Below are 72,089 nucleotides of genomic sequence, written 5' to 3' on the forward strand. Positions count from 1 at the left end.
TAAAAGTGATGTGGAAACTTAAAAAATTATTTGGTGTCCATATTGATGAGAATTTGAATTGGAAAATACACATTCTGGAACTCTTAAAACAACTTAGTTCAGCCACATTTACACTTAGAATCATTCTAAATCTGTGGGGGGGGGGGGGGCAGGCAAATCGGTAAGTTGACGTATTTAGCGTAATTTCATTCAGTGATATCGTGTGAATTAATGTACTGGGGTAACTCATCTTCAAGAAAGAAAGTCCTCATTGCGCAAAAACGTGCTGTAAGAATGATATGTGCTGCTCGCCCACGACCACCTTGCAGAAATCTGTTTAAGGAGTTTCGCATTCTGAATACCGCTTCACAGAATATTTAGTCCCTCATCAAGTTTCTTGTAAATAATCCACTTCAGTTCAATAGGAACCATGATGCCCATAATAATAATACCAGACGTAAAAATGAGGTTTGCTTTAGCACAAAAACGGATGCAAACTGCTGAAAAAAAAAGTTTTTGATCACTTAGCTAGTGATAGCAAAATAAACTTTCGACATAAACGGATATATGAAAACATACAGGGTGACAATTACGGAACTCTATGAAATAAAATGGTCGTAACTTCTAAACGGTTTGCGTTAGGACATTCAAATGGTTCAAATGGCACTGAGCACTATGGGACTCAACTGCTGAGGTCATCAGTCCCCTAGAACTCAGTACTACTTAAACCAAACTAACCTAAGGACATCAAAAACATCCATGCCCAAGGCAGGATTCGAACCTGCGACCGTGGCGGTCGCGCGGTTCCAAATTGTAGCGCCTAGAACCGCTCGGCCACTCCGGCCGGCGTTAGGACGTTCAAACTGCACAGTTGGCCGCGGGGAATGCATGGTATGGCTTGGTTTAGGGACAAAGCCCACTTTAATTTGGATGCCTTCGTCAATAAGCGAAATTGGCAAATTTGGCGGACTGAGAAACCGCATTTCACGATCGAGAAATCTCTTCACCCTCAACAAGTGACTATGTGGTGTGCAGTGTCCATTCAGGGAATAATAGGTGCGATATACGTTGGTGGCACAAGGAGTACCGAACGGTACGTGAAGACTTTGGAAGATAATTTCGTCCCCATTATCCAACGTGATCCTGATTTCGACAAGATGTCGTTTATGAAAGACGGAGCTCTGCCGCATCCAAGCGGGAGAGTGTTTGATGTCCTGGAGGAGCACTCTGGGGACCACATTCTGGCTCTGAGGTATCCAGAGGCCACTGGCATGGGCCTCGATTGGCCGTTATATTTTCAGGATCTCTCGTAAACGACTCCTCTTTGTGGGCTATATTAAAGTCAAGGTGTACAGCAATAACCCCAAAACTATCGCTGAGCCGAAAACATCCATTCAGGAGGACATCGACAACATCTATGTTCCGCCACTTCAGCTGGACATGCAGAATTACGCTATTCGTTTGCACCACATCAACCCCAATGGTGGCATACGTATCGAACATGTCAGAACCTAAAGCTGAAAATTTATAGTGATGTTTACGTGTTGAACGAAGTGTGTGCACGCCGTAATTTGTAACTAATTTACGTTTTTTATGCAGTTCAATAACTGTCAGATTAACTAGCTAAGTAACTTTCTCACAGACGGAAAATACTATTAGATGACCACACTGCAGTGTGTGAGGTGTTTAAGCAAAGGAATATTTAATATGTGCATAAAAGGGTAAAAGTAAGTCCATGTTGTGGACGAGAAGTGAACATGTTAACTGGCCTGAATCTTATAGTTGGACAAGAGACCCTAGAAGAAGTAACGATTTTTGCAGTATCGGAAGGAGATAGTTAAAGAAGAAAGGCATGTAGCAAGCAATACACATCGCAAATCGGCTTTCTATAGAAATAAGCAGCTGTTAATATTTTAAAACACAAGCCTTAGATAAGAAAAACTATGCTTGTAGTTGAGCACCGTATTGGTGGTGTTTTGGGGTTTAGTTCGAAGATTGGTTCGATGCCGGTCCCCACGCTAATATATCGCGCGCAAGTCCCTTCAGCATCGCGTAAATTTTGCAACTGACATTGAATTGAACCTGCTTACTGTAGTCAAATTTTATTCTCCCTATAGCGTTTCCCCTCCACCGGCCCCCTCCGCGATGCCTCACGATGTGTCCTATCGACTCCTCACTTCTTTTATGTAGGTGTTCAAAAGAAAAGATACGGAACAATACTGTGTTGCTGAAGTCTTTATTGAAAAGTAAGGTCTGGTTGTTACTATGTTTCGTAGCTTTTCATCTGAAGAATCTTTCTAATACAATTATACTCTAGATTTCGTTTCTCCTCACATTCAGTAACTTTCCATCAGTTATGCCATCAGTCCGTCTTATGTTCTGCTTTCTTCTGAGACAGTTTTCAAAAGTTTCTCTTCTGCTGTTGTCTGTAACGCTTACCGTCGACATTCCCCATCCGTGTGAGGCTACACTCCAGACAAATACTTTCAAAATGGCTTCCTGCCATTTTAATATGCATTTTATGTTAACAAATTTAAATTTTTCGGAATTTGAGAATGTAAACATGGTCCAAATACACTACATTACTCTTATTATCCGTGCAACTGGCCGATTCCAACCAAGGTCATTTTCAAAGAAATATCTTAAGCTACCAGCTTCATTTCACATTCTAATAAAACGCTGGTACATATACACAGGTGTATATATCGCATTTTAAAATTTTATGTTAGTGGGGATCCACGCCCGTAATGTGTTCTGAGAATGAAAACATGGTCCAAGTAGCCTTTATTCTTTTTAATTATCCGTTTAATCGGACAGTTTCAACTGATGGCCATATTCAGGCTCATATCTTAAGCTTCCAGCTTTTCAGAATTGCATTTATGGTTATTGCCAGTCTTCGTTTTATATCCTCCTTATGTCGTACGTCGTCAGTTATTTTTCTCCCCGAAAAGATAAACTCAGCTATTATTTTTAGTGCCTCATTGCCCAATTTAATTCCCTCTATTTCCCCTTCATTCTACAACATACCTTATTTTAGTTTTTTTTTTTAAATCCTCACTTTGAAGCCTGTTTTCTAGACTCTAAGCCTTCCGCACTATCGATCTTCCAAGGGCTTTGTCGTCTCTGACGGAATTACAAAGTCATTGGCTTACATCAAAATTCTTATTTCGTCACCCTGAACTCTAGTTACATTTCTAAACTTCTCTTTGTTTTCCTTTTCTGTTTTCTCAACGGACATGCTGAATAATGCCATTGATAGACTACAGCCCTGCTTCATTAGCTTCTCAGCTACTGCTTGCCTTTCATGTCCGACTATTTTAATTGCAGTCTCATTTCTGTACAAGTTGTACATAGAATTTAGCTCCTTTTGTTTTATTCCCGTTTCATACAAAATTTCAAAGAGTTTACTCCAGCCAACTCTGTCAAAAGTTTTCCCTAAATTTACAAAGTCTGTAAACCTAGATTTCCCCTTTTTCAGAAAACTTCTAACGTAAGTCGTAGAGCCAGTACCGCCTCGCCATTCGTCCTCTGTTCCTCCTTGTGAATACGATGAGCACAAAAAACTGAATATTTGCTCTGTAATTCGTGTGCTACCCACTTGTTGCAACCCTGTACATCTACACCTACACCCCGCTAGCCACCTTACGGCCTGTGGCGAAGTATACGTTGTGTACAACCATCATTTCCTATCTTTCATGTCCCAGTCGGGAATGGTTTTCGGGAAGAACGATTTCTAGTCAGGAATGAGTTCGAATCTCTCACCTTCGTGGACTTCTCACGGGACATATGTAGGAGCAAGCAATCCATTGAAATTTTGTTTCTATGAAGACCCAAAGCCTCTAAATATTTAATGGAAGCAACGTACTCGGCCAACCTCTTCACTCCAGAGCACCACTTACAACCTACGTCGTCAACTATTTGCTGGATGCATTCTCTTCTCTTTCCTTCTCTACAGAATTACCTTCTGCGGCTCCCTCTAGCAGTAAGGAAATCATTCCCTGCTGTATTAACAGATGTCCTGTCATCCCGTCCCTTCTTCTTGTCAGTGTTCTTCCACTCAGATTCTACGCATAACCTTCTCATGCCTCACCTTATCAATCCACCTAATTTTCAATATTCGGCTATAGTACCGCATCTCAAACGCTTCGATTCTCTTCAGTTCCGGCTTTCCCACATTCCATGTTCCCTACCTTACAATGCTGTGCTCCAAACGTACATTCTAAGAAAGTTCTTCCTCAAATTAAGGCCTATGTTTGATTATAGTAGACTTCTCTTAATCGGAAATGCACTTTTTGCCACTGCTACTCTGATATTGATGTCCTTCTTGCTCCGTCCGTCAATGGTAATTTTCCTGCCTAGGTAGTAGAATTCCTTAACTTCATCTACATCGTGACAATCAATCCTCACGTTACGTTTCTCTCCGTTCTCATTTGTGCAACCTCTCATTACTTTCGTCTTTCTTTGATTTACTCTCAATCCATATTCTCTACTCATCAGATTGTCCATTCCATTCAGCAGATCATGTAATTCTTCTTCGATTTCACTCAGGATAGCAATGTCATCAACGAATCGTACCACAGATATCCCTTCACCTTGAATTTTAATTCCACCCCCGAACATTTCTTTTAATTGCATCATTGCTTCTTCGATGTACAGATTGAACAGTAGGCGCGAAACATTACATCCCTGTCTAACTTTTTTTTAGCTGAGCTCTTCGATCTTGGTCGTCCACTCTTATTATTCCTTCTTCCACTCTTATTATTCCCTCTCCGCTCTTGTACCTATTATATAATACCCGTCTCTCCCTACGGCTTATGCCTATTTCTCTCAGAATTTCGAACATCTTGCAACATTTTACATTGTCTAACCCATTTTCCATGACGAAAAATCCTAGGCACCTGTTCGATTTTTGTTTAGTCTTGCATCCATCATCAATCGCAACGTCAGAATTGCCTCTCTGGTGCCCATATCTTTCCTAAGGCCGGACTGTTCATCATCTATCACCTCCAAAATTTTCTTTTTCATTCTTCTGTATACTATTCTTGTAAGCAACCTAAATGCATGATCTGTTAAGCTGATTGTTCGATAAGTCTCCATTTGTGAGCTCTTGAAGATTTTTGTGGATAATATTCTTTCGGAAGGTCAGATGATATGTCGCCAGACTCATACATTAGACACTCCAACGTGTATAGTCGTTTTGTTGTCACTTCTCCCAATGATTTCAGGAATTCTGATGGAATGTTATCCATGACTTCTGCCTATTTGGTCTTAAGTCCCACTCTTAAATTTTGATTCTGATACTGGAATCCCATATTATTTCTAAATAGACTTCTGTTTCATCTGCTACCATGGTTTCTTTGCAGTTACCTTCCTTGTACCTCTGTTTTTCTTTCTAAGTTCTGTGATTGCTCTTTTTAGAGTGGTTCACTCCTCTCCATATGTACTGCGTACAGATTTATTCTTAACTGCTGTAATTACCGTCTTAGAGAATTTCAAGCGTATCTCTTCTTTCCTTAGTACATCAGTATCCCACTTATTTGCGTATTAATTCTTGATGACTAATCTCTTAAACTTCAGCCTACTCTTCGCTACTACTGTATTGTGATCTCAGTCTATATCAGTTCCTGGATATGCCTTACAATCGAGTATCTGGTTTTGGAATCTCTGTCTGACCATGATGTGGTCTAATTGATATCTTTCCGTATCATCCGGCCTTTTCCAAGTGCATCTTCTAATCTTGTGATTCCTGAACAGAGTATTCGCTATTACTAGCTGAAATTCGTGACTCAATTAGTCTTTCTGCTTTCTCATTTCTTGTCCCAAAACGATATTCTCCTGTAACCTTTTGTTCTACTCCTTCCCCTACGACTACATTCCACTCGTCAAGGACTATTAGAATTTCATCTCCCTTTACATACTATATAACCCTTTCAATATCCTCATATACTTTTCCTACCAGTTCATTTTCAGCTTGCGACGTCGGTATGTATACCTGAACTATCATTGTCGACATAGGCTTGCTGTCGATTCTGATAAGAACAACCGTATCACTGAGCTGTTCATGGTAACACACTCTTTGCCCTACCTTCCCATTCATAATGAATCCACTCCCATTATACAATTTTCTGCTGCTCTAATTATTACCCTATACTCATATGATCAGAAATCCTTGTCTTCTTTCCATTTCACTTCACTTACCCCTACTATATCTAGATTCAGCCTTTCGTTTCCCTTTTCAGATTTTTTAAATTCCCTACCACATTCAAGCTTCGGTCACTCCACGTCCCAAGTCGTAGAACGTTATCCTTTCATTGGTTATTCATGCTATTTTTCATGGTCACCTCTCGCTTGGCAATCCCATCCCAGAGATGTTAATGAGAGACTAAACTTTAATCTTTTGCTAATCATGACACTTTTTTCAGTTCCAAACCACATGTCCTGTGGATTTTAGTGGCATCTTCTGCCACCGAATGTATCAGGATGACCAAATGCAGCGGGAAGAGATAGAAGGCACCACATTAAGACTCGTCTGAGCTTGCCAAGTGATTTATTGTTTCCAACTGCAGTGCTATGTTCCCCTCGGTCTGTGTCACTGTGTCCCACAATACTGAGGACACCGCTTTGCTGTCTGCGAAATGGCTTGGCACAGAATGGCTGTCTCAGTGACCCATGCATGCACTGTGTGTCATAGTGTGCGCCAGCAGAGTTGCGTCGACGTCATAATGCCGGCAGTTCACTCGGTGTTCTACGTCCCTGGCGACGCAGCACTGCTCGGTGTGAGCCGCAGGCGGCCAGCTGCACGCTGCTCGCCGGTTTGGCTGAGATCGCGGCGACAACGAGCGCCAGTGATCCGGCGTCCGAATCTGCGGCACTCACCTCGGGTTGCCTCCAGCATGTATTGGAAGCCAAGATGCCTACCCAGGGTAGCGAGCAGTGGAGTGGCCTGCCGCTGGCTGGCTACGGACCCCGCGTCAGCTTCAGAGGGTCGAACCAGCGACCCGCTACGGACTGGAACACTGGCGCCCCATCTGCTGCTGCGTGTAGCTAGTGGTGTCACATGCCCCACCATCCACGAGAGCTGCCACACTTCAATGAATCTTGTTAGAAACACGCACCTGCAGGGTGTTTCAAAAATGACCGGTATATTTGAAACGGTAATAAAAACTAAACGAGCAGCGATAGAAATACACCGTTTATTGCAATATGCTTGGGACAACAGTACATTTTCAGGCAGACAAACTTTCGAAATTACAGTAGTTACAGTTGTCAACAACAGGTGGCGCTGCGGTCTGGGAAACTCTATAGTACGATATTTTCCACATATCCACCATGCGTAGCAATAATATGGCGTAGTCTCTGAGTGAAATTACCCGAAACCTTTGACAACGTGTCTGGCGGAATGGCTTCACATGCAGATGAGATGTACTGCTTCAGCTGTTCAATTGTTTCTGGATTCTGGCGGTACACCTGGTCTTTCAAGTGTCCCCACAGAAAGAAGTCACAGGGGTTCATGTCTGGCGAATAGGGAGGCCAATCCACACCGCCTCCTGTATGTTTCGGATAGCCCAAAGCAATCACACGATCGTCGAAATATTCATTCAGGAAATTAAAGACGTCGGCCGTGCGATGTGGCCGGGCACCATCTTGCATAAACCACGAGGTGTTCGCAGTGTCGTCTAAGGCAGTTTGTACCGCCACAAATTCACGAAGAATGTCCAGATAGCGTGATGCAGTAATCGTTTCGGATCTGAAAAATGGGCCAATGATTCCTTTGGAAGAAATGGAGGCCCAGACCAGTACTTTTTGAGGATGCAGGGACGATGGGACTGCAACATGGGGCTTTTTGGTTCCCCATATGCGCCAGTTCTGTTTATTGACGAAGCCGTCCAGGTAAAAATAAGCTTCGTCAGTAAACCAAATGCTGCCCACATGCATATCGCCATCATCAATCCTGTGCACTATATCGTTAGCGAATGTCTCTCGTGCAGCAATGGTAGCGGCGCTGAGGGGTTGCCGCGTTTGAATTTTGTATGGATAGAGGTGTAAACTCTGGCGCATGAGACGATACGTGGACGTTGGCGTCATTTGGACCGCAGCTGCAACACGGCGAACGGAAACCCGAGGCCGCTGTTGGATCACCTGCTGCACTAGCTGCGCGTTGCCCTCTCTGGTTGCTGTATGCGGTCGCCCTACCTTTCCAGCACGTTCATCCGTCACGTTCCCAGTCCGTTGAAATTTTTCAAACAGATCCTTTATTGTATCGCTTTTCGGTCCTTTGGTTACATTAAACCTCCGTTGAAAACTTCGTCTTGTTGCAGCAACACTGTGTTCTAGGCGGTGGAATTCCAACACCAGAAAAATCCTCTGTTCTAAGGAATAAACCATGTTGTCTACAGCACACTTGCACGTTGTGAACAGCACACGCTTACAGCAGAAAGACGACGTACAGATTGGCGCACCCACAGACTGCGTTGTCTTCTATATCTTTCACATCACTTGCAGCGCCATCGGTTGTTGAAAATTGTAACTACTGTAATTTAGAAAGTTTGTCCGCCTGAAAATGTACTGTTGTCCCAAGCATATTGCAACAAACGTTGTATTTATATCGCTGCTCGTTTAGTTTTTATTGCCGTTTCAAATATACCGGTCATTTTTGAAACACCCTGTATTTATATGCGGTTGTGAGCCTCTGTTTTGCCATATGCACAGCTTCGTGTCACGTACTCATAACACACTAGGTAGACTGGTGGGCCCCTTCTGCCTGTGATTTTCGACGCTGAGTATGCTTAACTCACTGCAAACCGGCCTGCACCTGGCTGTAACGTGTGCTCAGAATATTGCACAATCTAACTTTCCCTATCCTAAACGATGGTGCCGCTACAGGGTACACATTACATGCCTTAAATGCAGGGATGTAGTCTTTCAGGCTGACTGTTCTATCTGTACGTCGAAGAAACAATGATGGAATTAAAAGAAAGGTTCAGAAGTGGAATTAAAATTCAAGGTGAAGGGATATCTACGATATGATTCGCTTGATCATATTCCTATCCTAAGGCAAAGTGAGGAAGAATTACATGATCTGCTCAAGGAATGAAGTCTGATGAGTACAGAATGTGGAACGGGAGTAAATCCTCACGCTGTTGATCACTGCTGCTTCTTCCGCCTCTAGGGGCAGTTTCCCACCCAAGTAAAACAGAGAGTGCCGTGAACCTCTGTCAGGTCCTCTGCCCTCGTTGACAAGGCCGTTGGCACGATGAAGGTGACTTCGTAAGCCGGACGCCTGATTACTAATCAAAACATAAGTGTTGGAGGGTTTTGAACCCAAGACTGTTTTAATCACTAAACCAAGACGCTACCACTTTTCTTTAGTCCCCTTTTGTTCCGTATTGTTCGTTGCATTTGTTCATGGCGGACGTCCCATGACGCCCATTGAAGTTCGTCGTTGATCAATTCACTCAGATTTTTTTTTTTTTTTTTTTTTTTTTTTTTTTTTTTTTTTTTTTTTTTTTACAGAGGGCAGCTAACCTTCTGACCGAACACGCTGAGCTACCGTGGCAGTACCACTAGACCATGTGGTACATAAATTTTTGTTTCAGATTCTTTTACATTTTGTTTGTGTAACGAAAAAGAATCTTATAGTTACGAATGTAATGCTGTTTTAGAAAAAGCTGTTAAGAGATCCTCTGTTAAGGACTGTATCTAAATTCTGATAATACAAGATATATTTTCAGTTCTGCACAATAAAGTCATAGCAACAATTGATGTAGGGCTGGAACATGAGTCGATAAATAAGGTAGTGTGCTCCAAATTTTTAGGTTTATATACTGATGAAATTTAGTCTGGAAGAAACATATTACTGAGTTCCTCAAACATATAAGTTCAGCTACTTTTGCTATGCGAATAATTGCTAGCCTTCTAAACGAAAGTATCAACTGCCTAACAGATTTGGCATATTTTCGCTGGGTACTGTCTTACAGAATAGTGTTCTGGCGGATCTAATCGCTTTTAAACAGATTATTGATTGCGCAAGAGCTAACAGTAAGAATAGTACGTCCTGTTCACGCATAGCAGTCATGGAGAGAGTTGTTCAAGTAGCTGGGATTTTAACTGCATCACCGCATTACATATAACCGTTAATGGAATTCATCATAAATAATCCATCTCAGTTAGAGAAGAGCAATGATATCGATATCTCCATCACTAAATGGATATTTATTACTAATCATTAAAGCAGTGAGTGGTTCTGAAAGGAGTGTAACATGGAGCAGCAAATATTTTTCATAATTTTCCCAATAACATAAAATGTTTGACAGGGAGCAAAGTAAAGCAAGCTACAAATATAATCTAAAATCATTTCTCCTGGACTACCCCCTATGTTCAACGCACGAAAATCTGTTTAAAAATTTTAGCCTAAAAAAGTAAAAATAAACACAGGTTTTTAAGTGTAGAGGCAGTAGTAGGATTAAAAATAATGTGTTCATTAATGTTAACTGTAATGTCAAGCACAATCGGGTAAACTGGTTCTTTCCATATCCTTTCGATAAAAGAATTGTTTAAATGGTGAGTGGAACATGTAACTAACTAACTAATTCACAGTAAACCACATCGTGCAGTAAAGGACCTCTTTCTCAGCGTCTGCCACTGGAGTTTTCTGAGCATTTCCGCGATGCTGTCGAGTTTACTAAAAGAATCTGTAACAAAAAGCACTGGTCTTCCTTGGATCTTATGCACTTGCACTGTCAATCCTATCTGTTACGAAACCCAAACCGACGAGCATTATTCAAGTGTTGGACTTTGTAAGCTAATTCCTTTGTTGTTTCTTCCAACGAATCTCAGTTCACCATCTGCCTTAGGAGTGATTAGCTCTTTCTCTAATTTTTAGTTTTATCTTCGATCACAGTCAGACTGTTACTTCCCTGTTCATAAGTTGTGGAGCTGTTAACAAACACTGCAAACATGGGCACTTTCTTCCAAAATACTTCATTAATAGTAAATGTCCAATCTTTCAAAATAATACAGACGTGTTCTCATCAAGTAGCACACAGAAATGTCTTTTGTTCTCGGTACAGACAAGAGGAATATTATTCACACGTATCTTGGCGTTAATCTGTAAGGATAAGTAGGAACTAAGGCTAGGATTTAATGTCTGACGGATGACGAATTCTACAGCGACTGTGCACAAGCTAGGCTTGGGGTTGGATGAAGAAGGAACGGGACTATGCTTCTATCAGATAAACCATATTGGGAAGTTGCCTGAGGTTCATGGAGACCACAGAAAACCTGAATTTGGATGGTCAGACTCACTTTGCACTTTTGCACTGCGACATGAGTCTCGCATTTTACCCGTTACTGTGCGTGTGGAATCTGCGACCTTCTGTAACCAGTGGACTGGGATCAGCTGTACATTGAACAACCACAGTCAGAAGCCGCCTTTTACTCTCAGATCTGTATCACACCTCCATAATTATGCAGCTTGCGAAACTACATAAGCAAGGACTATGGAAATGCCGTGGTCACCAGGAGCTCCCAACCCGGAATTAAACTTCTCTCTGGATTGGACACTGAATAATGATTTTATTAATACTATATCAGTGAATTTAAAGTATATTTGCGCACATTACTTCACTTTAACACTATTTATTTTGTACTCTAACATTACATACAGTAAATCGGTTACGCCACGAATAGTTTACTTGTTGGGAAGACCAACGCAACAGGAATGAAGCGCAACACCTTATGAAATATTGTGGGACGGTCTGTCAGAGACATATCTACTCGCATGCAGTGGAAAAACATTAGTTCTAATGTACTCACGTCTAATATAAAAACGTCATGGTACAAGATAGTTAACAACATAGTTAACACTAATGAAAGACTGTACGCAATCTGACTCTGTGAAACAAATTTATGTCATCATTGCCATCTAGTTGACACAATAATTCATAGATAAACTTGCAGCGGTCACAAGAATAGTTGTAAGTGGATCCGAGAGCAAATAGCTCTGATTACAAAGACATCCCCTGAGAGTATATCGCTGTTATTGTTACACAGGCCTGAATCACGCTATTTCCCTGAGGCAAAAAATAGCACTGTGTACTGGTTGCTTGGAAATTTTGTTAATTATGTCCTGAACAAAATAGGATCCGACAGCAGAAAAAGGTCCGTTATACGTTAAAAATTATATTTAAAGAATAGGCATTGGTTAATATAAAAAAAGAAGACCGTGCTGACAGTGATGTATTGTAGTTACCTTGAGGATTTTATTTACATTTTTACTGTACATTTTTTGTGTGCTTTTTCTACTTCAGAAAGTAATTTTTGAAATTTTATAAGTTAATGTAAAGAAATTATGTAAAAGTCAGATTGTGTGCCTAATATTGTCAAAACACAAAATTATTGGTTCACAGTATAAATATGAAAATTGACAGTTTTTATGGAAATGTCTTTATCTGCAGGTTAAAACATAAGATTGTATCTGATATAATGTAAGATTAAATGGCTAGGAAATTGCCCTGTTCATATTTACACTGTGATGTGTAAGTCTGTTTTTCAGTGAAAGATTTACTATATAGGTCTCATAACTTCGGATAATTAAAATTCCACTAATGTCCAGAAAGTGTAGCTGGAAGGCTACTCAACCTTATAACATCTCTTTTCCGCCATTCTCAAGTATTTAAGAGATTGTCTAATATGATCATTAAATGTTTTTATATGCGATGGGCATTAATCTTCCAAAATCTCTATAAGTTTTGAGGACTTCCATACGTCTTGGGTTGTCGGGTGTTCTGCCGGATATCAGCGCCGTACTTGCACGATATTTCGGTCACGTAGCTCGTGACCTTCATCAGGTGCGACCTGAGACTGCTCCTCGAGTGGACTGGTCCAGTATTTATGCCTATGGCCTTCCCCCTCCACCAACGGCTGCGGGCGCTTCCTCTGTGATCCGCGCACATTCCCTGCGACCTGCTCCGTTTTCCGTCCGCTGCGGTTCTAGGTGTTCCCTCTGCGGTCCGCGCCCGCCAAACCCTCTCCTGGGGGTTTCATCTACGGTCTGGGGTGCCAAGCGTTCCCCCTGCGGTCCGCGCCCGCTCACCACGACCTGTTGGAGCGTTGCCGCTCCGTTTTTCGTCCGCTGCGGCTCTGGATGTTCCCTCTGCGGTCCGCGCCCACCAGTCCCACTTCTGGGTGTTCCATCTTCGGTCTGGTGCGCCTGGTAGTCCGTCAGGGGCTCGTTTTCCATCTCCATGTCTCTGGTTCTTCTGTTTGTGTAGTGTTGCAGCTAGCCCCGTTGCTTCTTTAACAAAGAGCCGGATCCCAGGCTCTGCTTAGCTGGTACCCTTCCAGGGGAGGAGATGTATCAGAATATCAAGAAACTGGACAAGCTACGGCAGAAGAAAGGGAAGATGCTGAGTTCTCTCAGTTTTTTGCTGAGGTGTCGAGATGGAGAAGTGGTACCAGTATTTGACAGAATTAAACATCACATCAACTCCAGAGCGGTGAACAAGATAAAACGCAGAACCAGCATGGCTGAGAGAGAGGATTCGAGATATGCGCCACAGGTTAGATGTTGTGGCCAGGGATCTGTTACACATTCATCTGTACATGGCAGCCTCCTTAACAAGAGAAGATTGGGATTGGGTAGACCGTGCCTCCTGGTCTTTAGCTGAGTGTGCTAGAAGGAATGCTTCATCTTACCAATCTGCAAAGTTTGACCGCATCAGTAAGAAAGCACAGCAAATGGAAGAGACACGCACTGTGACGGATCTGAGTGGCATACAGGTTGATAATACAACCTTAAAGGTACTCAGGAAGGGTCTCAACTTTGCTACGACCCCTAGAAACGTACCCATTTCAGGTTTCGTTAGTGCAGAAGAGCATCATCGTCTTCCATGTAAGATAAAGATCCCGGGTTCGAGCCCCGATCGGGGCACACTTTTTCAACTGTCCACGTTGATATTTATCAATGCCTGTAAGCAGGTAAATGTCTGGATCCCATTGTAATTTCATTCTTCGAGAGCTTCAAGATCACCAGTGGTATCTGTTATTTCGGATATGTCCGAAAGGTCCGATACCAGCTTCACGAAGATAAGGCTAATCGGCCAATGATATTCTTCAGTCCGGATGCACTCACGTTGCCCGAACTCTGCTGCAATTAATGAGTATAGTGGGCCGGAGCACGAAAAATGTAGTGTGTGGACAGTGAGATGGAAATGTGGGTCTCATTGGGTGCGTGCCACAGATAAGTCCATGTAGTCGTACTATCCTCTGTGATCTCGGTACTCCGAAGGGTAGACAGCCACGACACTTAACATGAAGAGCCATAATGTGGAAACGAAAGAAAAGCGCAGGAAGGAACAAAAAGATCGAGTAGTTTCCAAACACTGATTGAACTGAAATTTGTAACTACATTGCAATATAAGTAGGACATTCTGGGTTTGATTCCCCATCGGGGCACACATTTTCAACTGTAAGCAGCTAAATGTCTGGATTCCACTGTAATTTCAAAATTTGACAAGGATACAGCTCGAACTCAGAGGAAGAACATAGGCTAGTTTAGAAAACGTGTAACACAAAATATGTATTGATTTGAAGAATATTACGCGAAGTGGGGACAAGTACTTACTCTTTTAAAAACTTATTTAGGCTTTGACTTTTGGACGTTATCATATCAGAATGATTTTCTTGTTTGGTATGTGCTACAGGATACGATAAAAACTATTGAATATAACGCTTATACAATATTCAGTGTGTGTATTCCATACCACAATTGCATACTGTACAACTACTAAGTGCACTATCCAGTATTTGAGAATGAGACAACTTAGTGAATTGCAACGAACTTTACACATAATTTCAAATGTTTAAGAATGTTTTATCGCTGACAACTCATACAAAATGATGAAAAGAAAACAATTTATCGCTTACTAAATATTGGCTGTTTGTGCGGTAAAACTCGCATCATGCATGACGTCACGATGTTTAAATTTATTACTTCTTTGCTAGAAACTGTATTAGCAACACATTTAGCAGACAGTATTCATATAAGCTGCTATATGTACCACGAATCATAGTTCAGAGATACTTGGGAAGGAGAGATGGATGGAAAGAGGGGGAGTAGAAGATGGACAGAGAAAGATTCAAATGGTCAAATGGCTCTGAGCACTATAGGACTTAACTTCTGAGGTCATCAGTCGCCTAGAACTTAGAACTACTTAAACCTAACTAACCTAAGGACATCACACACATCCATGCCCGAGGCAGGATTCGAACCTACGACCGTAGCGGTCGCGCGATTCCAGACTGAAGCGCCTAGAGCCGCTCGGCCACCAGCGGCCGGCGACAGAGAAAGGAAAGAGGAGAACATGGGCAGGGCAGGGAGAGGGAGAAAGAAAAGATTGTCATAAGAAAGAGTTGGAGATGTACAGAGAGGGGGGAGGAGGAAATGGGCAGAAAGAGGTGGGAGCAGCAGATGGACAGAGAGGGCAAGAGGAGGTGTAGAGAGCCGTGGAGAGGGGGGTCGGGTTGAGAGATGGCCAGACAGAAGAGAGAGAGAGGTAGTGAGAGAGGGGGGGTAGGGCAGAGGAGGTAGAGAATGGGAAGTGGGAAATGGACTAATAGAACTGAAATGAATACATACCAGGGCAAAGTCTGGTACTTTGTTAGTTACTGTAAGGGCTCACACAAAAGTTAGATGAAATGCTGGGATTCGCGGACTCATTTTTTTCTGAACCCGGTGTTTTTTAGGCGCTCAGGGTCTACTGAACGCTTGTCCAGTACCTCAAGTCAGGGCAATGGTCGACGCCAGCATCTCTGCTACAGGCCGCTACACATTCCACCCAGCCGCGTCGCTCGCAAACAGCCAACTGAACTCTTGTCCAGTACCTCAAGGCAGGGCAATGGTCGACGCCAGCATCTCTGCTAGAGGCCGCTACACATTCCACCAAGCCTCGTTGCTCGCAAACAGCGACTCTGGTCTTAGATCCTACGCCTGGACTATACTTTAAATTCCTGAACGAGAGATTTTTTTAGAGCGACATTAACACGTGCTGTCTAATCTGTGAGGGTTCTGTTCCCATCATGAAGCACATTAAAAGCTAAACGAACACAGAAGTTACATGATTTTGGCTAGGATGATGTGATTCCAGGAACATGTTAAGAAGTGGTTCTCATTTTGTTCTAAGTTTTTTGCATTTTATCCTCGATTCTATCACCGGTCGCGAAAACTGGCCACCGCCGGGAGAGCGTTGTGTTGACCATATGCGCCTCCGTATCCGCATCCGGTGACGCCTAAGGGCTGAGGAGGGCGCGACGACCGGTCGGAACCGTTGGGCCTTTAAGGCCTCTCCGGACGATGTTCTTGCTCCTTGACCGTATCGTAAATGCTGTAAAATTAATTTCCCTTCCCAATATTCCCAATTGAGTACCATTTTCTTCAAATTCCTGTTCACTGACGTTTGATTGAAATCTTACGAGTTCTACAATTGACTGAGATCTCAAGCAGCACAACTTGATCGTTAGGGGAAGCCGTGAAAAATGGAAAAAATTAATATTTTTTCTTAATTCTAAACGTTTTACAACGGACTATAAAGTATAAAGAAGTTTTCCTAGCCCCACACTGATTGTTAACCCTATATAGATAGTCCCGAAAATCTATAGTAGAGAATTTTTGGTAATTAGTCAATACTTCTAAAATTTTAAATGTGGGGTGCAGGCAGTAGATCAGCGATGTATGATATTTCAGGAGTATCTGTATGGGGTTAGGGCTATGTATGACTCCAGAAGAAATTATTTAATAGTTTATAGTTCGTTTTAAAAACGTGTTATATTAAAAAGTTTTTTATTTAAATAAATAACAGAATGTGAAACGCACCTATCATAGCAAAAAAGCGGCGAATATCTCCTGGACAGAGTTAGGAATGTCCGCGCTGTAACGATATTCTGCTTTTTAGTCCTGAATCTGTGAAATTCTTCAATAGATTTGAAACATGTTTGTGAGATTGCAGCAGAGACATATGGCAAATTTCAGATTTATATCAGATTCTCTTCACCAGAATCAACCAGTATGTTGCTTCTTATTATGTATACTTTCCTAAAAGTCCGAGGACCTAAAAGTTAGAGAGAACAGAGCTCACACGGAGGGTTACCTGCATTCGTTCTTACTGCGAAACATTCGCGACTGAAACAGGAAAAGGTGGATGTACCATTCTTACTAGAGAAGAAAGGGAGTTAATATTGCATTGTCATCCTGGTCTGAGCTATGTTGAAATCTTCAAGCCTCCAGCTCATCGGCATATTCATTTCAAATGAATTGCAAAATGCGTACCCAACAGACAAACATACAGAAAAGCAAAGTACCCATCATCACAAGCCACATACAAAAGCGAGCTAATACTGCATTATCATCCACTCCTGACCTATATTGAAAGTTTCGCATCCTTAGCTCATAGGGACATTATCCTAAAATCAATAGCCAAATTTGCACCGAACATATAGACAAGAGGTTGACCTAAAAAAACGTGTTCAAATTCAGCTGCCAAAAATACACGTGCGAGTTATTCTTGTTTCAGGGACTTTTCCATTCAGGCAGAGATGTATGAGCTGCCATTAGGTTCCGTATCGAGAGATCCCAGTGACATATGAAGAAAGACAAAAACACATATCCTTACAGGGTGTCGTTCCTGTACACGGCAGTCGTCACACTGCTACTGACAAATACGTGGAGCCATCCGGACACCAATCCGTGTCAACACCATATAGCTTCTTTCCCGTCGCACAAGGTGTTTCAAGAAGATCCATTATACAGAACTACAATACTGGTCATTAAAATTGCTACACCAAGAAGAAATGCAGATGGTAAACGGGTATTTATTGGACATATATATTATACTAGAACTGACATGTGATTACATTTTCACGCAATTTGGGAGCATAGATCCTGGGAAACAGTACCCAGAATAACAACCTCTGGCCGTCATAACGGCCTTGATACGCCTGGGCATTGAGTCAAACACAGCTTGAATGGCGTGTACAGGTACAGCTGCCCATGCAGCTTCAACACGATACCACAGTTCATCAAGAGTAGTGACTGGCGTATTGTGACGAGCCAGTTGCCCGTCCACCACTGACCAGGCGTTTTCTGTTGGTGAGAGATCTGAAGAATGTGCTGGCCAGGGCAGCAGTCGAACATTTTCTGTATCCAGAAAGGCCCGTACAGGATCTGAAACATGCGATCGTGCATTATCCTCTGAAATGTAGGGTTTCGCAGGGATCGAATGAAGGGTAGAGCCACGGGTCATAACACATCTGAAATCTAACGTCTACTGTTCAAAGTGCCGTCAATGCGAACAAGAAGTGACCGAGACGTGTAACCAATGGCACCCCATACCATCACGCCGGGTGAGACGCCAGTATGGCGATGACGAATACACGCTTCCAATGTGCGTTCACCGCGATGTCGCCAAACACGGATGCGACCATCATGATGCTGTAAACAGAACCTGAATTCATCCGAAAAACTGACGTTTTGCCATTCGTGCACCCAGCTTGGTCGTTGAGTTTACCATCGCGGGCGCTCCTGTCAGTGATGCAGAGTCAAGGGTAACCGCGGCCATGGTATCCGAGCTGATAGTCCATGCTGCTGCAAACGTCGTCGAACTGTTCGTGCAGATGGTTGTTGTCTTGCAAACGTCCCCATCTGTTGACTCAGGGATCGAGACGAGGCTGCACGATCCGTTACAGCCATGCGGATAAGATGCCTGTCATCTCGACTGCTAGCGATACGAGGCCGTTGGGACCCAGCACAGCGTTCCTTATTACCTTCCTGAAGCTACCGATTCCATATTCTGCTAACAGTCATTGGATCTCGACCAACGCGAGCAGCAATGTCGCGATACGATAGTCTACAATCCGACCTTTATCAAAGTCGGAAACGTGATGGTACGCATTTCTCCTCCTTACACGAGACATCACAACAACGTTTCACCAGGCAACGCCGGTCAGCTGCTGTTTGTGTATGAGAAGTCGTTTGGAAACTTTCCTCATGTCAGCACGTTGTAGGTGTCGCCACCTGCACTAACCTTGTGTGAATGCTCTGATAAACTAATCTTTTGCATATCACAGCATCTTCTTCTTTAAATTTCGCGCCTTTAGCACTTCATCTTCGTGGTGTAGCAATTTTAATGGCCATTAGTGTATATCTTCTAAATGAAGATAATTGGTTTAGATGAATTTTATCCTACGCATCTAAACTAAATGTTTCCTTCGGTACCAGTCATAAGTCCCCGATCCAACGCTTGCGGTAGTGTCTTCCTGGTGCAGCTACCTGTCTCGATCACTCGATCATTGCCCATTGCAGAGTCAAGTCAAAACGACGATAAGACAGCAACAAACGACGTTCTGCGATCTCCCTTCCAATAGGCGCAATTCACTTACAACTGTCCAGCATGGTTTTCGTCGCGAGTGCAGGTATGCACTTCCCACATTTGAAAATATGCAACGATAACACTAGCAGTTTGAAGACAATAGTTGTGTAAGTCGGCCCCCTGTTCAACGACGTCTTGTATTTAGTCCACATAAGCCAAATATTCGTACCAGTTGAGACTTAATCAATTCTCGAGTTTCTCTCTGGTGCCGGCCATAGTGGCCGAGCGGTTCCAGGCGCTTCAGTCTGGAACCCCGTGACCACTACGGTTGCAGGTTCGAATCCTGCCTCGGGCATGGATGTGTGTGATGTCCTTAGGTTAGTTAGGTTTAAGTAGTTCTAAGTTCTAGGGGACTGATGACCTAAGATGTTAGGTCCCATAGTGGTCAGAGCCATTTGAACCATTTTCTCTCTGGTGCATTACACGGCGACGTTTACGTTTCTAATCATACGCGATTCATTTTTCACGACTTCGTGCTGTGACAAATAAGACCGTATAGAGCTTTGTGAAATAATTCTGGGCCTGGAGGTGGAAGACAATTTCCACTAACGCGTAGCGTTCAGTGGTGCGGCTACGTTCCAAGCAAGTGGGAAAATCATCCGGTACAACGAATGAATGTGGGGAACACAGCATCCGCATGATACTGTCGACCATCAGAGAGACTCTCCAGAGCTTCATGTGTTTTACGCCGTTCCCCAAGAGCAGACTTACAGTCTGTTCTTTTATGCGAAGAAGGTGGTCACAGCAATTATTTACCTGGAAAAGATGGAGTTTGGCTTTTGTCACAGTTGCGAGATAATACGGGAAATTCTATTTTTTCTACGGCACGGAGTATCACCGCATTGGCATCCCCATCTACATTTACATCGAAGTACATACTCCGCAAGCCAGTGTACCTTGCATACTAGAGGGTACGTTGAACCACCATCAGTCATTTGCTTTCCTGTTCCACTTGTAGACTGAGCGAAAGAAAAATCTCTCGACAGCATTCTTTGAAAAAAACATCGCTCTCACTCCAGGGTTCCCATTTCAGTTCCCGAAGCATCTCTGTAACACTTGCGTGTTGATCGAACCGACCGGTAAGAAATACACTAGCTCGCCTCTCAAGTGCTTCCCTGTCGTCCGTTAATCCGACTTGATCGCTCGAAACTCTCGATCAGTATTCAAGAATGAGCCACATTAGTGTTCCATGTGCGGTCTTTTTTACAAATGAGCAACACTCTCCTAAAACTTTCCCAATAAGCCGATGTCCACCATTCGCCTTCTCTACCACAATCCCGACATGCTCGTTCCATTTCATATCCCTTGGCAACGTTAAACTACGTATTTATTAGACCTGATAGTGTCATGTAGCACACTGTATTCCAACATTACGGAATTATTTTTCCTGATCATATACACTGACTTACATTTTTCGACATTTAGAGCTGCCCAACATTCATGACACGGATCATATATTTTGTCCAAATCATCCTGTATCTTCCTACAGCCAGTCAATGAAGACACCCTCCCATACACCGCAACACCATCAGTAAACAACCGCAAATTATTGCCCGCCTTGTCCTCCAGACCAGTTATGTTTGTAGAGAATAGCAGCTGTCCTGCCACACTTCCCTGGGACACTCCAGGCGATACCCATTTCTCTGATGGACAATGCACTGGGTCCTATTACTTATGAAGTCTTCGAGCCACTTCCATACCCGGAATCTGTTCCATACGCTCGTATCTTCGTTAAGGTAGGTGGTGGGGCACCGTGTCAAACGCTTTTTGGAAATTTGAAAATATGGAGTTTGCCCGTATATCTTACGAGAAAAGGGAAAGTTGAGTTTCGCACTTTTTCATAGTGAGCTAACGCAGCCACGCATCGGCCGTAAGGGCTTTCGGAATTCTTAGTGTACCACTGGACGCACAGATCGCCGATCTCTCGCTAACTGACTTTTTTTTTATTTTGAGATTGTCTGTGAAAAAGTCTATGTGCCTCCACCTTCCAAGAATTTTGGGTAACCTGAGTCGCCTCATGGCAAATAGCAGTCACTAGGGCCTCCCGACGGGCAGACCGTTCGACGGTTGCAAGACATTCGATTTGACGCCACTTCGGCGACTTGCGAGTCGATGGGGATGAAATGATGGTTATTAGAACAGCAAAACACCCAGTCCTTGAGCGGAGAAAATCTCCGACCCAGTCGGGAATCGAACGTGGGCCCTTAGAATTGACATTCTTTGGCGCTGACCACTCGGCTACCAGGGGCGAACAGCAAGACCAGTGAATGCAGTATTTTCAGACATGCTCGTAAAAGTATGGTATGGGAGTTTGAATATCGCCTGCCTGTTTCCCGTGCGTCCGATGGAGGGAGTACGGAATTGAACATATATGAAACGTATATGTAAACTATTATAGTAAAAGTAGTTGAAAAAATTGCAACAACTCGGTTAATTCATTTATTTTGTGACGTCATCAGGCTCACTTTTTGTGTTCACTTATTTGGCTCTTCTGTGGATGTCGCCGCAGCCGTGCCCTCATTCCACGTAATCAGCCTCTTGCGCGTAAATTGATCAAATAAGTGATGCACTACAACTCATTTAAATAAAACGCTTTGACATAGTCGCTTGTCCGTAATATATACTTCTCCTTATCATGTTCGTTTGCATGTGGAAGCATATGTACCCAGCGCCTGCATCTATTTTAAGTCGTGAAAACAACAACCAACAGTTATAAGTAATTTTTTTTTTTTTTTTGAAAGAGCAAAGTTCAAGTTACTGTGTGGCCATCTTCAGTGTTAATAGACCAGTTACAAAAGATAACATGCAAACCCTGTTATGTACAAAACCGTATAATTTTTGAACGTGAGTAAATGAAAAAATACAGACAAATAAACTTAACTTGCCCGCCCGGCTAGCCGTCCGGTCTAACGCGCTGCTTCCCGGGCGGGAAGGCGTGCCGGTCCCCGGCACGAATCCGCTCGGCGGATTAGTGTCGAGCCGGCCGGTGTGGCCGAGCGGTTCTAGGCGCTTCAGTCTGGAACCGTGTGACCGCTCCGGTCGCAGGTTCGAATCCTGCCTCGGGCAAGGATGTGTGTGATGTCCTTAGGTTAGTTAGGTTTAAGTAGTTCTAGGGGACTGATGACCTCAGATGTTAAGTCCCATAGTGCTCAGAGCCATTTGATTAGTGTCGAGGTCCGGTGTGCCGGCCGGCCTGTGGATGGTTTTTAAGGCGGTTTTCCATCTGCCTCGGCGAATGCGGGCTGGTTCCCCTTATTCCTCCTTAGTTACACTATGTCGGCGATTGCTGCGCAAACACTGTCTCCACGTACGCGTACACCGTCATTTCTCAACGAATCAAACATTGGCGTTACACTCGTCTGGAATGAGACGTTGCCGGGAGGGTCCACTGGGGGCCGAACTGCAAAATAACCCTGGGTTCGGTGTGGGGTGGCGGTGGGGTGAGTGAACTGCTCTAGATTGTTGTGGGGTTGTGTTCCACTGAGGGCTAGGGCGGGTGACGAAGCCTCTCCGTCGTTTCTCTACATCTACATCTACATTTATACTCCGCAAGCCACCCAACGGTGTGTGGCGGAGGGCACTTTACGTGCCACTGTCATTACCTCCCTTTCCTGTTCCAGTCGCGTATGGTTCGCGGGAAGAACGACTGTCTGAAAGCCTCCGTGCGCGCTCTAATCTCTCTAATTTTACATTCGTGATCTCCTCGGGAGGTATAAGTAGGGGGAAGCAATATATTCGATACCTCATCCATAAACGCACCCTCTCGAAACCTGGCGAGCAAGCTACACCGCGATGCAGAGCGCCTCTCTTTCAGAGTCTGCCACTTGAGTTTGTTAAACATCTCCGTAACGCTATCACGGTTACCAAATAACCCTGTGACGAAACGCGCCGCTCTTCTTTGGATCTTCTCTATCTCCTCCGTGAACCCGATCTGCTACGGATCCCACACTGATGAGCAATACTCAAGTATAGGTCGAACGAGTGTTTTGTAAGCCACCTCTTTTGTTGATGGACTACATTTTCTAAGGACTCTCCCAATGAATCTCAACCTGGTACCCGCCTTACCAACAATTAATTTTTTATGATCATTCCACTTCAAATCGTTCCGCACGCATACTCCCAGATATTTTACAGAATTAACTGCTACCAGTGTTTGTTCCGCTATCATATAATCATACAATAAAGTATCCTTCTTTCTATGTATTCGCAATACATTACATTTGTCTGTGTTAAGGATCAGTTGCCACTCCCTGCACCAAGAGCCTATCGGCTGCAGATCTTCCTGCATTTCGCTACAATTTTCTAATGCTGCAACTTCTCTGTATACTACAGCATCATCCGCGAAAAGCCGCATGGAACTTTCGACACTATCTACTAGGTCCCCAGTTCAATACATACAATCGTAATTTAAAACGTTACAGTCGCATATATATACACATAGTCCCAAATGGACTACTCGTCACAAAATTTGTGTTTACACTGACACCGCTGTTGTATGTGGTGATGCGTTGACAACTTTCGTTAACACGCTTTTACAGTGCGTATGTTTCATCTCATTTTTTTTATTTATTTTTGTTTTGTTTCTACTTTCACAACTTATGTACATGATGCAAATAAAGTGGCCGTAACTAAAAACAGTGGCTAATGTTTTGAAGTGGTAACTGTGAGAACCAACCAGTTGCATCAGTTATTGCAGCGCACTTTACAACTCAACGAAGTTTAAAAAATGCTAAACATCATGTTCAAATACCTAAGTTACTAAAATTTTATAAAAGCTGTGGTACATACTATGTATAGTTGAAGGAATTAGGAAAGACAACAATGGTATTATAACTTATAGTACACACAGCGGTATGTCAGAAAGATCTGAAATCATTGTGCTCTATAACGTCTTCTCATGTGCTAATTCATTTGCTAACACCTTATTATTTACACAGATTGGAGTTAAAACTAATAAATTGTCTAACGTAATAATGTGGGAAACATTATATTTGTCACCGGAAACTCATATGCGACCTAGAAGGAGTGTAATCGTAAACATGTCGTTATTGTCGGATCAGAGCATTTGTTGGAATTGGTCCACAAAAGCCGAAACCCAATGATTTTCAGTTTCCAAAATTGGGAGCTTCTCGTGGCCACCTCCTCATTAAACAGTGTCCTACGGGACGATGCTTGATGGTAAGAAATTTCATACTCCTCCAGCAGGTCCACATGCCTACCCTCTCGCGTGGATAGAGCATGCTCATATGTCAGGACAAAAGAAGTGCACTGTGTATACTGTCAAGAAGATGGCCAGAGAAGCTAGAGCTTTCTGCCGCATTTTAACGATACAAAGCGACATGTTCGCTTAAGGGGCTCCGGAACGCCCTATACTTGCAATGTTAAAATAACGCTTATAAATTACATCTTTCCTCACAAAGTATTTGAGGTAGGAAGTTGAAATTTTTACAGATTATTTATTGGAATATGGGCTACAACTTAACACAGGGATTTTACAAAATTTTAGTTCAGTTGTTAAAGATGATTTTTTTTTCAATTGTAATGAAAATTCACAACATTTTTTTGCAATTTTTTATTTATATATTCAAAAATATACAGTTTTTTGGGAAAAGGCTGTGTTAAATTATGCAGAAGGTACTGTGTAACATTTACTGAAAGTTTGAAACAAATATGTTTGGAAGATCCTTAGAAAACATGTAATTAGTATAAGAAAATAAAAGTTTTGGGAATCGAGCGACAAAGATTGGATTAACTTTTTAGTGCATTCCAGGTCCATAGGATGGATTATCTTCATCCTCTGCAAACTCCTCCTCCAGCTTCCTCTTGTTCCTCCTCCTGTTTACTCTTGCTTGTATTTCTAGACTCTTTACAGCCCTGTCTGCAGCCCGAAGGCGTTCCTTGTCTAAAGCAAGCATCGCTCGTCTTTATTGTTTACAGTAATAACACATACCTTTGGCTTTCCAACATTTCTCCTTTTCTTAAAAGCCTTCAGAGCATTTCTAATAACTTTACTTTTACTCATTATTATACTTCAACAAAACAGAGACTCAAGAAACAGAATTAATTACGAATATTTTCGAGATAACGACAGAGTAAATAAACATGAAACAATCGACACACCAGCGATATATATTGAACCATCACAGGTTAGCCTCAACACATACTTTATCTCACATCACTAAAATGTACCTGATGAACACGGACGTTAATAATACCACCATTTGACAGCAGTTTAACAGCGCCACAGTGGTTCACGCCCATGTAGAACACATTTCAAAAAAAATTTAAAAATAGTTGTAGTCTTCGGAATTGAATAAATTATATATCTATTAAAAGGTAATAGTCTGCAGATTCATAAAACGCAAAAAAGTAAAAATTGAACTTTTCATGATTTTGAGCCTTTCTGGAGCCCCTTAACCTGGCTACAAGCCGCTTATCAGTTTGTCCTACAAGGCAAGCATCGCTGTCAGGGCATGTAGTACTACGGACACCTGACATGTGGAAAAAGATTTATTTTTCTAATACTAGTCTTTAAAATACTACCCAGGTCGCCGGTCGTGGAAACAGCCACAGTTACTTTTGGTTTTCTAAAAACTTACGCCACCCTGTGTAAGTAGGCTGTTTAGGCTTTCTTTATGTAAGTTTGCTGTTTATGTTTTTTATTGGCAACGTTACATAGCACTCTGTATGAAAATCACTGGCTGTGCTGTGTGCAGTATGTGGCTAGTTTGCATTGTTGTCTGCCATTATTGTCATGAACTGCTATAGCTGGATGCGAACAGCGCGTAGCGCTGGGCAGTTGGAGGTGAGCCGCCAGCAGTGGTGGACGTGGGGAGAGAGATGGCGGAGTTTTGATAATCTGTAAGACTGAATGTCAATTATGAATATTAAGGTAAATACATTGTTTGTTCTCTATTAATATCTTTCATTTGCTAACTATCCCTATCAGTAGTTAGTACCTTCAGTGGTTTGAATCTTTTATTTAGCTGGCAGTAGTGGCGCTCGCTGTTTTGCAGTAGCTTGAGTAGCGAAGATTTTTGTGAGGTAAGTGATTTGTAAAAGGTATAGGTTAAAGTTAGTCAGGGCCATTGTTTTGTAGGGGTTATTGAAAGTCAGATTGCGTTGCGCTAAATAATATTGTGTGTCAGGTTAAGCACAGGCTTGTATAATTGTTCTAAGTGGACGTTTCACATGTACAATTGTTCAAAGGGGACGTTTCATATGTCGGCTATGTAAGTAGGCTGTTTAGGCTTTCTTTATGTAAGTTTGCTGTTTATGTTTTTTATTGGCAACGTTACATAGCACTCTGTATGAAAATCACTGGCTGTGCTGTGTGCAGTATGTGGCTAGTTTGCATTGTTGTCTGCCATTATTGTCATGAACTGCTATAGCTGGATGCGAACAGCGCGTAGCGCTGGGCAGTTGGAGGTGAGCCGCCAGCAGTGGTGGACGTGGGGAGAGAGATGGCGGAGTTTTGATAATCTGTAAGACTGAATGTCAATTATGAATATTAAGGTAAATACATTGTTTGTTCTCTATTAATATCTTTCATTTGCTAACTATCCCTATCAGTAGTTAGTACCTTCAGTGGTTTGAATCTTTTATTTAGCTGGCAGTAGTGGCGCTCGCTGTTTTGCAGTAGCTTGAGTAGCGAAGATTTTTGTGAGGTAAGTGATTTGTAAAAGGTATAGGTTAAAGTTAGTCAGGGCCATTGTTTTGTAGGGGTTATTGAAAGTCAGATTGCGTTGCGCTAAATAATATTGTGTGTCAGGTTAAGCACAGGCTTGTATAATTGTTCTAAGTGGACGTTTCACATGTACAATTGTTCAAAGGGGACGTTTCATATGTCGGCTATGTAAGTAGGCTGTTTAGGCTTTCTTTATGTAAGTTTGCTGTTTATGTTTTTTATTGGCAACGTTACATAGCACTCTGTATGAAAATCACTGGCTGTGCTGTGTGCAGTATGTGGCTAGTTTGCATTGTTGTCTGCCATTATTGTCATGAACTGCTATAGCTGGATGCGAACAGCGCGTAGCGCTGGGCAGTTGGAGGTGAGCCGCCAGCAGTGGTGGACGTGGGGAGAGAGATGGCGGAGTTTTGATAATCTGTAAGACTGAATGTCAATTATGAATATTAAGGTAAATACATTGTTTGTTCTCTATTAATATCTTTCATTTGCTAACTATCCCTATCAGTAGTTAGTACCTTCAGTGGTTTGAATCTTTTATTTAGCTGGCAGTAGTGGCGCTCGCTGTTTTGCAGTAGCTTGAGTAGCGAAGATTTTTGTGAGGTAAGTGATTTGTAAAAGGTATAGGTTAAAGTTAGTCAGGGCCATTGTTTTGTAGGGGTTATTGAAAGTCAGATTGCGTTGCGCTAAATAATATTGTGTGTCAGGTTAAGCACAGGCTTGTATAATTGTTCTAAGTGGACGTTTCACATGTAAAATTGTTCAAAGGGGACGTTTCACCTGTCACTAATTTTAGTATAGTATGGTGAACAAAGATCATTGCTATCGTCAGCTAGGAGATATGGAGGTAAATCGCTTTAGTTGTAAAAAGCTTTCTCTTTTCCGATATCAGGACCTGTTTCGGTGTGACAAATTCCCATCATCAAATGTGATATTAGGTGCGAAGTTAGATCTTCTGCTGCGTTTTCACGATCTGAGAACCCTGACTTCGAGACGTCTACCGTGCACCCGCTCTTTCTTTTGGTGGAAGCCATCGCTCTACCCCTACCTCGTGGCGCTCGGGGGCGCAGCACGTCATTAACATTACAGCTGATGACAGGCATTTGTTAGCTCGAATGTAGTCCTGATATTGGAAAAATGAGAGCCTTTTACTACTGAAACGCTTTATCTAGACATTTACTGCGATGTTCAGTTGCGGATCTTCATTCAACACGATTACTTAACGCCTGATACTTTGAAACTATCTTCTTTCTGAATATTTTTGGAAGGTAAGTACTAAAAGCCATCAAGTAATGTATAAAATTAATCTTTGACCACCACCTGCTTTTATTAATATCCAAAAATCGACTGGTTTCAGTCACAGACCATCTTCACGGATTTTGTCCAAAGATTCAAATAATACATGTAGTGTACAGAAATGTTACAAAATCTTTTCCACGGAAGTGCAAAACAATACATGAATACTTATGGGGTTAAACAGTTTAGGGCCACAACAACAAATGTATCATTATTTAAATAATGGCCCCATCTTATATGTAGAGCATTCCATTAATTCCATTATAACAAGATAAGTTTTAAAGGAACATACTAGCAACATACATAAACAGAGCAGTACTGAAGAGAAGAAGTGCTAAAATTGCACAAAATACTGAGGAGTTGGTCAAAAACCTTTGCAAAGTACTTTCGTCATATGGTATGAAAATATCTCGATGATAAGTTTCTTGCTGAGTGCAACAAATTGGACTACCTAAGGAAGAGGCTCAGGCAGATGTAATGAGCTCAGTACTCAACAGACTTTCACGAGGAAACCTACTGTTTCAAAAAAGGTAGAAATTAGGAGGAAAGTTGTGTTGTTAGATAGTATCCATGTGGCCAGATCTTGCAGCAAAAATTAGGTTACAGGTACCAGGTCACAAGTTTTGTCAAGCCCAGTGCATATCTTAGCCACGTGATAGAGGATGGAGGTTCATTGTGCATGGGTTTTACAAAGCAGTATCATTTTGTTGTAGTGGCTGGAGCAGGAAAAAATATTGATAGGGATCAGGGCTAAAATGTTGAGTGTGACCAGGTAAAAACAGCATCTTCAATGAGTTGGTTCCTATTTTTAGGCGGTATGATCAACCCCATTTCAATAGTTCTGTCGGCAATATCTTTAAGTGGTAGAGGGGGGGGGGGGTTCTGAAACTCATGGGAGTACCTCTTTTTTACGCAAAGATTAGTGCCCAGTGATTCAACATTAAATGAAATTAAGCTTAGTCAGAAGCTCAGACAAGCAGGCACTGGTGGTGTTACAGTATCACAAGATTCTCGTAAAAGAATAGTGAAAAATAATGTTCGTATATTGCATCAGAATATCAGGAGATTAAAAAAAAGTAGATGACCTTCTTGTCTGTTTAGATGAGTTTCTTGTCTGTTTAGAAGGTTTAGAAACTGAGGTTGGAATAGATGTACTATGCCTGTCTGAACATCATACAGTCAAAGACATGGAAAAGGTTACTGTAGGTGGATAAACTCTTTAAGTAGAGACATGCACATTTAAGTAGAGACACTATGGAGAGCGGAGGAGTTGCCATATATGTTAAAATCTGTCTGTGAAAAATTCAGAAACTAAGAAACTTTGTGCAGAGCAACATACAAAAGTATGTGCATGTGAGGTCAAACTAAATCATGGTACTTTTATAACTGTTCTTGTGTATGGGTCCCCATTGAGAAATTTTCAGCTATTTTGGAAAAAATTGCGTTCTTTGTTGTGTTATCTCCCAGGCAGAGGAAAGCAAATTATTGTTTGTGGGGATTTCAATGTAGATTTTCTGAAAGAGTCTGATAAAAAGCTTGATCTTTAATATTACTTGGTTCTTTCAATTTGATGTCAGTTATTGATTTTCCTAGTCAGGTGGTACAGGAAAGAACACTTTAACAGATAATGATTTTATAAACCAAAATAAATTTAATTAAACAAATACTTTTCCTATTAAGAATGTTCTGTCTGATCATGATGCACAGCTTGTTACAGTTCCTGGCATAGCTCCATACAGTAATGCAAAACAGTAGTCCAAAATAGTGCATTCAATTAACGATCTAACAACTGAAATTTTTAGGGAAAACTTGCAGCAGTTAGATTTGGATGAGGTGTACAGGGAACCTGATGCTAGTTTAAAGTTTAGCGTCTTTCATGATACCTTTATGAGTACATGTGAGAACAGTTTCCCTGAGAAACCAATGTATAATTGTAAGAAACCATCTAAAATGCCATGGCTTATTAAAGGGATAAAAGTTTCCTGTAAGTAGAAAAGGGAAATATTTCTTATAGTTAGAAGGAGTAATTTAAAATTATAAAAACTACTGAACTGGATTAAGAAACGTTATTAAGCCCAGATGTATGTGAATTACATCTGAAATTAGCACATCTGATTATAAAATTAAAACAATTTGGAACATTATTAAAAGGGAAACAGGGCAACCGAGAGCACAGGGAGACTGTGTTTCTATCTATCTCAAAGAAAATTTGTTAAAAGAAGTCAGAAGTAGAAAACATTTTTAATAATCATTTTCAGGTGTTGCAGAGAAAATAGAATCCAGCTATTCATTAGAAACTGCAAGGCGGTATATGGAAGACACAATACCTATGCAGTTTGACAAAACTGAACTCTACTACTGAAATTAGCAAACTAATAAATTCACTCAAAAGAAAGACTCACATGAAAATGATGGCATTTCCAACGGAGTACTAAAAACTTATTCCCAATAGATAAGTAGGGTTCTCAGCCACATATGTAGTAGCTCACTTTTCTATGTAGACTGAAATACGCTGTTGTTAAACCATTGCATAAAACTTGATTCAAAATTCTTGAAACGTTATGTATTCAAGATTAGCAACGCATATTTGTGAAAATGTAGTACTGACAACATGTCAGTTTGGTTTCAGGAAGGCTTTTCAACAGAAAATTTGAAAGGTCAAGGCTGACTTCCTTCTCCATATTCCCTAATCCGAGCTTATTCTGCGCCTCTAATGACCTCGTTGTTAATGGGACGTTAAACACTAATCTCCTCCTGCCTCTTCTTCGAATTAGAGGCCAAGGATATTTAGAGAACAACATGATGAGAACAAGGAACTTGTTATTAGGACACATCTTGAGTCACCGAGGTTCAAATGGTTCAAATGGTTCAAATGGCTCTGAGCACTATGGGACTTAACAGCTGTGGTCATCAGTCCCCTAGAACTTAGAACTACTTAAACCTAACTAACCTAAGGACATCACACACATCCATGCCCGAGGCAGGATTCGAACCTGCGACCGTAGCAGTCGCGCGGTTTCGGACTCCGCGCCTAGAACCGCGAGACCACCGCGGCCGGCAGTCACCGAGGGATCGTCATTTTGATGTATAGTGAAATTTGAGGGGTTAAAGTTAAAGAGGGTTATGAAGATCTGGCAATAGTAAGCTTGTTCAAATCGGCGTAGATTCCAGTAGTTCTCCAGAAACCAAGAGTGTTGCACGTGGTAGACCAGCGAGGGAGTTGTATGCAACTGGTCTTCAGACAGAAGATCACAACAACATCTGGCTGATATGAAATAACAGCTACACTCCTGGAAATGGAAAAAAGAACACATTGATACCGGTGTGTCAGACCCACCATACTTGCTCCGGACACTGCGAGAGGACTGTACAGGCAATGATCACACGCACGGCACAGCGGACACACCAGGAACCGCGGTGTTGGCCGTCGAATGGCGCTAGCTGCGCAGCCTTTGTGCACCGCCGCCGTCATTGTCAGCCAGTTTGCCGTGGCATACGGAGCTCCATCGCAGTCTTTAACACTGGTAGCATGCCGCAACAGCGTGGACGTGAACCGTATGTGCAGTTGACGGACTTTGAGCGAGGGCGTATAGTGGGCATGCGGGAGGCCGGGTGGACGTACCGCCGAATTGCTCAACACGTGGGGCGTGAGGTCTCCACAGTACATCGATGTTGTCGCCAGTGGTCGGCGGAAGGTGCACGTGCCCGTCGACCTGGGACCGGACCGTAGCGACGCACGGATGCACGCCAAGACCGTAGGATCCTACGCAGTGCCGTAGGGGACCGCACCACCACTTCCCAGCAAATTAGGGACACTGTTGCTCCTGGGGTATCGGCGAGGACCATTCGTAACCGTCTCCATGAAGCTGGGCTACGGTCCCGAACACCGTTAGGCCGTCTTCCGCTCACGCCCCAACATCGTGCAGCCCGCCTCCAGTGGTGTCGCGACAGGCGTGAATGGAGGGACGAATGGAGACGTGTCGACTTCAGCGATGAGAGTCGCTTCTGCCTTGGTGCCAGTGATGGTCGTATGCGTGTTTGGCGCCGTGCAGGTGAGCGCCACAATCAGGACTGCATACGACCGAGGCACACAGGGCCAACACCCGGCATCATGGTGTGGGGAGCGATCTCCTACACTGGTGATCGTCGAGGGGACACTGAATAGTGCACGGTACATCCAAACCGTCATCGAACCCATCGTTCTACCATTCCTAGACCGGCAAGGGAACTTGCTGTTCCAACAGGACAATGCACGTCCGCATGTATCCCGTGCCACCCAACGTGCTCTAGAACGTGTAAGTCACCTACCCTGGCCAGCAAGATCTCCGGATCTGTCCCCCATTGAGCATGTTTGGGACTGGATGAAGCGTCGTCTCACGCGGTCTGCACGTCCAGCACGAACGCTGGTCCAACTGAGGCGCCAGGTGGAAATGGCATGGCAAGCCGTTCCACAGGACTACATCCAGCATCTCTACGATCGTCTCCATGGGAGAATAGCAGCCTGCATTGCTGCGAAAGGTGGATATACACTGTACTGGTGCCGACATTGTGCATGCTCTGTTGCCTGTGTCTATGTGCCTGTGGTTCTGTCAGTGTGATCATGTGATGTATCTGACCCCAGGAATGTATCAATAAAGTTTCCCCTTCCTGGGACAATGAATTCACGGTGTTCTTATTTCAATTTCCAGGAGTGTATATCTTTTCTCTAACGATCACTTAGATCTACATAGATGTATTTAATTGAAGTATTCAGTATATAAAAAAATACTAATGTCATTATTTTAAATTGGAATGTATTCAGATAAGTAATTACGATATCACCTTTGTATAAAATCAAACACTGAGCTTCACTTTCTTATGGTCCAAGATGCTACTCCAGGCGGGTGAAAAATTGTTGTGCGCAACGAAAAATACTGAACGCTTAAACGAAGATTTGGCCCTGTCTGACTACCCCCTGAAGCAGATCTTAGGATTTCTTAGTTGTGATGTTATTTCCTCCTCCTTGCTCTTTAACATACAAATTACAATATAAACATAAATGAATGATTAAGGGAACTAGCACTACTAAATGATAAACGTTGTTTCTGCTTATACATTTATTGTAGATTAAAAAAAACCTTTATACTACAATTGCTTATACTTCCTAACTAAAATTACTGATCAATTACCCAAATATGCCCCTTTTTATGCCTATGCGATCTAATATAAATAACGGGAAATGAGTGACATCATCTACGTACCAAACATTAGAAGACACTACTTTTAAAGATGACCTAAAGTGGTGGGCAACCTCAGTGGAAATAAAACTTACGTGATCACAGCTGTTTAGCCTTATAGTCCTAATAAGCCGAAGAAATTAGCAATATCACTGTATGTACTGTCTCGGGTGCGTCGAAGTGATGGTTCTCATACACGTTTGCAACGATGGAAGAACTCCAGCTACAAAGTAAACTCTGACTATTATAATCTAATACTGTCTTCTCCTCTTTGTGTTCTACAGACAAGAAACGCGAACACCCATCCAAAAGTACGGAATTCAGATAAAGTATCTACGTGATTATTGGCAGAAGAAGTGCTCTCAATCACTGAACACTGCGTGCTCAACGAAGACTCCCTACCCGGAGGCGAAGTCCAGAATCGTATAAGTTCGCAGCAATGCAGTGCCTAATCGTTATAACTATAAAATCTCTTGAGAGAAAAGACAGAGAAACCGTCTGTACCAACAAAAGCTGCTACTGAGCGACCATCAAACCCGTGCGCCCAAAACGGAAGACCTCTCCACCGCTGGCTTCACAGCAAAGCTCGGCTCCCCTCCTTCACTCAGAAGGCGAATGATATTCTCGAAACCACGGAATATTCCCATCTCTGCAGATTCTTCCGAACGCCGACCAACCATATTTTAGTCGTTTGTCGTCCAGCACGGAAAGTTTGCGAGGAAATACCTATACTCATACAATGGTACGCTTCTCAGAGTAAAAGTCCTCGGAAATAGCCTATCCTGCGATTTCCAAGGTAACGCTTCCTCTTTCCTCTCTGCTGCGTCCAAGATTTTCAGAGTTTCCGAAGTATTATCCGGTAATCCTTCCTGCCCCACTACAATACCGGCCGGCCGCCGCTGTATTGTGCTTCCGCGCTCAGGTGCCCAGACCGTCTTGGCACTTCCTGTGTGAAGCAGGACCAACACACCTTTGCGGGCTTTTCCACCCAAGGCTTGAGTTAACGCCTGCCGTTGCATTTCCACTGGCGTTCCAACCTCTACTAGTATAGGCAATCATTCATTACGCCGTTTCGATAATGAAGACACTCCGTCTCCTTTCATGTAATAAGCGTTAACAATTAATTACAGGGTGTACGTTACAATGTCAGTTTTCTTTAAATATTCATACATACGATGTACAAGCTACAAAATGATACCTAATTCCGGTTGTAAATCACGGCAAAGTATGTAGATGAGAGCTTGTAAGGTGCGAAATTATAGCCACCTTACAATGGTCCACCTGGTCATCTGCTTAATGACCTCAGAGAAGCAGTGACGTCAGTATTTATGAGATATTCGTCTTAACAAACCATATAAAAACTTATTGTTCACGAAGTTCCCGAATGCTCTTCGCCTTATCACACCCACAAAGTGCAACTCAGGCAACTTCGCTATCAAATCCAGTAACTGCCTTCCTACTCACAGGAAATTTTCTTCGGGACGTGGTGTTTCACAATTTTAATCGCCATCTCCAGAGCGGTGTAAGTTGCTCCAGGTGTCATCTCCGCTGGAGGAAATTACACAAGCGTCCTCCCTTCAACAACAAAGGAGAAAAGTTGTTAGTCTCTCACATCTCACATACTAATCCCATGTCAGGAGCACCTCATCCGGTTTACATGTTCAACACACTCGTAACACTGCATCAAAGTCGGACTGGAACGTTATGCTTATACCGTTAATATGCGTTCGCTCATAAATTTATACTGCAGTATTCGTTATCACTCTATCAAACTTTTTATTAGTTATTAACCACAGATTAAGATGGGTGATCCGTAAGATAAAATTCTGTGCCATTAATAGAAATTTATGACCAAAAATGTTAATTTCAGGTGGTGTGGTGTCTATAATTTCGATTTTTTATGTATAATATTAGAACTGTGTACAAGAACGGAGAAAGGAAATAACGTTAATGAAAGAATTGATATAGCTCATAGGGAAGTAAAGTCTAGAAATAAATGAATGCTTTACCAGAGAAGGATATGAAGTTCGTTTTTCTCAGATAATTGGGTTCGGCTGAGCCGCTTCGTTGAAGTAGGCAACCTATTGTTATAACATCAGACGACAAATAAATTTTTCATTTGAATTACAGCAAGTGTCCCACGCGTAATACACGTTTTGCAAATGCTGATAAACAATGGAACTTCCGCAGAATCGCCTTTCTCTTAACGGTCTGTTGACTGCGCAATAAATCGTTGCAAATAAAAGCATTCACGATTAGTCAGTTAATAAGCAAGGCTTCTCGGAAAACTGATACTTGCATCATACTCTTCATTGTTGCTTCAGAAAATAGTGTGACAAAAAAGTACAGACAGGCCAACCTACACCAGTCTCTTATAATAATTCACCCACAATTAGAGGGTGTTGGACTGACTTTGCGGATTTCTGTGAGTTAGAATAATCGTAGGACGCCTTCTGAATGCAAATATTATCCACGAGCAGCAGGTACGGGCTATCAAAGCTGGAAACTGTCATTTTGGAATCTAGTACTAAGACATAATCTCTACACTGACATATAGGGCACTCGGAAAACCATCGTTATCTTCCACCTGGATGAATTTCCGTTGAGAAAACAACTGCAGAATATTACTGGATGTCTACCAATTGCAGTTCTTCATCGCAAATATTCCTCTGCTGAGGCATCGTAAAATCTGCGAGATGTATGACTTCAAGTACAGTTCACAGACTGGTAGAATCATTCTTCTTCTGGCCGTATAACTTATTTGCTGACCAAGGTTCTCTGGTGTGACAACGTTTTAAGGATTAGTAGTGGTTCCTCTTGCTCCACTCAGTCATTTCTGTTTACACCGTGAAATTTTCTGCGGAATGTTTTTACTGAATATAGTTGCGAAGAATTCATGTCTTGCAGCGATAGTAGCTGAGACAGCACACAACACCTATGTTCCAGGTGACGCATTTCCTCTAAACTGCGGGCCTGTAGTTTTTGAGTGCTGGTCGGGCCCCGATAGAGCCCAGATACCGACTTCGCGATATGGACGGTTGTCGTGTTGGAAAGTGCCATCGACCTCGGGAAAGGCATACAGCTGTCGGCAGTAGCTCCTGAAAATCCGACAAGCTTCACCGTTTCCGAGATTCTCGTTTGCAGTTGTCGGGCCCGAGAAATTTGCCCTTTGTCAAATTTACTTATGGCAGTACATTTCCTCTTATGTGGCCCATATCGTCACTAAATGTTTATCCATTTACTTTCGGTTCGCTTATAGACGGTGGGAAGCCAAAACGTAAAGTGACTTTTCAGAAAAAGAATATTTACTCTAATGGCAGGAAATTGAATCACTTCAACCCACTTCGTCCAACGTTTCACATGTTTTTCGGTTGCACCTGTGACCAATTTCGCACAGCATCAATGACTTCTGCAAGTCTTCTTCCCCTGAGCGCTTCCTTCAATGGTCCAAGCGTATGGAAATCGCTTGGAGCCGGCCAGAGCTGTTCGGCGGGTGTTAGAGCAGTTCGAGTCCGAACTCTTTTATTGTTTCGGCCTTACGTTTGGCAGAATATGGTCGAGCGTTATCTTGCTGCAGGATGACACCTTTTCGCAGTTGTCTGCTGTGTCTGGACCTGATTGCAAGTTTCAGTTTAGTTTGCAATATATCACAATAGTTCTCACTGTTCACAGTTTCGTCTCTTGAAATGAAGGGCTGCCACACCTTCCATGTCCCAGACCAGTATTAGTACAAACTTAATAGCTGATGATTGACGTATAAATTTCTTAGCTTCTGGTGATGATAGGTATTTCCAAGCCATGCTCGCTGCCTTATTTTTTGCTTCGTGATAATATACCCACGTTTCGTCTACAGTAAAGATTTGCTGTAAAAATCCAGCTACCTCGCGATGATAATGGGCTAAATGATTACAAGGGATATGCATCCATTGCACCTTATGCTGCGCTGACAGTTCTTTCGGTACCCACCCTGCACACGCTTTTCGAAAATCTCGCCAGTCGTGTGAGGAGAAATACGCTGAACCATGACTGATATGTAAAGTATTGGCGATTTCGTCTACGGTGATTCTCTGATTTCCATCACCTTACCCACGACGACTTCCAAATTATCCTCAGTTGTTGACGTCGATGGTCTGCCCTATCTTTCATCGTCTCATAGATTTCTTCCCTATTTAAAGCGTTCTATCCATTCAAAGATCTTGCTTCGCGATAAAAAGCTGTCACTATACAGCACTTGCATTCGACGAATAATTTCCGCAGGTTTAAAACAAAAAGCGAATCACTTCCGTCATTTCCTCCTTGGTGCAGATCGACAATGGAGCTGCCATGTTTTACGGTCTGCTACAAAACACCTACTAACGTGGGAATAAGAATGATACGCTATATAGAATTATAGCAGTGTTACCAAGTCCTAAGGCGAGAAATTAGAAAAGTTTTGTCTTCCTCTCGTACTTTGCTTATAGAGTCATGTCCCCACAATTCCACCAGGCAGCATTCAGTCTCGCTAGGGTCAGTCGCACATTTTACAACCACTAGTAAACATTTTTTGTGTATCAAAATGTGTTTGTACCTAAACCATGGCTGATATGTAAACGTGTGGGAGTTCGTCTTAGCATCATGAGCAATGATAGGCAGGCAAGAACAACTCCAACTAGGAAGTGATACGGTACTGTGTAGTCACGCCAGAAGAAGAGGGTCATAAGGATGGAATATAATGAAGATAGCGAGACCAAATTGGAATGAGTTAGTTACAATGGTCAAATATATTGATAACTTATTATTTAGTTCTGCTGGCTCGCTGAATAATTAAATTATGCATCTGTTATTCTGTATTTTCCTCCATTATTTTTTGTTCTCCTGTTTGAACAAAACGAACTCCAAAACACTGAAACATGTAGATTTCTTTAACAAAAACAGATTTCTTGAAGTGAGAACGAATAACTGCAATGGCGATAGAAAATCGGGCTGTCAGTCACTCGAGGATGTTGGTGCTAGATCGGCTGAGATTCTATTGGAGATAGTCTGTGGGTAAACAACTGGGATGGTACTTTTGGAAGAAAAGTGGAGACGAGATATTGGTGGCGAGCTGATGAAGAGATATGGGTAGGAACAGGAAATTTTCCAATTAGCCGATGCTGTAAGATTTGAGTTCGTGGTAACTGAAAAATATCTGGCTGTTCTTGTGGTGGAGATCAGATGTACTACGTTTGCAGGTGCTGTCCCATGTAGGAGAAGGGGATTTCCAGGTAGGAGAAAATGAAATGGATACTGATATCAGACTATGTGTCAGTGGCAGTTTTGTTGCAGAGGTAGCAGGCAGCGATTGTGATTCGTTAGTCTATGATGTAGTTTAAAGAGTGTTTGTAACGACATGTATTATTTCTTCATTGGCGGGAAGGTACCTAGGGATTTACTGGGCTGGACTGGTGTATCAGGTGAGTGAATATAGATGGTAAATTTAGATTTGGAGGCAGTAGTTTTATGGTGTTGTAACGTTTACCGATCTTAGATATGTGTGTCGGTTGTAGGTTCACGTAATTCCAGCTCTAAGCTCAAAACACTAGAACACTGTAGCAAAATGACAGAGGTCTTATTAGGGGGAATTCTTGGCTCTTCTTCTTTCATTGCTTAGCCCTCCAGACTGTGGCTCTAGCAGTTCTTGTGTGTCCATCATCATATGTTCTGGTTTCCTTTTCTGCTCTCAGTCTTTTAGACACAGGCGAAAAATTTATGCTAGTTTCCTGGAAGTAAAACGCTTCGGCAGCCAGTAAGTGTAGTCATTTGTTGGAGTCGTGACACTGCAGTCTGGACGACAATTTGTAGATGTGTTAGTTCTGTCACATTCTAGATTTCCCATAGAAGTCACCGTCCACTCGACTTAAATAAACTATTCCTGCTACCTCGGGGAGTTCCACCATAGGGTAATCCAAATGGAGGTGCAGAGTGACATCTGATATTGTTAAACGTAAGATTTCAGCAACTGAAATGGAATAACTAAGAATACGAGGCGTAGCATCTAAATGATTATGGAGGGGTGCTCAGTCATTATTCAAGCAAGCAAGAAGGCAAGTCCTGACACATAAAATGGAACGAAAATTATCGTCTTCGTCGTGACGTCAGGTGATAATGAATGCATAGTACACAGCGGTCTGTGTGAAGAAATGAGTGAGCAGTATAGAACTAATTCTTTTCTTTTACGTTACGATGCACCTTCTTTGAAGGAACATATAAACATAACAGTATTGTACACCAAGAGTAAATTAAAGGACGTTGCAAAATTTTTAACACATCTACATCAATATCTACATGGATACTCTGCAAATCACATTTAGGTGCCTGGAAGAGGGTTCATCGAACCACCTTCACAATTCTCTACTATCCCAATATACTACGGAGAGAATGAACACCTCTATCTTTCCGTACGAGCTACGATTTCCCATATTTTGTCGTGCTGACCGTTTCTCGCTATGTAGGTCGGTGTCAACAATATTTTCACATTCGGAGGAGAAATTTGAGGAGAAATTTGGTGATTGTAATTTCGTGGCAGCAGTATTCTGAAAGAGGACGGAGAAGCGTAGTGTAGGCAGTCTCCTTAGTAGATCTGTCACATTTTCTAAGTGTCCTGCCAATAGTACGCATTCTTTGGTTAGCCATCCCCACAACATCTCCTATGAGTTCTTTCCAATTTAAGTTGTTCGTAATTGTAATACCTATAGTTAGTTGAATTTACGACATTAGAATTACACTCCTGGAAATGGAAAAAAGAACACATTGACACCGGTGTGTCAGACCCACCATACTTGCTCCAGACACTGCGAGAGGGCTGTACAAGCAATGATCACACGCACGGCACAGCGGACACACCAGGAACCGCGGTGTTGGCCGTCGAATGGCGCTAGCTGCGCAGCATTTGTGCACCGCCGCCGTCAGTGTCAGCCAGTTTGCCGTGGCATACGGAGCTCCATCGCAGTCTTTAACACTGGTAGCATGCCGCGACAGCGTGGACGTGAACCGTATGTGCAGTTGACGGACTTTGAGCGAGGGCGTATAGTGGGCATGCGGGAGGCCGGGTGGACGTACCGCCGAATTGCTCAACACGTGGGGCGTGAGGTCTCCACAGTACATCGATGTTGTCGCCAGTGGTCGGCGGAAGGTGCACGTGCCCGTCGACCTGGGACCAGACCGCAGCGACGCACGGATGCACGCCAAGACCGTAGGATCCTACGCAGTGCCGTAGGGGACCGCACCGCCACTTCCCAGCAAATTAGGGACACTGTTGCTCCTGGGGTATAGGCGAGGACCATTCGCAACCGTCTCCGTGAAGCTGGGCTACGGTCCCGCACACCGTTAGGCCGTCTTCCGCTCACGCCCCAACATCGTGCAGCCCGCCTCCAGTGGTGCCGCGACAGGCGTGAATGGAGGGACGAATGGAGACGTGTCGTCTTCAGCGATGAGAGTCGCTTCTGCCTTGGTGCCAATGATGGTCGTATGCGTGTTTGGCGCCGTGCAGGTGAGCGCCACAATCAGGACTGCATACGACCGAGGCACACAGGGCCAACACCCGGCATCATGGTGTGGGGAGCGATCTCCTACACTGGCCGTACACCACTGGTGATCGTCGAGGGGACACTGAATAGTGCACGGTACATCCAAACCGTCATCGAACCCATCGTTCTACCATTCCTAGACCGGCAAGGGAACTTGCTGTTCCAACAGGACAATGCACGTCCGCATGTATCCCGTGCCACCCAACGTGCTCTAGAAGGTGTAAGTCAACTACCCTGGCCAGCAAGATCTCCGGATCTGTCCCCCATTGAGCATGTTTGGGACTGGATGAAGCGTCGTCTCACGCGGTATGCACGTCCAGCACGAACGCTGGTCCAACTGAGGCGCCAGGTGGAAATGGCATGGCAAGCCGTTCCACAGGACTGCATCCAGCATCTCTACGATCGTCTCCATGGGAGAATAGCAGCCTGCATTGCTGCGAAAGGTGGATATACACTGTACTAGTGCCGACATTGTGCATGCTCTGTTGCCTGTGTCTATGTGCCTGTGGTTCTGTCAGTGTGATCATGTGATGTATCTGACCCCAGGAATGTGTCAATAAAGTTTCCCCTTCCTGGGACAATGAATTCACGGTGTTCTTATTTCAATTTCCAGGAGTGTAGATTGATTTATCGTGTAACCGATGTTTAACGAGTTCCTTTCATCACTCACGTGGATGACCTCACACTTTTCGTTATTTAGTGTCAACTGCCAACTTTTTCACCGTTCAGATACCTTTTGCAATTTAATTTCTTCTTTTGATGATCATTAGCGTCATCTGCAAACAACCTAAGACGGATGCTCAGATTGTCTACTAAATTGTTTGTATAGATATGGAACAGCAAAGGGCCTATATCACTACCGTGGGGAACGCCAGAAATAAATTCTGTTTTTCTCGATGACTTTCCGTCAATGACTACGAACTGTGACCTATCTGACAGGAAGTCACATAACTGAGACGATTTTCCATAAGCACGCAATTTCACTTTAAGCCGCTCGTGTGGTACAGTGTCAAAAGCCTTCCGAAAATCCAGGAATACGCAACCGATCTGAAATTCCTTGTCAATAGTACTCAGCACTTCATGTGGATAAAGAGCTAGTTGTGTTTCACAGGATTGATGTTTTCTAAACCCATGTTGACTGTGTGTCAATAGATCGTTTCCTTCGAGGTAATTCATAATGTTCGAACAAAATATATGTTCTAAAATCCTTTTGTATATCGACGTTAACGGATATGGGTCTGTAATTTAGTGGACGCTGACCTGTCCAGGCGGATGGTGGACCAACCTAATAGAAAGCACTGATGTTCAAATCGTTATAGGCACTGAAAGCTGGTTGAAGCCAGAGATAAACTCATCCAAAATTGTTACGAAAAACCGAACAGTGTTCCGAAAGGTTAGGCTAAACATGGTTGGCGGTGGCGTGTTTGCTGCTGTTGGAAGTAGTTTATCTTGTCTGGAAATTGAGGTAGATAGTTCCTTTGATTTAGTATGGGCAGAGGTCATTGTTGGCAACCGGAATAAAATAAGATTTAGATCCTTTTACCGACCTCCCAATTCAGAAGATACAGATGCTGAAAAGTTCAAAGAAGACTTGAGTTTGATTTCAAATACGTACCCGACTCATGCGATTATAGTTGGTGCTCACTTTTATTTCCTCTCAATATGTTGGCGAAAATACATGTTTAGTTCCTGAGGTACGCATAAAACATCATCCGAAATTGTGTTAAAAGCATTCTCTGAAAATTATTTCGAGCTTTTAGTTCATGAGCCCACGCGAATAGTAAACGGTTGTTGACCTCTTAGCAACAAATAATCCTGAGTTAATAACGAGCATGAAAACGGATACAGGGATTAGTGAAAACAGGGTTGTTGTAGCGATATTAAATATTGTAATCCCAAATCCTCCAAAAACAAACTAAAAGTATACCTATTCAAAAAAGCAGATAAAAATTCACTTGACGCCTTCCTGATAGACAATCTCCATTCCTTCCAAATTAATGTTAGACCAGTTGTGGCCTGAATTCAGAGAAATACTATCGGCAGCAATTGAGAGATTTATACGAAACAAGTTAAAAAACGACTATGCTGATCCTCCTTGGTACTCAGAACGCGTCAGAACACTGTTGCAGAAACAACGAAACAAACATGCCAAATTTAAACAGAAGCAAAATCCCCAAGATTGGCGATCTTCTACAGAAGCTCGAAATTTAGCGCGGACTTCAATGCGAGATGCTTATAATAGTTTCCACAACGAAAATTTGTCTCGAAACCTGGCAGAAAATCCAAAGAGATTCTCGTCTAAGTGAAGTACGTTAGCGGCAAGAAACAATCAATGCCTTCTCTGCGCGATAGCAATGGAGATACTATCGAAGACAGCGCTGCCAAAGCAGAATTACTAAATACAGCCTTCCAAATACCTTCACAAAAGAAGACGAAGTAAATATTCCAGAATTCGAATCAAGAACAGCTGCCAACATCAGTATCGTAGAAGTAAATATCCTCGGATCCTCGGAATAGTGAAGCAACTTAAATCACTAAATAAAAGGAAGTCTTCTGGTCCAGACTGTATACTGGTCAGGTCCCTTTCAGAGAACGCTGATGCATTAGCTCCATACTTAACAATCACATACAACCTTTCGCTCGACGAAAGATCCGTACCCAAAGACGGGAAAGTTGCACAGGTCACACCAATATTCAGGAAAAGTAGTAGGAGTAATCCACTTCATTACAGGCCCATATCATTAACATATCATTAAAAGTAGTAGGAATAATCCATTTAATTACAGGCCTATATCATTAACGTCATTAACGTCGATATGCAGCAGGATTCTGGAACATATATTATGTTCGAACATTATAAATTACCTCGAAGAAAACGGTCTATTGACACACAGACAACATGGGTTTAGAAAACTTCGTTCTTGTGAAACACAACTAACTCTTTATTCTCATGAAGTGTTGAGTGCTATTGACAAGGGATTTCAGATCGATTCCGCATTTCTGGATTTCCAGGAGGCTTTTGACACTGTATCACATGAGCGGCTTAAAGTGAAATTGCGTGCTTATGGAATATCGTCTCAGTTATGTGACTGAATTTGTGACTTTCTGTAAGAGAGGTCACAGTTCGTAGTAATTGACGGAAAGTCAACGAGTAAAAAAGAAGTTATTTCTGGCGTTCTCCAAGGTAGTGATATAGGCCCTTTGTTGTTCCTTATCTATATAAACGATTTAGTAGGCAATCTGAGCAGCCGTCTTAGGTTGTTTGGAGACGACGCTGTCGTTTATCGACTAATAATTATCAAAAGAAGAAATCAAATTGCAAAACGATTTAGAAAAGGTATCTGAATGGTGCGAAAGTTGGCAGTTGACCCTAAATAACGAAAAGTGTGAGGTCATCCACGTGAGTGGTAAAAGGAATCCCTTAAACTTCGGCTACACGATAAATCCGTCAAAAATAAAGGCCGTAAATTCAACTAAATGCCTGGGCATTACAATTACGAACAACTTAAATTGGAATGAACACATAGAATGCGTATTATTGGCAGGACACTTAGAAAATGTAACAGATGTACTAAAGAGACCGCCTAAACTACGCTTGTCTGTCCTCTTCTAGAATACTGCTGAGTCGTGTGGGATCCTTACCAGATAGGACTGACGGAGTACACCGAAAACGTTCAAAGAAGGACAGCACATTTTGTATTATCGCGAAATATGCGAAAGAGTGTCACTGAAATGATACAGGATTTGGGATGGAGATCATTAAAAGAAAGGGGTTTTACGTTGCGACGGAATCTTCTCACGAAATTCCAATCACCAACTTTCTCCTCCGAATGCGAATACATTTTGCTGACACCGACCTACATAGGGAGAAATGATCACCACGATAAAATAAGAGAAATCAGAGCTGCTACGGAAAGATATGTGTTCGTTCCTTCCGCGTGCTGTACGAGATTGGAAAAGTAGAGAATTGTGAAGGTTCGATGAACCCTCTGCCAGGCAGTTAAATGTGATTTGCAGGGTATTCATGTAGATGCAGATATAGAAGTAGATGTAGATCTACTCTCCATTAAATTTCGGGCATGCAGCCGTGCATGTACTACGCGTTCAACTGATATTTCGGCTACATATCGTCCTGCCATCATGAGAGTCAGTCGCAAGCCTCGATACTCTCGGCCTCGCCCAACTGAATCTGATTATCAAGATTGGAGGCGATGTCACGCGGTATATGGACGATGTTTCCTGTGGGCTACTAATTTCTGGCCGATGTGCTTACTTGGCTGCTGATTTGAACTACATCTGCATCCACATACATAATCCGCAATCCATAATGTGGTGCGTGGCGGGGGGTACCTCGTACCACAACTAGCATCTTCTCTCCCTGTTCCACTCTCAAACAGGACGAGGGAAAATGACTGCCTATATGCCTCTCTACGAGCCCTAATCTCTCTTATCTTATCTTTGTGCTCTTTCCGCGAAATATAATTTGGCTGCAGTAAAACTGTACTGCAGTCAGCCTAAAATGCTGATTCTCTAAATTTCCTCAGTAGCGATTCACGAAAAGAACTCGTCCTTTCCTCCAGAGACTCCCACCCGAGTTCCTGAAGCATATCCGTAACACTCGCGTGATGATCAAACCTACCAGTAACAAATCTCGCAGCCCACCTCTGAATTGCTTCTATGTCCTCCCTCAATCCGACCTGATAGGGATCCCAAACGCTCGAGCAGTACTCAAGAATATGTCGTATTAGTGTTTTATAAGTGGTCTCCTTTACAGATGAACCACATCTTCCCAAAATTCTACTAATGAACCCAAGACGACTCTCCGCCTTCCCCACAACTGCCTTTACATGCTTGTCCCACTTCATATCGCTCTGAAATGTTACGCCCAAATATTTAATCGACGTGACTATGTCAAGCGCTACACTACTAATGGAGTATTCATACATTACGGGATTCTTTTTCCTATTCATCTGCATTAATTTACATTTATCCATATTTAGAGTTAGCTGCCATTCTTTACACCAATCACAAATCCTGTCCGACTTGTATCCTCCTACAGTCACTCAACGACGACACCTTCTCGTACACCACAGCATCATCAGCAAACAGTCGCACATTGCTATCCACCCTGTCGAAAAGATCATTTACGTAGATAGAAAACAACAGCGGACCTAACACACTTCCCTTGGGCACTCCAGATGATACCCTCACCTCCGATGAACACTCACCAGCGAGGAGAACGTGCTGGGTTCTATTACTTAAGAAGTCTTCGAGCCACTTACATATTTGGGAACCAATCCCATATGCTCGTACCTTAGTTAGGAGTCTGCAGCGGGGCACCGAGTCAAACGCTTTCCGGAAGTCTAGGAATATGGCATCCGTCTGTTAGCCTTAATCTATGGTTCGCAAGATATCATGTGAAAAAAGGGCGAGTTGCGTTTTGCAGGAGCGATGCTTTCTAAAGCCATGCTGATGCATGGACAGCAACTTTTCTGTCTCAAGGAAATTGACTATATTCGAACTGAGAATATGTTCGAGAATCCTGCAACAAACCGATGTTAATGATATTGGTCTGTAATTTTGAGGATCCGTCCTTCTACCCTTCTTATATACAGGCGCCACCTGCGCTTTTTTCCAGTCGCTCCGGACTTTACGTTGGGCAAAAGATTCGCGATAAATGCAATCTAAGTAAGGAGCAAGTGCAGTAGAGTACTCTCTGTAAAAGGGAACTGGAATCCCATCAGGACCTGGCGATTTATTTATTTTCAACCCATTCAGCTGCTTCACAACCCCAGGGATGTCTATTACTATGTCCCCCATACGGGAATCTGTACGAGACTCAAACGGCGGAATGATTGTACGATCCTCCTGCGTGAAAGATTTCTCAAATGCTAAATTTAAGATTTCAGCTTTCGTTTTGCTGTCTTCCGTTGCCAGGCCAGACTGATCATTGAGTGACTGGATGGAAGCCTTCGACCAGCTTACCGATTTTACGTAAGATCAGTATTTCCTTGGGTTTTCAGCAAGATCTTTTGTTAACAAGGGAACCTCTCCATCGCACCCCCCTCAGGTTTAGTTATAAGTTGGCACAGTGGAAAGGCCTTGAAAAACTGAAAATGGATCAATCGAGAAAACGGGAAGAAGTTGTGTGGAACAATGAAAAAAAGAAAAATATACACACTGAGTAGTCCATGCCGAAGATAGGCAACATCAAGGATCATCTGAGTTCAGGAGCACCGTGGTCCCGTGGTTAGCGTGAGCAGCTGCGGAACGAGAAGTCCTCGGTCAAAGACTTCCCTCGAGTGAAAAGTTACTTTTTTCATTTTCAGACAATTATGAAAGTTCAGGCACTCACACATAATCAACTGCGCTCTCCAAAATTCCATGACATTTGCTTGGACACATGCAGGATTTGACGGTCTACACACAGAAAAATTTGAAAACGTTAAAAACATATGTTTTGACAGACCACAGGGAAAACTGTGCGACTGTGAAACTGTTGCATTCATTTGTTGCAGTTTGTGTGACAAACTCTTATGTTTTCATCACTTTTTTGGGAGTGATTATCACATCCACAAGAAAACCTAAATCGGGCAAGGTAGACGAATCTTTTTACCTATTCGCCAAGTGTACAAGTTAGGTGGGTCGACAACATATTCCTGTCGTGTGACGCACATGCCGTCACCAATGTCGTATAGAATATAACAGACGTGTTTTCCTGCGGTCACACTATCCTTCATATTGCCTATCTATCGCATAGACTACTCAGTTTGTATATTTCGTTTATTTTTTTCATAGTTCCACACAGCTTCTTCCTGTTTTCTCTATTGATATGTGTTCAGTTTTTCAAGGCCTATCTACTGTGCCAACTTGCAACTAAATCTGAGGGGGGTGCGATGGGGAGGTTCCCTTTTAAGGTATAACGGTGGTAGTGGTTGTATGCTTCACCCATCGCTCTTTTTTTTTACAGCAGCACGAATCTCTACTAACTAGTAACTGGACACGAAATGAACAAGAGGAAGCCTCCTAGACCTATGTCATCAATATACAAGCAATTATAATTTGGTGCTGGAGGTTAATTTTTTCCCAGAAAATTCTGAAGCTTATAATAGGTCGCGACGGTGGCGCGTAGTTTGGCCGTCGGCCGGTGGATGGCGCTGCGGAGGTTGCACACGGCTGGCACGCAACGTCGGCTGCTGCTGCTGAATATTTCAAGGTTGGCAGTATCGACCGCTGCAACTGGAGGGCTCTCGACCGCTCGGTGCCGCGCCGTCTCCACCACGCTTGCCAGCCGGCCGCCCGGCCACGCGACGCCGGCTCCGGGGTCTTGGCCGGTACCGCGTGGGCTGGGCCAGGCACGCTCTGATTCGCTACAATGGGAGACACGGTCCCGGATGACACCACTATGACTACCTCAAAAATATGGTAGAGCATGACGTACAGCACGTGATACGAAATGGGAAGTCGCTGCGTATTTATCTCGTTCTTGCAATGTCTCAGTACCATCTGAAATTATAATAGAGTTTTTAGTGGCCCTTATATGCCAGTACATCTACATCTACCTCCATACTCCGCAAGCCACCTGACAGTGTGTGGCGGAGGGTACCCTGAGTACCTCTATCGGTTCTCCGTTCTATTCCCGTCTCGTATTGTTCGTGGAAAGAAGGATTGTCGGTATGCCTCTGTGTGGGCTCTAATCTCTCCGATTTTATCCTCATGGTCTCCTAGCGAGATATACGTAGGAGGGAGCAATATACTGCTTGACTCCTCGGTGAAGATATGTTCTCGATACTTCAACAAAAGCCCGTACCGAGCTACTGAGCGTCTCTCCTGCAGAGTCTCCCACTGGAGTTTATCTATCACTTCCGCAACGCTTTCGCGATTACTAAATGATCCTGTAACGAAGCGCGGTACTCTCAGTTGGATCTTCTCTGTCTCTTCTATCAACCATATCTGGTACGGTTCCCACACTGCTGAGGAGTATTCAAGCAGTGGGCGAAAAAGCGTACTGTAACCTGCTTCCTTTGTTTCGGATTGCATTTTCTTAGGATTCTAAGAAGAGTAGGCTGAAGTTCAAGACATTAGTCAGGAAGAATCAATACGCAATGAAGTGGGATATGGAAGTACTAACGAATGACGAGACACATTTGAAGTTCTCTAACGCTATAGATACAGCAATAAGGAATAGCGCAGTAGGCAGTACAGTTGAAGAGGAATCGACATCTCTAAAAAGGGCCATCACAGAAGTTGGGAAGGAAAACATAGGTACAAAGAAGATAGCTCCGAAGAAACCATGGGTAACAGAAGAAATACTTCAGTTGATTGATGAAAGGAGGAAGTACAAACATGTTACGGGAAAATCAGGAATACAGAAATACAAGTCGCTGAGGAATGAAATAAATAGGAAGTGCAGGGAAGCTAAGACGAAATGGCTGCAGGAAAAATGTGAAAACATCGAAAAAGATATGATTATCGGAAGGAAAGACTCAGCATACAGGAAAGTCAAAACAGCCTTTGGTGACATTAAAAGCAACGGTGGTAACATTAAGAGTGCAACGGGAATTCCACTGTTAAATGCAGAGGAGAGAGCAGATAGGTGGAAAGAATACATTGAAAGCCTCTATGAGGGTGAAGATTTGTCTGATGTGGTAGAAGAAGAAACAGGAGTCGATTTAGAAGAGATAGGAGATCAAGTATTAGAATCGGGATTTAAAACAGCTTTGGAGGACTTACGGTCAAATAAGGTAGAAGGGATAGACAACATTCCATCGGAATTTCTAAAATCATTGGGGGAAGTTGCAACAAAACGACTATTCACGTTGGTGTGTAGAATATATGAGTTTGGCGATATACCATCTGACTTTCGGAAAAGCATCATCCATACAATTCAGAAGACGGCAACAGCTGGCTAGTGCGAGAATTATCGTACAATCAGCTTAACAGCTCATGCATCGAAGCTGCTTACAAGAATAATATACAGAAGAATGGAAAAGAAAATTGAGAATGCGCTAGGTGACGATCAGTTTGGCTTTAGGAAAAGTAAAGGGACGAGAGAGGCAATTCTGACGTTACGGCTAATAATGGAAGCAAGGCTAAAGAAAAATCAAGACACTTTCATAGGATAGGAAAAAGCGTTCGACTATATAAAATGGTGCAAGCTGTTCGAGATTCTGAAAAAAAGTAGGGGTAAGCTATAGGGAGAGACGGGTCATATACAATATGTACAACAACCAAGAGGGAATAGAGTGGACGATCAAGAACGAAGTGCTCGTATTAAGAAGGGTGTAAGACAAGGCTGTAGCCTTTCGCCCCTACTCTTCAATCTGTTCATCGAGGAAGCAATGATAGAAATAAAAGAAAGGTTCAGGAGTGGAATTAAAATACAAGGTGAAAGGATATCAATGATACGATTCGCTGATGACATTGCTATCCTGAGTGAAAGTGAAGAAGAATTAAATGATCTGCTGAACGAAATGAACAGTCTAATGAGTACACAGCATGGTTTGAGAGTAAATCGGAGAAAGACGAAGGTAATGAGAAGTTGTAGAAATGAGAACAGCGAGAAACTTAACATCAGGATTGATGGTCACGAAGTCAATGAAATTAAGGAATTCTGCTACCTTGGCAGTAAAATAACCAATGACGGACGGAGCAAGGAGGACATCAAAAGCAGACTCGCATTGTATGGTAGTGAAACATGGACTGTGGGAAAACCGGAACAGAAGAGAATCGAAGCATTTGAGATGTGGTGCTATAGACAAACGTTGAAAATTAGGTGCACTGATAAGGTAAGGAATGAGGAGGTTCTACGCAGAATCGAAGAGGAAAGGAATATGTGGAAAACACTGATAAGGAGAAGGGACTGGATGATACGACATCTGCTAAGACATGAGGGAATGACTTCCATGGTACTAGAGGGAGCTGTAGAGGGCAAAAACTGTAGAGGAAAACAGAGATTGGAATACGTCAAGCAAATAATTGAGGACGTAGGTTGCAAGTGCTACTCTGAGATGAAGAGGTTAGCACAGGAAAGGAATTCGTGGCGGGCCGCATCAAACCAGTCAGTAGACTGATGACCAAAAAAAAAAAAAAAAAAAAAAAAGGATTCTTCCAATGAATCTTAGTCTTGCATCTGCTTTACCGACGATCAACTTTATATGATCATTCCATTTTAAATCAATCCTAATGCGTGCTCCCAGATAATTTATGGAATTAACTGCTTCCAGTTGCTGACCTGCTATTTTGTAGATAAATGATAAAGAATCTTTCTTTTTATGTATTCGCAGCACATTACACTTGTCTACATTGTGATTCAATTGCCATTCCTTGCACCATACGTCAATTCGCTGCAGATGCTCCTGCATTTCAGTACAATTTTCCATCGTTACAACCTCTCGATATACCACAGCATCATCCGCAAAAAGAATCAGAAGTAGTTTACAGTATACTTGTTCGCCCACTGCTTGAATACTGCTCAGCAGTGTGGGATCCGTACCAGATAGGGTTGATAGAAGAGATGGAGAAGATGCAACGCTTCATTACAGGATCATTTAGTAATCGCCAAAGCGTTAAGGAGATGATAGATAAACTCCAGTGCTCCAGTGGAAGACTCTGCAAGAGAGACGCCCAGTAGCTCGGTACTGGCTGTTGTTGAAGTTTCGAGAACATACTTTCACTGAGGAGTCAAGCAGTATATTGCTCCCTCCTACGTATATCTCGCGAAGAGACCATGAGGAAAAATCAGAGAGATTAGAGCCCACACAGAGGCATACTGACAATATTTCTTTCCACGAACAATACGAGAGTGGAATAGAAGTGAGAACCGATAGAGGTACTCAAAGTACTCTCCGCCACACATCGTCAGGTGGCTTGCGGAGTATGAATGCAGATGTAATTGTAAAACTGACCTCTCACTTATGCCTCTTTCCTAGGAGTCCAGTAATAGATTCCGATGCACCACTGCAGGTTTACTGTAACCATCCTACCTTCACATTGACGATGAGAAACAGAAATTGCATCGGGACTGAATACAAAAGGCACAATGCCAACCTCTGTCCAGGGGGAGTTACGCTTCAACAGTCTGTGATTTGAACCTTTCCTGGGAGCCAATAGTAGATTCCGATGCATCACTGCCGATTTACTGTAACCCTTGGACCTTCACATTGACGATGAAAAACAGAAATTGCATCGGGATTGAATACAAAAGACACAATGGCTACTTATGTCCAGGGGGAGTAACGCTTCAAATAGTCTATGTTGGAACCTTTCCTGGGAGTACAATAGTAGGTTCCGATGCACCACAGCAGGTTTACTGAAGCCCTTGGACCTTCACATTGACGACGAAATACATAAATTGCATTGGGACTGAATACAAAAGGCACAATGGTGACCTCTGTCCAGGGGGAGTCACGCTTCAGACTGTGCTTTGAACCTTTCCTGGGAGTCCAGTAGTAGATTCCGATGCACCACTGCAGGTTAACTCGATGGGATTCATGTCGGGCGATCTGGGTGGCCAAATCGTTCGCTGGAATTGTCCAGAATGCTCTTCGAACCAATTGCGAATAACTGTACCATCCAAAAAATTCCTTCGCTGTTTGGGAACATGAAGCCCATGAATGGCTGCGAGTGGTCTCCACCTAGCTGAACATAAACATTTACAGTCAATGACGGTTTCAAGTGGGCGAGAGGACCCAAGCCACCGTATGATCACACAACCTACCACCAGCTTGCACAATGCCTGGTTGACTTCTTGGGTCCGTGGCTTCGAGGGATTTGCGCCACGTAACGCACCCTGTCACCAGCTATTATCAACTGAAATCGGAACTCATCTGATCAGGCCACGATTTTCCTGTTGTCTAGGGTCCAACCGATATGGTCACGAGCCCAGTAGAGGCAATGCGCCGGCCGCGGTGGTCTAGCGGTTCTGGCGCTGCAGTCCGGAACCGCGGGACTGCTACGGTCGCAGGTTCGAATCCTGCCTCGGGCATGGGTGTGTGTGATGTCCTTAGGTTAGTTAGGTTTAAGTAGTTCTAAGTTCTAGGGGACTTATGACCTAAGATGTTGAGTCCCATAGTGCTCAGAGCCATTTGAACCAATTTTAGAGGCACTGCAGGCGATTTCGTGCTGTTAGCAAAGGCACTAGCTTCAGTCGTCTGCGACCATGGACTGTTTACACCAAATTTCGTCGCACTGTCACGAACGGATACATTCGTCATACTCTCACGTTAATTTTCGCGGCTATTTCACGCAGTGTTGCTTGTCTGTTACCACTGACAACTCTACGCAAACGCCGCTGTTCTCGGTCAATAAGTGAAGGCCATTGGTCACTGCGTTTTCTGTGGTGAGAGGTAATGCTTGAAATTTTGTGTTCTCCGCTCTTGGCACTGTGCATCTTTGAATACTGAATTCCCTAAAGATTCGCGAAGTGGAATGTCCCACGCTTCTAGTGCCGGCTAGCATTCCGTGTTCGAAGTCTGTTAATTCCTTTTTGTTGTTAAAGGAACGCACCGCCATTTGATTGCTTTATAGTTTATTTAAGTACAACCCAGATTTCGGCCTTTTATGCCATTTTCCAGTATTTTATTGTTTGTCTTTAACGTATATTGCAGGACACTTAACATGTTGTCAAGCTCACACAAGTTGGCCATAAATTAAGAAAAATATTGGGCAGCCTCGAGCATGACAACATGTTAAGTGTCCTGTAATATATGTTAAAGACATAAAATCAAATGCTTGAAAATGGCATAAAAGGCCGAAACCTGGAATATATTTAAATAAACAATAAAACAGTCAAACATTGGCGTGTTCCTTTAAAAAATATTGTGTGACTTGGAACGTTTTTACTTAACACCTGCTTTGTTTAACCTTTAAATCTAAAGGGGTGGAACGACTGACCCAATAAAGTGAACATTCCAATTCCAATGTGTTTATTAACTACCGAAAACAATCTCACATAAAAACTGACAGACGCCACTAAGGCTAAATTTGACCATAACTTTAACGAAACAACTCTAATTAAGACAAGTTATTTAAGATCCTTTCAATTCCAATATTTTAACATAAATGTAAAATAATAGTGGACACAGCCTCAATTTTAACACGAATACTTAGAAGATATTTATTAACAAATAACTTGGGCAATCTTGCAAATTACTAGACTAGAAAACCTTGCAGAGAGAACAAGCCCATTGGCTTGCAAAATGGGCTTTTAGAGCATAGAAAGTTACAACTTTGTACAACAATAAATGTGTAACAACAGAAGTAAGGCCCAAGCTTGTAAGGCTGAAGTTTAACGACGAACGGTAGAGCCGACTGAGGGAAGTAATACTTTACTTCGAACCAAGACGTGGCTCCGTTTGCAGCCCCACATCGAGTAGGCCACCGAAATGTGAACCTAGCAAACGCTACCGAAGAGGAACACACGAGCTCAGGCGAAGTCCACCGCCCATAAGCCAAACTTGTAATCTAAAAGGAAGCCCTGCGCTTCGGTTGCACGCTGCCTCAGCTCACTGAAGCACAGACCACACGCGACAACAGGAGGTCAAAAAAGCTTTTCTTAACTTTACCATTCAAGATTGACCAGTAAATTAAAACTATGAAATCAAGGCTGAACAACAACTAATTTCACTCGCAAGTACATTCTTTAAGTGAAGCAGCATCTGATAAACAAACGCTAAGAGTGGGAAATGAAATGGCTCACGAGAACCGACACTCAATAGAATTTAAAGACACACATACTGGCCACCTGAAGTGGGCCTGCAAAGCTCAACACGGTAAACCTTAGAAATAAAGTCTCAGATTGCCCGCAGGCGACATATTGACATGGATTAACCGATATCGTAAGCAAATTAAACACTTGCGAAAAATAGCTAACGAACTAACATTCTGCAAATAATCTATATTACGCGGAAGCAGAGCACATGCTTAGTAAGAGGCATCAAATGAAATTGAACAGACGTAACATCATGCGTCCGGCAACGTCTTACTACACCAAGAGCGATCACAGTCACAATTAACTAAGCGCTCTTGACAGTTAGAGTACTTAACTGGGTGTCTTGGTGTTGGGGAGATTTTGCGAAGATGTCAGACCATCACTTCACAAGACCTTAACAGCGTGTCCCTCCAAGGAAGCGAGCACATTCACAGCTCACGAGGTTGCCGGAGAATCGACAGAACCGGCCAGCTCCCGCCGCCTCCAGTATAAGTCGTAACCTCCGCCCAGCCTCAGGCACGCCGTCTTCGCATCCGCCCGCCAGCCAATCGCCGACTCACGCACCGCCGCCTTCCGTTCTCAAGGGCGATGTACTTGAGGACAATATTATGGAAATGGAAGAGGAGGTAGATAAAGATGAAATGGGAGATACGATACTGCGTGAAGAGTTTGACAGAGCACTGAAAGACCTGAGTCGAAACAAGGCCCCCGGAGTAGAGAACATTCCATTGGAACTACTGACGGCCTTGGGAGTGCCAGTCCTGACAAAACTCTACCATCCGGTGAGCAAGATGTATGAAACAGGCGAAATACCCTCAGACTTCAAGAAGAATATAATAAATCCAATCCCAAAGAGAGCAGGTGTTGACAGATGTGAAAATTATCGAACTATCAGTTTAATAATTCACAGCTGCAAAATACTAACGCGAATTCTTTACAGACGAATGGAAAAACTAGTAGAAGCCAACGTCGGGGAAGATCAGTTTGGATTCCGTAGAAATGTTGGAACACTTGAGGCAATACTAACCCTACGACGTATCTTAGAAGAAAGATTAAGGAAAGGCAAACCTACGTTTCTAGCATTTGTAGACTTAGAGAAAGCTTTTGACAATGTTGACTGGAATACTCTCTTTCAAATTCTGAAGGTGGCAGGGGTAAAATACAGGGAGAGAAAGGCTATTTACAATTTGTACAGAAACCAGATGGCATTTATAAGAGTCGAGGGACATGAAAGGGAAGCATTGGTTGGGAAGGGAGTGAGATAGGGTTGTAGTCTCTCCCCGATGTTATTCAATCTGTATATTGAGCAAGCAGTGAAGGAAACAAAAGAAAAATTCGGAGTAGGTATTAAAATCCATGGAGAAGAAATAAAAACTTTGAGGTTCGACGATGACATTGTAATTCTGTCAGAGACAGCAAAGGAGTCGTAAGACCAGTTGAACGGAATGGATAGTGTCTTGAAAGGAGGACATAAGATGAACATCAACAAAATCAAAACGAGGATAATGGAATGTAGTCGAATTAAGTCGAGTGATGCTGAGGGAATTAGATTAGGAAATGAGACACTTAAAGTAGTAAAGGAGTTTTGCTATTTGGGGAGCAAAATAACTGATGATGGTCGAAGTAGAGAGGATATAAAATGTAGACTGGCAATGACAAGGAAAGAGTTTCTGAAGAAAAGAAATTTGTTAACATCGAGTATAGATTTAAGTGTCAGGAAGCCATTTCTGAAAGTATTTGTATGGAGTGTAGCCATGTATGGAAGTGAAACATGGACGATAAATAGTTTGGACAAGAAGAGAATAGAAGCTTTCGAAATGTGGTGCTTCAGAAGAATGAAGACTAGATGGGTAGATCACATAACTAATGAGGAAGTATTGAATAGGATTGGGGAGAAGAGAAGTTTGTGGCAGAACTTGACCAGAAGAAGGGATCATTTGGTAGGACATGTTCTGAGGCATCAAGGGATCACAAATTTAGCATTGCAGGGCAGCGTGGAGGGTAAAAATCGTAGAGGGAGACCAAGAGATGAATACACTAAGCAGATTCAGAAGGATGTAGGTTGCAGTAGGTAGTGGGAGATGAAAAAGCTTGCACAGGATAGAGTAGCATGGAGAGCTGCATCAAACCAGTCTCAGGACTGAAGACCACAACAACACCACTATGTAATGCGGAACTGACCATTACAAGTCTCTATAGGCAGACACCCAAGTGTAAAAGGTGGCGGAGAGAACTGTGTTGTCAGTGGATAGGCAGCAACAGCAGAACGGCTCTGTTAGGAGAGCTCAGTGACTTCGAATGTCGACTAGTCATTGGATGTCCCCTGAGTAACTAAGGCGTCAGGGACATTTCAGCTCTTCTAAAGTTCGCGAGCGCAGAGTCCCGGGTTCGATTCCCAGCGGGGTCAGATATTTTCACCTGCCTCGAGATCACTGGGTGTTTCTGTTGTCCTCATTTTATCATCATTCATGAAAGTGGCGAGATTGGATTGAGCAAAGGTTGGGAATTTGTACGGGTGCTAATAACCGCGCAGTTGAGTGCCCCACAAACCAGACATCATCATCATCACCATCATCATCATTTCCTACAGTTGCTCAGATCGACTATTGGTGATGTGATTGTGAAGTAGAAACGCGAATGAACATTCACAGATCTGGCAGACTTCTACATCTACATTTATACTCCGCAAGCCACCCAACGGTGTGTGGCGGAGAGTACTTTACGAGCCACTGTCATTACCTCCCTTTCCTGTTGCAATCGCGTATGGTTCGCGGGGAGAACGACTGTCGGAAAGACTCCGTGCGTGCTCGAATCCCTCTAATTTAACATTCGTGATCTCCTCGGGAGGTATAAGTAGGGGGAAGCAACATATTCGATACCTCATCCAGAAACGCAGTCTCTCGAAACCTGGACAGCAAGCTACACCGCGATGCAGAGCGCCTCTCTTGCAGAGTCTGCCACTTGAGTTTGTTAAACATCTCCGTAACGCTATCACGGTTACCAAATAACCCTGTGACGAAACGCGCCGCTCTTCTTTGGATCTTCTCTATCTCCTCCGTCAACCCGATCTGGTACGGATCCCACACTGATGAGCAATACTCAAGTATAGGTCGAACGAGTGTTTTGTAAGCCACCTCTTTTGTTGATGGACTACATTTTCTAAGGACTCTCCCAATGAATCTCAACCTGGCACCCGATTTATCAACAATTAATTTTATGTGATCATTCCACTTCAAATCGTTCCGTACGCACACTCCCAGATATTTTACTGGTACCAGTGTATGTTCCGCTATCGTATAATCATACAGTAAAGGATCGTTCTTTCTATGTATTCGCAATACATTACATTTGTCTATGTTAAGGGTCAGTTGCCACTCCCTTCACCAAGTGCCTATCCGCTGTAGATCTTCCTGCATTTCGCTGCAATTTTCTAATGCTGCAACGTCTCTGCATACTACAGCATCATCCGCGAAAATCCGCGTGGAACTTCCGACACTATCTGCTAGGTGATTTATATATATTGTGAAAAGCAATGGTCCCATAACACTCCTCTGTGGCACGCCAGAGGTTACTTTAACGTCTGTAGACGTCTCTCCATGGAGAACAACATGCTGTGTTCTGTTTTCTAAAAACTCTTCAATCCAGCCACACAGCTGGACTTCGTGGGCTAACGACCATGGATGGTAGTTGTAAAAATTGCATGAAAGTCCAAAATCCTACCAGCAGTCCAGCTAGCACAATGACTGGGAGTAGCGAGTTAAAAGAAAGGGATACAACGGTCGTTCAGCTTTTCACAGCCACACATTTTATATTATACGTTGTCGTGTTGGAAGTGAGTTCTGGAAGCTGCAGAGATCTGTAGAGATTGTATAAGAATCCCTAACCGTTCTTTCCACCAACCTGTCGGCTAAAGTTGTGTCCCCAGCGCAGAAGACAGCTCGTCGGTTGTGGGATCTTCTTCGGCGGAGGCTGCTGTACTGTCATCTCGAACTTGAACCTGTGTTGGTGCCTTTCTTGTTGGATGCCACTTGCCCAGGTTAGTCTCTGTATCTCCAGAGGACAAGATCTGTAGTACTGAGAAATAATGTATCCTGTTTGTTTATATACTAAAATAGTACTTTTTACATTGTCTTCTACAATACTCGACATGGCTTTTTTAATAGTACGGTAACTTTTCTCACGGCTTCCGATATAGAGTACGACATGTCCGTCCGAAACAGGGATACACGTCCGGCTCTGAAGAACACCCGAAACAGAGTTGCGTGACCGGACCTTCAGAATGCCCGAAACAGTCTGACTAGCGCAACCGTAGTACTTCGTCTCCCAGGCGCGCCAAAGCAACCCCAAGGTGTCCGAAGCATTTCGGTTACAATGTCGTTACTCTTATGCTTCTCAAAACTAGTGAAATTTAATAAACAAAAACGGTAGACCCGTAGGGTAAACGTGAGAGATTTTCATACAGAAAACTAGATTAAATACAATGAACGGTATATATTAAATGAAACAACCAGTTTACTGTTACCGGTCACTGTTTATTTATCTCTACGATGCGTTTCAAAGGTTTAAATCTCCATCATCAGGTGGATTTACATTTGTTAATATGACGTTTGTTTGTGTGTTGTGTTACGATTTTTTGGAGGAACTTGTGGCACTGTTTAGTGTACCGTTTGTTTTAGAACGAAATATTTATCTTAATATGTGCTATTTGGAATAGTTCTTCTGACTTCCAATTCAGGCCTTCACCCGTTTGTTGTTTCAGTTATTGTTGGTGGCCTTCGGCCCTAAAACAGTGGAATTTTTTTTCTGTGATAAGACCTTCAGCCGTCATACAGTCAACTGTGTTTCTTTGAGAGATTGTTTTAAAATTTTAATTTCTATAAATACAGTTTACGTATATGTTGCGCATCCTTGAGTAACTGATTACGGCCTCATCCACAATCGTAACCTTATCCTGCCGCATCCTGAGAAACTAGCTCTCAGTTATACTCAAATGAGGTGCTATGTAAGAAAACAGAGCTCGTTTTGTTGAAATTATTGATTCACTGTCATGTTACAGGTACTTAGGAAAGTTAATTTAGTTATACCTTCGTTAGCCAGGTTCTAGGGACTGACGACACTTATCCCATTCGCATACTGGAGCCGTCAGGGTGCATCAAAAATACTTGCTTGCTCGGATCCATTACAAAATTTTAAGAAAGGGCCCGAACAAGTGTGAGACCGAAAAATAGTCACAAATCCTTATTAGTGAATATTTACGTTAATTTTCTTTCTTTTCTAAACCAACAATATGTGACACAGAACACCAATTTTCCCATCTCCAGCATGGGAAAATTTCAGTCTTATGTTCCGGATGTTGTGGGTCAGTCAGATTGGTCGACAACATAGGCACTGTGGCGTGAATGTCAGAACCATTCAGTGATCACGCAAAACATACATGTAACAACCTGTCGTCAGTAAATCGAGTACAGTAAGCAGTGGTGGAGAAGTTTTAACAGGCTTACCATGCGTTTTGGTATACTCAGAAAAGTTCTTGCTCGTGACCATGGCGAAAGTTGTGAATCCTCCTCTCGAAGCCATCGGTTTTTGGGAGTCAAGAGGAACGCAGAGAAGACAAGCGACGACGTGGAGACATGTGACCGGGACATCATATCAAGACAGAGAGGTGCCTGGTCGCACCATGGAGCAGTTTTGCAGAGTTCGTTGAGCAAGTGGTCTTTTTAGTATTAACGCCATTTCGAGGCCAATTCTATAATATCTGTTGCTTATTGGGAGATTTATTTGAATATACTTATTTGAATATGTGATGATTCTTTAACTTGCGTTTTAGAGCTGCACAGAATTGGAAAGCCAGTCGTGGTTCAGTAGCAATCTTTCACATTGTTTGAGGTATTTACCAGTTACTAACAGTTCAGTCTTTCGCGAATGAGTTTCACTAAAGCGATCATTTACTGTTCTTTTGCATACAACAATGTGCATCTGTTATGGAACTCAATTTGTTAAACACATTTTGAGGTCACATAATTTTCTTTGTGCTTCAAGTCAGCAACATTTGAGATAAATACATGATCAGATATTCGCTGGTTGTACAAACAATTAATTACACATTATTTAATTGTGATAGTAATTTGAGAAAATAATTAATAGATTAAAATCTCAGGAGTTTATTTTTTTTTATCCAGAAACAGTCCAGGTTAAGCAAACGCAGTTAAATTATAAAAAGGTCCGATTTCTTTTGCAAACTCAACTGTGCTCTCACCGTGGTGGCGTTTCGCTGTAGAAACAGGCGCCCCTTCCTGGAATATTTTACATGTGCTGTAGGACATGTCCCCCATTTTCATTACAAATGATTAATGAGCATTCGTCTCATTTATACACTCCTGGAAATGGAAAAAAGAACACATTGACACCGGTGTGTCAGACCCACCATACTTGCTCCGGACACTGCGAGAGGGCTGTACAAGCAATGATCACACGCACGGCACAGCGGATACACCAGGCACCGCGGTGTTGGCCGTCGAATGGCGCCAGCTGCGCAGTATTTGTGCACCGCCGCCGTCAGTGTCAGCCAGTTTGCCGTGGCATACGGAGCTCCATCTCAGTCTTTAACACTGGTAGCAAGCCGCGACAGCGTGGACGTGAACCGTGTGTGCAGTTGACGGACTTTGAGCGAGGGCGTATAGTGGGCATGCGGGAGGCCGGGTGGACGTACCGCCGAATTGCTCAACACGTGGGGCGTGAGGTCTCCACAGTACATCGATGTTGTCGCCAGTGGTCGGCGGAGGGTGCACGTGCCCGTCGACCTGGGACCGGATCGCAGCGACGCACGGATGCACGCCAAGACCGTAGGATCCTACGCAGTGCCGAAGGGGACCGCACCGCCACTTCCCAGCAAATTAGGGACACTGTTGCTCCTGGGGTATCGGCGAGGACCATTCGCAACCGTCTCCATGAAGCTGGGCTACGGTCCCGCACACCGTTAGGCCGTCTTCCGCTCACGCCCCAACATCGTGCAGCCCGCCTCCAGTGGTGTCGCGACAGGCGTGAATGGAGGGACGAATGGAGACGTGTCGTCTTCAGCGATGAGAGTCGCTTCTGCCTTGGTGCCAATGATGGTCGTATGCGTGTTTGGCGCCGTGCAGGTGAGCGCCACAATCAGGACTGCATACGACCGAGGCACACAGGGCCAACACCCGGCATCATGGTGTGGGGAGCGATCTCCTACACTGGCCGTACACCGCTGGTGATCGTGGAGGGGACACTGAATAGTGCACGGTACATCCAAACCGTCATCGAACCCATCGTTCTACCATTCTTAGACCGGAAAGGGAACTTGCTGTTCCAACAGGACAATGCACGTCCGCATGTATCCCGTGCCACCCAACGTGCTCTAGAAGGTGTAAGTCAACTACCCTGGCCAGCGAGATCTCCGGATCTGTCCCCCATTGAGCATGTTTGGGACTGGATGAAGCGTCGTCTCACGCGGTCTGCACGTCCAGCACGAACGCTGGTCCAACTGAGGCGCCAGGTGGAAATGGCATGGCAAGCCGTTCCACAGGACTACATCCAGCATCTCTACGATCGTCTCCATGGGAGAATAGCAGCCTGCATTGCTGCGAAAGGTGGATATACACTGTACTAGTGCCGACATTGTGCATGCTCTGTTGCCTGTGTCTATGTGCCTGTGGTTCTGTCAGTGTGATCATGTGATGTATCTGACCCCAGGAATGTGTCAGTAAAGTTTCCCCTTCCTGGGACAATGAATTCACGGTGTTCTTATTTCAATTTCCAGGAGTGTATTTAACACAGCATTGAGATCACAGAGAATTTCAATTACTATAACTAGCAATCTGATCGTTCAAAATTATACAAGGTTTGCTCTAGCTTGTATATCGTTTCAATGTTGAGTAGGTGAGGTAGGCAGTTTGCAAACTCCACTGTAGAGCTGCAGCACGTCACGAACACACGCCACCAGCGGGCAAACATTTCAGATTACAATACATTCTTTGTTAGGCCTAATAGAAAGACCTCATCAGTATAAGTCAGTGTTTTTATGCACTCATTACACACTTGGCGGAAATACCTTGCCATGAAGACCCGTTGACATATTTTACATTTTAGGTTAGTCTGTCTTGAAGATTTCACGCCTGTAATAATAGTGAGTTACCTAATACGTGTGCCATTCAACAATCTCAGGATATCCAATTCGTGTATGGGCAGAATAATAATGGTCGCGATCCGGCGCTGCTGTTTGAGAGAGCACTTTCACACTAATTTTCTTCAATCTTTCCTCCCGTTTATCACTGCCTTGTGGAGCACCACAAACGGTGGATCCCGATAGCCCAGTATCTTCTTGTACCTGTGAAACTGAAGAATGAATTCCGTTAGTTGCCGAAGAAGACTCACGTTTCATTATACGACACATCATCATAAAATAATGACACCACACGGAAAGACATTTCATGGGCAGTACGCCTACATTTAATCCTATTATCAACAAGCATGCAACATCTTTCGTCTGACTGTCACGGAATAGGAAGGGTGCTGATAATTTTTTGTATAAACTGTCAATCCGTGTTTCTATCTTTTGTCATGTTTACATAGCAGAGAACATTTCGAAGAGAGTGAACTACAAAATTTACTAGGCGAATTAAAGTCTTCGTGCTACAATTGAGGCTAGACACCAGCACCAATTGTATGACACATCGGTAGTTTCTAGTAGTTACCGAAGTTGTCAACCACGAATTTATTCTGAACAGTCTTTCAGATTAAAAATGTACTCCCGAAAATAAGAGGAAGCATGTGGTGTACACATGACATATTTCCAGCACACTACAATCTTGTTGTTTGAGACCTCCAATAACAGATGAATGCGAGGCTAAGGACTAGCTCCACGACCTACACATTCCCCCGTCATCAGTCCACTGGATAATGTGTATGTGACCACAAAAAGAAACATCTTTGTACAGCAGATATTCTTACTATAGACCCGATCATCATGTCTCGAAAAACTGAAAAACCATTCGACACAGTCAGGGCTGTTCGAAAGGCTGTGGCAGTCTATGATTCCGCCTTGAGTTAAGGACACTTTCAACAACTGATATGAGTTTCTGACTCGTGAAATTCGTTAAATATTCTTTTAGTAATAAAGCGCAAACGAATGGTCTTTCAACATATGTTTACTTCGGTTCTTTTTTTCCTGGATTTGGTGTTGAGAATACTGTACCCCCAGGTTTGAACAAGTGTTTCTGCGAAACTTGTAGCACTGTGTTTGCTAAGTGACACGAGGTGTTGCAGTTCCCCCGACTGCCACCTTACACAAGACAGCGGCCGGCATTCCCTCGCTCAATTGGAAGGACGTGGGTAGTAGTCAACGCATGCGCTCTGTGTGTTGTGTTCTACATTATTGAACATTCCTCAGTCAGGCCTTCTTCCTCGTTTTATATCTCCTTACAGTCTCTCGAAAAAAATTCAAATACAGTATACTGCCAGCCACAACAGTAGGATGTACACGACTTGTATCATTACAAAATAAGTCTGTGGCATTTTTAAATTTTGTTACATTTATTGTGTTGTTGGCCGAAACATATTTTACTATCCTAGGAAGTTTAGCAAACATGGATATACTTTCTTAGACAAAGTCGACCTTGTAAGTTTACAAAGTATAAATCAGTAAAACCTCCGTCTCTTGGCAAATGATACAGATGTCTCTAATGAAGTAGGAGAACTGGGAAAAGCATCTTAAAATCCTTGCAGAAATATATAGTCAGATCGTAATAAAATTTCAAAGTGGTGAAGAAATTGGAAACTTCCTTTAGATGGCCTGAAATGAAAAGCTCTGCGAATCACAAAGGCTAAAACGTAGTATCCTGTGACTACGATGCCAACGAAATCATGCAAATACCTGTGTGTAATAATTAGTGGCAGTATGAAATGGAATGGCCACATAGGCTGAATAGCAGGTAATGCTGCTAGCATAGTGTGGTTCATCGGCAATTCACTGAGATAACGCAATCCATCAACAAAGGAAGTCGCTTACAAAATACCTGTGCGACACCCCTTAAAACGCTGCTCATGTATGTAGTTCCCATATCAAACTGGATTAAGATGTTAAACATATAAAAAGTAGTGCAGCACGAATGATCACTCGTTCGTTTGATCCATATGAATGCGTCACGGAAATGGCGAAACAACTGAGCTGCCAGTCACCTGACACTGTAGTATATCATCTAATGTGATCGATTTTTGTATTATGTTGTATCGTGTCTTTCAAAGCACAGGCGGCTGCTTTCTGTGACAAGGATACTGGAAAGTTTGTGCAACACTACGAAAAATATCTAAGTCCGAGCAGCAACTATTTAGAGAGGTAGCTGAAAGGTGTAGGTTACTGTTGCGAATAAATGCTCGTTATTTTGCGAATAAATTATTTTCCATTCCGAGATCGATCCGATCTTACTTTCCGAACAGCCCTCGTAACTTACGAACAAAATTTTAGCACCGACAGCATTACATTATGATCTCTTCACACGAGTTTCTACACACAGCGAAAAATATAGATGAACCGGTATTTACCGACTTTATTTAATGGACAGCGAAAAGACTAATCTCACGTTCCGCATCACACGGCCCTTTAATTTTCCGCTTTCATCAGTACGCGGTGTTAATCCTGTGAAATAGATTTCCGTTTACGCTGAAGAGAACCCCGCGAGCCAATAGTCTTTTTACGCCTCCCCTCCCCTCCACCCAAATGTTTGCGTTGTGGTAATGGAGAAAACAGAAAGCAGCATCAATTACAACGAGCGTTTGCGGACAGAAATAATATACAGCCTCCGGTTGCCTGATATCCAATAACGCGAGCTCGGCAAGTGGAATAAATTCCCGGTTTATAGAGAGTATTTTTTTTTTCGTTTTAATTTGTACCTCATTCTTTCGTTTATTTATCACGTTTCTCTTTTTTGTGTGTGGCGTCCGTTGCGCAGAGAACTGACAATCTCGCTCAGGTGGCAGATCGGTATCTTGGCAGGCTGCGCGATCGCTTGACGGATGGCGAGGCTGATGGGGCAGCAACGGCCGCCGATGAATTGGTTTCCGATAAGCGTCATAAAACAAGGCGGGCCCGCGCCCGGAGGAGACGCAGTAAGCCTCGGCCGGCAGATTCACGCGCTGCGCCTCACACACACGCAACCCGGAAAGCACGTTTGAACCGCCGTCTGCGTGGCAATAGGCGAAAGCCGGAGTTAGCTTCTACACTCCTGGAAATTGAAATAAGAACACCGTGAATTCATTGTCCCAGGAAGGGGAAACTTTATTGACACATTCCTGGGGTCAGATACATCACATGATCACACTGACAGAACCACAGGCACATAGACACAGGCAACTGAGCATGCACAATGTCGGCACTAGTACAGTGTATATCCACCTTTCGCAGCAATGCAGGCTGCTATTCTCCCATGGAGACGATCGTAGAGATGCTGGATGCAGTCCTGTGGAACGGCTCGCCATGCCATTTCCACCTGGCGCCTCAGTTGGACCAGCGTTCGTGCTGGACGTGCAGACCGCGTGAGACGACGCTTCATCCAGTCCCAAACATGCTCAATGGGGGACAGATCCGGAGATCGTGCTGGCCAGGGTAGTTGACTTACACCTTCTAGAGCACGTTGGGTGGCACGGGATACATGCGGACGTGCATTGTCCTGTTGGAACAGCAAATTCCCTTGCCGGTCTAGGAATGGCAGAACGATGGGTTCGATGACGGTTTGGATGTACCGTGCACTATTCAGTGTCCCCTCGACGATCACCAGTGGTGTACGGCCAGTGTAGGAGATCGCTCCCCACACCATGATGCCGGGTGTTGGCCCTGTGTGCCTCGGTCGTATGCAGTCCTGATTGTGGCGCTCACCTGCACGGCGCCAAACACGCATACGACCATCATTGGCACCAAGGCAGAAGCGACTCTTATCGCTGAAGACGACACGTCTCCATTCGTCCCTCCATTCACGCCTGTCGCGACACCACTGGAGGCGGGCTGCACGATGTTGGGGCGTGAGCGGAAGACGGCCTAACGGTGTGCGGGACCGTAGCCCAGCTTCATGGAGACGGTTGCGAATGGTCCTCGCCGATACCCCAGGAGCAACAGTGTCCCTAATTTGCTGGGAAGTGGCGGTGCGGTCCCCTACGGCACTGCGTAGGATCCTACGGTCTTGGCGTGCATCCGTGCGTCGCTGCGGTCCGGTCCCAGGTCGACGGGCACGTGCACCTTCCGCCGACCACTGGCGACAACATCAATGTACTGTGGAGACCTCACGCCCCACGTGTTGAGCAATTCGGCGGTACGTCCACCCGGCCTCCCGCATGCCCACTATACGCCCTCGCTCAAAGTCCGTCAACTGCACATACGGTTCACGTCCACGCTGTCGCGGCATGCTATCAGTGTTAAAGACTGCGATGGAGCTCCGTATGCCACGGCAAACTGGCTGACACTGACGGCGGCGGTGCACAAATGCTGCGCAGCTAGCGCCATTCGACGGCCAACACCGCGGTTCCTGGTGTGTCCGCTGTGCCGTGCGTGTGATCATTGCTTGTACAGCCCTCTCGCAGTGTCCGGAGCAAGTATGGTGGGTCTGACACACCGGTGTCAATGTGTTCTTTTTTCCATTTCCAGGAGTGTAATTAGGGGTGGGTAATGAGTGCGCGTGACACGAGACACTATAGAACTTTGGGACTTTTTCATCAGAAAAAGAAACTTCGCTTTTCGATAACTTTTATTAAAACGTATTGCTCTGCGTCAATTCGTCTTCAGTGCAAAAAGCGACCACACTAGGCGAGCTACCGTTGTCAGCGGATCAGTAGGCAGCAGTGGAAGCGACACTAGGTCCACATGGGAATTTACATCGAGAGAAGGAAGTGCTCAGTGGCAACTGGTGCCTATAATGACTAGAGCTTCATGCTTTTACTGCTTTACACAATTTCCCATTCCCAATAATTTTATTTTCTAAATTACTTAAAATATTTCCGTATCTATTAAATTACCTTACAACGAGCCTGACGTGTTCATGCTGTTGAATATCCTACAGAGATATATTTCTTAGACGTCCACACTCCTTTCCTTTTTTCGTCTCGAATCTATGACTCTCTCGTTGAAATCTGGAAGCCTGTGGATCATTTACTAATCTGTAACATGGAAAGCGCAGACAGCCAAACTAGGGCTCTTACACTTTTAGTTTCTTCGAAAGCATCTCTGGAATATGTGATTTTTAGTTCTGTTTTGAACTTAGCTTTATTTAAAAATGGGTAGGACTACACAACAACACAAAGATTTCTTTCAGAAATTTATTTTTCACAGCTGCATCTTGAACAACCTCTCTTCGGGGTGAACAAGAAATGAATATTGCTACGTTTACAGAAATGAAAAACAGTTTACTTGTTTATTTTTTTATATCTTGGACAGTAATTAAGTTCAATTGGTGTTCATAAAAATGCACATAACACACGAAATAATACTCTTCTCTTACTTGTTTGTAATCCCGCAAGTTGGCCGGGCATGACTCAAGTATCGTCATAACTTTGAGACGTTACACTTTCTTTCTGTTCTTGGACAACAAGGGCGAGGAAATTCTTAATGGAAACCGTTAAGGAGGACCATCATTACCAAATAGATCTAAAAATATCCAAAATTTTTCAGCAGGCTCTCCAGTTTAACGGGTATTGAAATATTAGAATCAACTAAATTTAAAAGATATATCAAACGATTCGTCTGCTATCACAGACACAAAATCTGTCTTAGCTATTTCTGCGTTAAACTCCTCATGACACACATACAGCACAAACTTAGTAAACAATTGTGTGTATCTTCGATGTACCCTTAAACACTGTAGCACGTTCATGTGCTCTTTTTTTTTTCAACTGCACCTAAAGCTGAAATGAAAGTTATAAGCCCTCTGCTTTTTCTTCATATTCACATAAGGTAAGTTCCCAGAACTTAAAACAGTCAGTTATTCTGGAGAGAACACAGCGATTTTACGATACGCCGTCATTTTCTATTGCCTGTCTGAAAGCTGAGCTAGGCTGTTGCCTTATTTCTGGCTTTTTTCGAAGGGGAGATAAATCTAAATAAGCACTCGTAAGTCCAATAGATTCCTCGTGCCTCTTAACATTCCGTTTCAGATGACTTAGATCTGACACGCACCAGAGCATGTCCAACTTGTATCTTTTACCCTTAGGAAGCAGCAAGCACGGGAAGCGAAACAGATCATTTTTAAAAATGCAATGGCAAATTATACCATGTTTTTATAGATATGTTTACATTAAAATAAGTTCAATATGTCTTACCTCGATTTCTTAACACTTATTTTAATTAGAGCTGAGCCATCGGCCTACCAAGCATCTTGATTTCGAACTTGTCTGTCACGCTTAATGAGGAGAAATTTCTTTTCTTTTTGAAAAAAAAAAAGAAAACTCCAACTTCTATAAGAACACTGAAGGAAAAAAAGTAACTGAATGCACTGTGAAGGGATTATTAGAGAATCACTTGTAACACCACAGCTCTTATGATGTATGGATTTATTTATTTATTTTTTTTTTGCTTTATTTAATGTTACATTGTTGATCGTCTGTAAATGTGTTTGAATCGATAACATAAAATTGTGTATTCTTTTCTTTGTCAAACCTTTGATGTCGTGATTTGATTCTATGCAAAGTAGTGTATCTGCAATTTATATTCTTTGTCCCATTTGGAGGGAACAAAACTTACTGTATATGATTGTAATTTTGTGTGAATAATTTTTTGTAGAGATGTCAATATGTGAAAATGTTCTGTCTTATTTAATGTATTTGGTTGCTGTTATGTAAATTGCTGATCCTCACTTAAGGCTCTTAGTTATTATGTATGTAAAAGGTGTAGTGGTTCCCCTCGGGAACGGAACTGTGTAGCGCGCGCAAATTGTGGTTGGCCTAGGTGGAAAAGGTGGAACTGATAGTCAGTCGGAGACGAGCCAGCAGTCGGGGACGAGCTACGAGTCTGTGCACTGCCATTATAAAGGTGCATATTGTGCTGATTCAGAGAGAGGCTTTTCCGGCTTCTTTCCAAGGCCTCGGATGGATGGATAAATAGCTGGAACTATTCTGGAATTAGTATTTATCATCGCCACCAAGAAATGACAGAGTCCAGCAATTCTACCTGCAATTCCACCTACCAACATGCAGTTGCCACCACATTGCGCAATCATTGTATCGGAATACTACGTTGATGTACAGTGAAGGATCAGCCTAATGGATGTGTTAGTGTGCTCAAATATAAGGTAATTTATATCGGAATTTATGTACCTACCTTGATTTTTTCCTTATCATAACACCTCTCAGGTTCCTCTCCTTTTGAGCTAAAGTGATACCCGAGTGCATTTATGACCAATGTTATGCTAATTAATGCCTCTTGAACTTATTAAAAAGAAAGTTAAAGTTAATGTGGCAATAGAGTGAGTTAAAGTCAATGATACTTGCTGAAAACAATTTTCCTAGTAAAACTGCTTATTAAAGTACTGTTGCTAACTGCAAAATTAAAAGTCCTTAAGACTGAGGCTTATAAAGTAAATGAACACATCGTTGTCTGTAGTAAATTCAAAAAGGTGAGTCAGTTTCTTGCAATTTGGTCAGCATTGTGTTTCGCTGTAGTAAAAGTGAGAAAGCTGCAGTTGTGAAACAGTATATATTCATGTTTGCTAAGTGTTTGTGTATCTTGTGTATTAGAAGTGCATGTTAATAGTAATGTCATAAAGACCATTCACTTTAAGTAAGCCTGAAAGTAATAGGGTGTTTCGGTATCTCCTATAATTTAGCAAATAGTTTGTGCTGCTCCAGTTGTTAGCTTCAATCTTAAAACATATGTGTGTCAGAGTTCATTGCACTCGCGTGTGGCTAAGTCTAGGTTGTGTTTGTCCATTATAGTTACTTATACCTACTTTCATAAACGAGAATGTTAATATTTCTCTTGCCTAATTAGGCTGGCGACCGTTTCCCTTATTCTATAAACAGTATAGCTAGGCAAAATTTTGTTTGTCACTATTCCAATATTTACGTAATTCTGACTTTCATTTCCGATAAGCCACCTCCGTTAGGAACCGGTCAACTTAACAAAATTCCTCTCAGAGGGTAACACTGCTCTGTTGCTTTGTGCCATAGTTGCTTTTACAAAATAGTTCTATGTCACAAACTGTTTCTAGCATTGAGGTTATGGTACAGTAGTAGCAGACAGGAGTGTTATACACTCCGTTACATTGAAGACACACGTGCTAACTACTTCAGTTGTGAGCTGCAGCCCTACAGTTCTGATCAGTTCGCGCGTTTCCCTCGGAGTCTTACTTGTGTTTGAGCTGATCTTCCACCAGCACAAATGCACATATTACTAGCGACGTTTTCTCTTGCCCCTCCCTGCTGAAAGAACGCTCATAAGCCCACTCAAAGAGGTTCACAAGAGAAATTGAACCTCACCCGAGCCTGAGCCAAATTTCGGTCCGTATATGTGCTATCTGAACGACTTAAAAAGTTTTTCATACGATAAAACTACTTCGAAAATGCAGATAAAATGATGTAATACGAGAAATAAACGAATAATAATTCTTTACATACAAACATCTATAATCAGCTAATTCAGCTTTTTTCCTGGGATTACAAGGGTACAGATAGCGATCGTATACTTGGAGGTTCGAATCTACCGTTAACTCTTCTACAAAAGCACAGTGGAATTGCTGACGGGGGTGCCCCTCCCTCTAGAAGAGAGAGAGATTGGTGCCTGGAGAACATTTGGCGCGAAGGAGTGAGTCAGTCGAGTCTGAAAAAGACTGTGGGTCAGGTCCTGGGAGCTCCTGCTCAGTGTTTCGCACGTACAAAAAGTGAATTAATTTAGGGATGATGTCGAATATTGTCATTAAAACCGGAGAATTCCTGCAAAGCAGTTCCCGACTGTTTAAAACAGAAATATTTTGTTGAAACAATGTCGAAAGTCGCTCCAAAGTTATAGCACGAATATTGACGCGTATGTGTGTGAGCAGTGTGAGAATTTTGAAAATCAGACTTAAGTTTCGTATCGGGGGAATTATTACGTGAATGAAAAGACGATCGTGCAGTAGTGAATCGGTAGTGGTATACTCATAAAAGCCCGTGATAAATGAGTGGCTGCAATTGAAGAGTGAGTGCAACCAGAACAAATAGGGACGTGTTTATGAGTTTAAAATGGGATGAATT

Source organism: Schistocerca cancellata, chromosome 1, assembly GCF_023864275.1.
Source record: "Schistocerca cancellata isolate TAMUIC-IGC-003103 chromosome 1, iqSchCanc2.1, whole genome shotgun sequence".
NCBI classification, from domain to species: domain Eukaryota; kingdom Metazoa; phylum Arthropoda; class Insecta; order Orthoptera; family Acrididae; genus Schistocerca; species Schistocerca cancellata.